This window comes from Neomonachus schauinslandi, chromosome 3, assembly GCF_002201575.2.
Source record: "Neomonachus schauinslandi chromosome 3, ASM220157v2, whole genome shotgun sequence".
NCBI lineage: Eukaryota > Metazoa > Chordata > Mammalia > Carnivora > Phocidae > Neomonachus > Neomonachus schauinslandi.
The window spans coordinates 30,355,738-30,427,428 of NC_058405.1; the positions used below are offsets into that span (position 1 = coordinate 30,355,738).

Below are 71,691 nucleotides of genomic sequence, written 5' to 3' on the forward strand. Positions count from 1 at the left end.
TTAAGTATGAGCAGTCTTCTGAGGAATTACCAAATTTCCCTTTCTTTTTTTTTTAAGTAATCTCTACACCCAACGTGGGGCTTGAACTCACAACCCCAAGATTAAGAGTCGTATGCTCTACTGACTAAGCCAGACAGGCACCCGTTCCCTTTCCTTTTAAAAAATTTTTGTATAATCAAAATTGATTTTTTCTTCTGTCCCATTAGCCCCACGATTCTAATTGTGTACTAATATTTATTTTAGGCATATTTTTTGTACTACAGTATTAAAGTTTGGAAATTTTTTTTTTTTTAAGATTTTATTTATTTATTTGACAGAGAGAGACGCAGTGAGAGAGGGAACACAAGCAGGGGGAGTGGGAGAGGGAGAAGCAGGCCTCCCGCGGAGCAGGGAGCCCAATGCAGGGCTCGATCCCAGGACCCTGCGATCATGACCTGAGCTGAAAGCAGACGCTCAATGCCTGAGCCACCCAGGCGCTCCAAAATTTGGAAATTTCTTAAACATACTTATCAAAGCAGTAGAAGGAAACATTTAATACTTCAAAATGAGAAAAATTACTCAAACTTTGCCCTGAAAAAGCAGTTTATCATCATTACTTAATATCTTATTCTTGATATTTATTTGGAATAATATACATTCTTACGTTATTTTGTTTTGACAATACAATGTTTGAACTTCCTACTGTAAGCATGAGTTTATTGCAGAATTAAAGCAGATTTATTTCATACCCTGATCCACCCATACAGGCATCTACTTGGCATTGCAAGGGAGTGTCAAATAGATAATAGTATTTTCTAAGACCTCTTGATCTTACTTTCGCTATGCTCATACTGTATCTCCCACAGCAAGGTTTTCTTTTTTCCTGCCGTAATCTAATTGTGTTCTCTGCATAGGCATATTTTGGTGGCGAAGCTCGCTGCGATGCTGAGGCTGGACAAGGGGATGACTATGATCCCAGAGAGCTCATTTGTGGTGCCTGTTCTGATGTGTCCAGGGCTCAGGTGGGCAGAACATTTTATTAGAAAGGACAGTTTAGAAATGTTAAACCTCTGTTTTTTCAAAAATAATAATCTAACTAATGTGGTGGGAATAGTATAGCAGGTTTTTTGCCCAGTGTTTTCGGATGTTTATATGCAGTGTATAATTTTCCAAATTAATTCATAGATATTATTCTCTTCGATGATATTTGCGTTTTATAATTTTGTCCTCCATGAAATGGTCACCATATTTCAACAAGTAATAAGTTTACTTATTTCATTTTCTTAAACCTGCAGCCACACTTTTAGCTTTATCTCACCTCCAATGAAATCTTCACAGTACAGCTGTGAGACTGAGAGATAGATGAAATATTAACTATTCAATTTGGCTGCCCAGGAACAATTCACCAGGAAATTAAATGTGTCTTATTTATTAAATCAGATTGGTTCTGATGGATCTGAGATGAGAATTTAGGGCTTTCTCCAGACCATTTGGGCAAAGCCACACATTTATTCCTCAGTATTTTTAATGTATCTGTCATCAGTTTTTCAGTCAGTTTTGAGAGCTATGGGTACTTGTAAAATATGAATCACTGAGCTATATATATGACTATCTTAAGTGTGTTTGAAATGACTTGCCATAATCTTGTGTCTATGTATTTTCTTTTGCTATAGATGTGTCCAAAACATGGCACAGACTTTTTGGAATATAAATGTCGCTACTGCTGTTCAGTGGCTGTCTTTTTCTGTTTTGGAACAACACATTTTTGTAATGCTTGTCATGATGATTTTCAGAGAATGACTAGTATTCCCAAGGAAGAACTACCACACTGTCCTGCAGGTATGCTTTTAATATTTTTAAACACGACTGTGATGTATATACTTTCTGGTTTAATTTAATGATCACATGAGAACTCTTTTCCAAGTGGCAGAAACCCGGTTCAAACTAGCCTGAAGAATAGCCTGATTCTGAGTGAAGTAGAAAGATCACCGTGGTTATGAGGAGTCAGGAGTTTAACATTCTGAATGAAGTAGAAAGATCACCGTGGTTATGAGGAGTCAGGAGTTATAATGAAGACAGTTACCTGGGGAAGGAAAAGGAAGTCAGTTAAAGATTAGTAAAAGAATCACTGTTTGGCACTAAAGGGCCATGTGAAGTTTGAAGTTACGAATTGATAATAGAACCATTTTAAAGGATTCTTGTGATTTTTTTTTTTTTTTTTTTTTGAGACGCCTGGAACCAGTGCCATAAAATGGACAAGTGATTTGATCTGGAATGACTGGGAATTGGCAGTGTAGTGAGCATCAGAAAGCCAGGGAGTTAGGCCACTGAGAATATGGGAGAAATGATTGTGTATGGAGGTCAGGCTGAGAAAAATAAGAATATGAAACCAAAAAGAAACTGAAAAGATTGGAAGAGATCAGGAGGGTGGTGGTCCCAATGAGGTGGGAAGGGAGAGAAGTGGAAGGTGAGGTAAACATGACCACAGAAGAGAATTTTACATGAGATATATCTGAAATTGGTGAAAATACATACAAAAGTACTTAGAGCACAATACACGATTTTGTTAAAGCTGGGAAACACACTCTCATTCACTGCTTATCAGAGTGCAGATGCTAGAACCCTATAGAAAAAGCCATTTGATGGTGCCTCTCAAAACTGCAAACACATCAATAGTCCCACTTCTGGGGATATACCTACATATGTGAAGTAAATAAAAAAGGCAAATGTGCAAGGATATTACTTGTAATAATAAAAATTTGTAAACAATCCAAGTATCCAGTAGGAGGGTGGTTAAACACTAAGTACTATGAACCGTCAAAAAAAAAAAAGAAAATGATGATGAGGGTGGTGTTTCTGTGTACTGATCTGGAAAGATGTAGAGGAGACTGTTACATAAAAAATCAAGTTACAGAACAGGGTAATACGGTATGTGATCTTGTAAGAAAGGGGGAAATGAAAATATATACTCATATTTGTTTATATGTGCATTAAAAAATACTGGAACAATACACAAAAATTAATAAAATTAATTAACTATTGGGAAGAACGAGGAAGATGGGTAGAGAAGGGGGGAAGGTGACTTATTATGTACAATTTTTTTAACATTTTGATTTTTAAACCATGAGAAATAAATTATCCAGAAAGAAAAAGAATATGTAAGGTTTTTTGTTTCGTTTTAGTATGGCTACCTCTATTTGTTCATGTCAAAAAGAAATTGTTATACTGTTCCCCTTCTAAAAACTTTTTTTTTTTTTTTAAGTAGATGTAATAGACTTTGAAAGAAGCAAGATCAGAATAATGTAAGGCTAGGTGTTTAGGATAATGGCCAGAATAAAGATGTGAAACCTAATAGCAGGAGGAGGATGCTGAGCTGGAGGTGAGCAGATGAAGGGAGTGAAATGGGGGCAGTGTTTGGATCAGGTTAGCTTCAAGGGGAGGGAGAGGGGTTTATTGAATGAAAGTTGTAAGTCAGTGGTCTGGAAGTAAATGGAAACCAGGAGAGTCAGTCTTGCTTCCCGGCCTTATGACATAGTAGGAGCTCAGGAGATCAGCAGCTTCTAGTTGAGAAAGCTTAGAGGCAAGCAATGTCATCAGGGAAAATCCACATTTTGCTTAATGGAAGAATGTTTCTTTTATGTTCAGAAACAAAGACAAAACAAAACACTAAAAGTAATCAGGAGATTAGCTAGCAATAAGACAAGTATGGTGGAGAACATAGTGGTGGGGTCGTTGCTGAGAGGTTCTGGCCAAGGCAAGGCCTCCCCTCGCACATTCACAGGATCACCCAGGTCAGCCATCACAGGGACGCCACCCTGGAAACAGCCGTGAACCAGAGAAATGACGCAGGAGAGGATTTAGAGAGTTTGCAGAAGGAAGGAACGGTCATCGATCCTGGGCATTTTCACATGTAATTTCTTTCTTTTTTTCCCTTTTCTTTTCTTTCTTAATTTCTCTCTCTCTCTTTCCTTCTTTTCTTTCTTTTTAAGACTTTATTTATTTGTCAGAGAGAGAGAGCACAGGCAGGGGGAGTGGCAGGCAGAGGGAAGCAGGCTCCCCACTGAGCAGGGAGCCCGATGCAGGACTCGCTCCCAGGACCCTGGGATCATGACCTGAGCCAAAGGCAGACATTTAACCAACTGGGCCACCCAGGTGTCCCTCAAATGTATTTTCTTACGTAGTTTTTACAACCTATAAGGTAGATGGTGTTATCCCCACCTTCACAGATGAAAAGTTAAGGCCTCGAGAGGTACAGTAGCTGGTCTAAGATCATAATGCTCAGACCGAGGCGTGCTCTCCCAGCCTCTCACATTCCTCTAATTTATCCCTTCCTTTAGAGAACTGGAATAGAATTAAAGCAGACCCCACAGTGAAATCAGCAGGGAAGACGGCCATGCATTTTACTTAGAAGGACAGAAGGATTGATTCTCTAACCACTGTCAACCCATTAATTCCAATTTTTAATATATGGATGAGGACAAGAGTCCAGATTAAGAAGTTAAAGTAGATAATTCCTCTGTTACTTTCTAAAATATTTGCTGACTACCTTCTTCGTGCCAGGATACTTAACCTTCATAGCTCCCTATGAGTTAAATGTTGCTGTGCCTATTTTAAAGATGAGGGACCTAAGAATCAAGAAAGATTAAGTTAACTTTGCCTCAGTTTTCTTATCTGCAAAGTAGGGACAATAGTTCCTGCCTCTGGCTGGTAGAAGATTGAGTTAATATACTAGAACAGTGCCTCAGTAGTAAGCACGCAAATGTCTACAGGTGTGTTTTTGTTACTGTTTTTCACCATCATGATTAGATTATGAACTCCTTGAAGATAGGGGCCATGTACTCTTCATTTTTACATCCCAAGCACCTGATGTAACACCATTCACCCATTAGGCACTAAGTAGATATTTGTTGAATAAATGACCCTTTGTTTTCTCCCAGAAAAAAACAAGGACTGCAGTTTGCAGGAGCCATCATTGATGGTGTCATGCACTTAAGTTAGATCTGCCATTGAGTGTCCCCCCTCCTGACAGCTCTCCCCCTCCCACCAGGGGGGCAGGTGGAATATCAGTGTGCAGTGTGATTTGGGGTGGGAGGTGCTGATATACTTTATAATTTATAACTGGAATAATTACCTTTCTAGGTTTTAACTCCTGCTCTTGTGTCTGCTAGCTGAAACCAGCAGTTGACTTCTCCTTCTGAGATGATCTGTCCTCAGTTTGATATTACCCTCATGCCTTGGTCTTCCGCTTCTGTGGAGCTTAATTTTTATTCCTTTACATGAGGCCACAGTTTGTTGTTTGTTCAGTAGTAGTAATAACAACTAACATTTACTGAGTATATGTACAGCCTAAGCTTCATAAACACTAGCCTTTTTTTCCCTCCTGTTTTCCTTCTTTTACATCACAGAAGTTTTTAAACCTAGAAGAGATAAATAAGATCTCATTCCCCATTGATCTGGATAAGCTCATTCCATCCAATCGCATACTTTTCTCTTAAATAGAGTCAAAATTTACATTTATTGTTTTGGTTACTAGCTGTAGGAAACTAATGCATACTTTTATCCCTTCCTCTGCTGTTAGGGACTCTGCCTTCAAGTATAAGCCCAGCCAGTATTCCCTGCACAGTAAAGCTCCTCATTTATAAAGGAGCTAAAAGTCCTTTTTAAATGATATGAAACACATGACGTGAAGCACATTAACATAACAGGTCTTTTTTAAAATAGAAAAGTACAGGTTTTTGTACATTTTTTTTTCTATTTATTTTTTATTTAAATTCAGTTAACTAACATATAATGTATTATTAGTTTCAGAGGTAGAGTTCAGTGATTCACCAGTCTTTTTTTTTTTTTTTAAGATTTTATTTATTTATTTGAGAGAGAGAGAGAGAATGAGAGAGAGAGAGCATGAGGGGGGAAGGGTCAGAGGGAGAAGCAGACTCCCCGCCAAGCAGGGAGCCTGATGTGGGACTCGATCCCGGGACTCCAGGATCATGACCTGAGCCGAAGGCAGTTGCTTAACCAACTGAGCCACCCAGGCGCCCGTGATTCACCAGTCTTATTACACCATTACATCACGTGCCCTCCTTAATGTCCATTTTTAAGCCTCATCTATTTGATTATTATTAAGCTTATATCTTCCCCAAAGTGCTTCTTCCACATTGTTAAATTTTATATTATTTTACCATTCATATATTTAGGCCAGTTTTCATTTTTCTACTAATCTCCCTTCAGATACTTTTAAAAATAACAATCTTTAATAATCAGTCTTCCCATTCATCAGTGTGTACTTTTTCTTCAGAGAAGGTACAAGGATAACATGGCTTATTTACACTTAAATTTGTTCTTACTTGGAGAAAAACATTCATACAAAAGTTTCCATATTCCCTCATCCAGAATAATTTTCTGTTCAACTGAACTGATGGGTTTTCATTATCATTTTTGTTCATCACTCTTTGCTGTAAAATGATGTATCTAATGCTCAACATCACTCATCATCAGGGAAATGCCAGTCAAAACCACAATGAGATACCACCTCACCCCAGTCTGGATGGCTAGAATCAAAAAGACAAGAAATAACAAATGTTGGCAAGGATGTGGACTAAAAGGAACCTTCGTACACTGTTGGTAGGAATGCAAACTAGTGCAACCACTGTGGAAAACAAGATGGAGGGTCCTCAGAAATTAAAAACAGAAATACCAGGGGCCCCTGGTGGCTCAGTCAGTTAAGCCTCTGACTCTTGATCTCAGCTCAGCCCTTGATCTCAGGGTCATGAGTTCAAGCCCCATGTTGGACTCCATGCTGGGCATGGAGCCTATTTAAAAAAATAAATGAAAATAGAACTACTATATGATCCAGTAATACCACTACTGGGTATTTACCCAAAGAAAATGAAAACACTAATTCAAAAAGATATATGCACCCCTGTGTTTATTGTAGCATTATTTAACAATAGCCAAGATATGGAAGCAACCCAAATGTCCATCAATAGATAAATGGATAAAGAAGATGTGGTATACACACACACACACAATGGACTGTTATGCAGCCATAAAAAGAATGAGATCTTGCCATTTGTGATAACATGGATGGACCTAGAAGGTATTATGCTAAGTGAAGTAAGTCAGAGAAAGACAAATACTGTATGATTTCACTTACATGTGGACTCTAAAAACCAAAAAAGCAGAAACAGACCCATAAATACAGAGAACAAACTGATAGTTCCAGGAAGGGGGATACAAAATGGGTAAAGAGGGAGTGGGAGGTACAGGCTTCTAGTTATGGAATGAATAAGTCATGGGACTGAAAGGTGGTACAGCATAGAAAATACAATCAGTGGTATTAGAATAGCTTTGTATGGTGACAGATGGTAGCTACACTTGTGGTGAGCATAACATAATGTATAGATTTTGTGGAATCATTATGTTATATGGAGCTCGTAGCATTGTGTGTCAACTATACTTCAATTAAAAAAAAAAATTTTTTTAGGTGATGTATCTCATTCACTAATAGAATAAGATCTAGGGCGCCTGGGTGGCTCAGTTGGTTAAGCGACTGCCTTCGGCTCAGGTCATGGGATCCTGGAGTCCCGGGATCGAGTCCCGCATCGGGCTCCCTGCTCAGCGGGAGTCTGCTTCTCCCTCTGACCCTCCCCCATCTCATGCTCTCTCTCTCTCTCTCTCTCTCTCATTCTCTCTCTCAAATAAATAAATAAATAAAATCTAAAAAAAAAAAAAAAAAGAATAAGATCTATAGCTCATAGCGGTTATTTCTAGGCAGGTTGTTGTAGGTAAGGGATTCTGTCCTTTCTCTGTTGTATATACCTGATATGTTGAATTTTTTATGGTGAACATTTTTACTTTTGTAGCTAGAAGAAAAATAATTTTTAAATTTTATGTTTGTGTAACCATAGCCATATAATTTCTTTGAATAACTTATTGGTGATTTATATTTACATTAGGTTTGTATGTATGTGTCATTTTTAATTATATTCTTTTGCCTCCTTCAAAATTTATACAGGTCCCAAAGGCAAACAATTAGAAGGAACTGAATGTCCACTCCATGTTGTTCATCCACCCACCGGGGAAGAATTTGCTCTGGGTTGTGGAGTGTGCAGAAATGCTCACACTTTTTAGAACACTCAGATTCCTTTGTCTACAGAGAAGAAGTTGCCTTCATCCCCCAAGTGGATGTGGTAAAGTTTAAACTCTGCTCAGGATAAGGACGGGACCATTTTTACATCCATGAAAATGAACCATTCACAGTGCAAGAAGGATGCCAAATACCATGTACATAATTCTTGCTATGGAAAGTTTCCCCATTCTTTCGGTTTATCTTCTTTTGAACCAAGACATCAAACTTGTGAGGTGTTTGCATGTGGCCATTACCGTCATTGGCCTGTGAAGCATTGAACATTTATAGATAATTGATATAAAAGAATCGCCATGCCCATGGACTAAGAATGATGCTGGCTTTCAAGCAAAAAAGAGAAATAATCATTGTTTATTGTATACTGCCTTTTTGTAATCCTGTATAATTGCATCACAGGTGGGGATGAAAAGAGGAATATTCTGGTTTATTTCCTAGACTGTTATTTAAAAAAAAAAATTGTGTTAGGACTGGCATATAAATGTAATAAGTATCACACTGTATATAAAGATATCAATGTTTGTCCTGTATAAGAATTACTAAATTACAAATGCAGTTTCATTTAAACTTCTGGGTTACGTTGAGCCTGAAATTTTAATGAAGTGCAATACGGAGTGTGCCTCATTATCTTGCAGCTGTAAACATATTGGAATGTATATGTCAATAAACCACTGTACATTTTTATACAGTGATAAAGTCTGACAACTGTGTGAGCTATTGCTTCAGAAACAAAATGGAAATTTTTAGATTTTACGATCTAAAAACCCATCCAACTTCACTAACACAGCACAATGATGACTTTCATAACTCTTAGGGAAGAGTGGTAATGAAGTACATTTTGGAATCTTAAACACTGGGACAAACATATAAATATGTATGTTAATAAACAGACACATGCCAAAGAGGAAAAGAAAACATTTAGGAAATTGACCAACCCCATCTTACTAACAAGCCCCTTATTAAACTCTTATAAAGTAATCAACAAAATTACTAGGCTTTTTTTTTTTTTTTACAGACTACAGTGTGTTTCTGTAGATCTTTTTTACAGTTAACTCATGAAATTGACAAACTATTGATTTATGAGTCATCATAAGTCAGGTTATATTTATTTCATGAGAATGGCAAAAATTTTGATAAGTTTTGTTCTACATTCCCACTGTTGGAAATGTATACATCTATTTGTCAATATAATGTTTTCTTTGAAGAAACTTGAAAAGATCAAATCTGGACACAGATAACTATTCAGAGAATCTTTTAATAAATTTCATAAACATGTCCAAGTCCTATGCTTCAGGATTTAGGAAAGACTGTTGTTACTGGTTTTTATTTTTGCTGTTGTTGGCAGAGGAGTAGCTAAGAGGCCATTTGAGCCCCATCTTGAAGAATAAGTAGTATTTCAAGGGGCAGAGAAAGGCATTAGGAAAAATACGTAAATAGAAAATTCTACAATGTAATAGAACAGCGTGAGTAGTCTAATTCCTGATGTGGGAGACTTTACTGCCAAAAACAAACCAAAAACAAAAACCTGAAGATCACAAAGACTGGTCTCTTCACGATGCAGTTTGTGGATCCGCAGTTCGTGCAAACTCATGGGCTTCCTGAGCAAGGAAGGATCGGAAGTAGTACAGAAGGTCCCGCTTCATCTAAATAAGATACATCTGATCCATTGGAGATTACACAAACTCTGTTTGTGTTGGGTGATGGTGCCCCAGAATCACAAGCAATTTGTAATTGCCTCAATGTGTTTGAAAGCAGGAGCAATCTGTTGTCCTTGAGGGCACTGCTGGTGGTCCCAAGCAAAGGTGAGAGGGTTGCAGGCAGAAGTAATCCAATTTCAACCTCCAGAAGACCTTGGATTAATATTTCATGAAGAAATCTTGATGCCTTAAGCAGAGAAGCGTTCTGAAGGTATTCACATGTTTATATCCTCAAAGGGCCAGTTGAGACTTGCTGCCTGTGTTCAAAAAAGATTCCAGAACCTTCAGGGCAACACAGTCTTTTTCTTCAGAACATGTCATTCTGCCGTGAGGATGTTGGGCAGCAGGCATCAGGAAGGGATGACCGCCTAGCCCCAGGGTCTACCTCACAGGACTTAGGAAGCTCTGTGTCTCCTTTTCCGCCCTCAGCTATGACAGTAACCTGGTGCCTGGCCTAGGCCTGTGGGAGAAGTCTGAGGGCACACAGGCTCAGGACCGGCTTTAAATTTTTCCAGAAAACCCAAAGTAGGGGCGCCTGGTTAAGCATCTGCCTTCAGCTCAGGTCATGATCCCGGAGGCCCAGGATTGCGATCGAGCCTCACATCCAGCTCTCTGCTCAGCGGGGAGTCTGCTTCTCCCTCTGCCCCTTCTGCCGCTTGTGAGTTCACTCGCTCGCTCTCAAATAAAACCTTAATAAAGAAAACCCAAAATAGGTGCGGAGACGAGACAGAAGCTGTTCCTAGGTATATCGAGGAGACTGGAGGGGAGAACGGGGTAAGGCCATTAGATTGGTAAGAGTAGGGGTAAGGTAATTAGAATGGATTTAAACTCACAGGCCATGGGAATGAGACCAACCTTCAGAATGCCACACGGGAGACATCACAGACACTTGAGAACTGGAAAGAATACAATTTTGTATCCATTAACTTTGCTGGCAAATTGATCGGTCCCAGCGTGTAAACTGGGATGGATATAAAAGGAGACAAGAAACTAATGAGATGCTTGACTAGAATGAGCCATCTCAAGTTAATATTCTAGAAATCAAAAGGATAAAACCATAATTTATGAGGAAGGTGTTTTTAATCATATCCCAATCATCTCAAAACAAGAGAACATCAGGAACAAGTTATGACAAAGCACAGAAGGGAAATGGCTTTGCATGCATCTGTCTCAAGCATACTGTGCACAAAGAAAAAGGCAAGAAACAGCAGAATCACGATAGCAGGTGTTAGGGAATCTGGAAAGAAACTTGCTTTCCTCTTATATTTTCAGGCCTAGGAAAAGCCATTTTTAAGCAGTTTTATTGCCAGACTGTTTAAGTCTAAAAACTCCTTCTATCAATAAGATTATTTGAAAAATACATGCAGTATTCTCTGTTCACTTTTCATTCACAACAGGTGTAGATTCGCCTTCTTTTTCAGATTTTCAGCCCCAACGTCTCTCCCCATTTTGTCACCAAATTCTACCTGTGTAGAGTAACATGTGTTTCTGAGAGTGACTGTCTGATGGGACATGGCAGCTCATTTTCCTGAAAACCACCAACAGTACCTAAAGCGTGCTGAAGTTGAAGCCAGTAGGCTTGAGTTCGAGTCCTGCCTCTGCCTCTGTTCTGGTTGTGTGAACTGAGTAACCCACTTATCCTTCTTCAGTCACAATGTCTTAGAAACAATAATACCTAATCTAAGTCAAATGAGAAAGGATTTACACAAGCACTTCATCCCACAACAAAGTAGTATCTGAAAGTGAAGAGTAAAGGAGAAAAGAACATTTATTCAACACCTTCTGTTGTTAAGCTATTCAACACCATCTCAATGGCAGACACCAAATTGTAGGTCTTTCATTTAATCCAGCAATTCTGAAGGATATAACATTATTAATCTCATTTTATGACTTTAAAGGTTTAGAGAAGTTAAATGACTTGCACTGGATTCCAGCTAATCTAATCTAGCAAAACCTGAGATGTGGGGCGCCTGGGTGTTTCAGTCAGTTAAGCGTCCACCTCTTGGTTTCGTTCATGATCATGGTTTTGGTCATGATCTCAGGGTTGTGAGACTGAGCCCCTTGTCAGGCTCCAGGCTCAGCTTGGGGAGTCTGCTTGAGATTCTTTCCCCCTCTGCTACTCCCCCTTCTCGTTCTTGAGCACTCTCTCTCCCTCTCTCTCTCTTTCTCTAAAATAAATAAATAAAATCTTAAAACAAAACCTGAGATGTGAATCCAGTTCTTTTTGTCTCTAAAACCCAAGGTCTACGATACCATGCTATTGCTATTACATCACCCACAGCTTCAATGAAAAGAAGTAACTGGACACTTGCCGTATGGGCAAAGTTACAAAGGGAACATGACAGTATTTGCCTCAAGAAGCAGGCTACATCCGGAGGTGCGCAGCTTGGATCTCCTTGCGGGGAGCCCCCACGTCAAGGAGGCCGTTAATCGACAGCCTCCAGCTGCAGCACCTGTTAAGATGTGCCACAGCACTTGGTCCAAAGCCGCACTCTCCCCAGGGAAGCCCCAGCCAGTGGCGGGAGTTTGGGGTGCTAGGACCTGGCCATTTCTGCCCAAGAAAGCACTGCTTTCTGGGTAATCTGCACCAGGACTCTGGGGCCAGCCGAGACTTCCCTAGAGCAGCTCTTCCCACCCGGCCTTCCTTCTCTCTACCCTCTTGTAGATGTCAAACCCACAGCGCAGTCTGATGGCCCTCCCCGCCTGCTGCCCCCTCACCCCTTCATCTCTCTTTGGCACTACCCCAAACAGACTTCCTGCACTTCTAACTTTATCTTGGCCTCTGTTTCCCAGAGGACCTGACTGACTGACACAGGAGGATAATACATTTTAAATGACTTACTTATAGTGTCTTCATTTCACAAATCATGTAAGGTAACTTAGAAGAAATTCAGAGACTATAAATGATAAATACTGAAGTGAAGAAAAATTATGAAAAGAAATCCCAGGTTAGAGATGAGTGTCCAGTAAATAACCATACAGTCTTACATAGTGGCTAGAGAACAGGCCATCAACTTTGAGATACATTTCTTAGCTAACAAAGCAAGGCAGGGAACATGTTCAAGTACAACTTACAATGTGCATTTCCTCAAAAAAAGCAAAGGGCAGGTATTGAGCCTAGTCTTGAAGCATGGATAAATTTTGTCAAGCAAAAGTATGAAAGAGCATCCCAGGGAGAGAGTATGGTAAGAGCTAAAGCAATGATGTGTTCCTCTGAAGTGGAAGTAAGCTGTTTTGCTTTGTTAATTCATTTGATAAATATCTGAGCACCATTCTATATCTATAGTTGACAGTACATGCTCATGAGGGTGGGAACTGGGTTCCCAATTGCTTTAGTAACCATGATTTACACACGGAAAGTACCTGATGAACATGAGTTGGTGAGTAAAATACGTGCGATGTGCTGTGACAAATGCCAAGGATAAGACATTCACAGAACACTTACAGAAATGTGTAAATAATGTTGTTAAGAACTAGAATCAAGGTTTTCTAACAATAAGAACATTTGTTGGGGTACCTGGGTCTCTCAGTCAGTTCAGCATCTGACTTCAGCTCAGGTCATGATCTCAGGGTCCTGGGATGGAGCCCCATGTGGAGCCCCTCGAGGAGCCCTGTGTCAGGCTCAGTGGGGAACCTGCTTCTCCCTCTCCCTCTGCCCCTCACCCCCCTCCCCGTTCCTGTTCTCTCTGTCTCAGTCTCTCTCGCAAGTAAATAAATAAAAATCTTTAAAAAAAAGAACATTTGTCAAGAGTTTACAGTAGCTAAACACTTTGCTAATCCACAGTGGAGGGTGTAGGAGGCGAATAACAGTCCTCCAAAGATGCCCATGTCCTAACCCCTGGGAGATGTGAATACGTTGCCTCATGTGGCAAAAGGGACTTTGCAGATGTGATTAAGGGTACAGACCTGGAGATGGGGAAATTGTCCGGGATTAATCCAGCAGGCCCAATATAATCTCAAGAATCCTAATATGGGAAAAAGGAGGCAGGAAGATCAAAGCCAGAGAAGGAGAGGTGGTGATAGCAACAGAGCTCAGAGATAGAGAGTGGAAGACCCTACACTGTTTGGCTTTGAAGATGGAGGAAGGGGCCAGCAACCAAAGAATGCAAGCGGCCTTAAACGCTGGAACAGGTAAGGAAACATTTTCTGCTAGAGCTTTGATTTTAGCCGACCCGGACTTCTGACCTCCAGAACTATATGCTTTAATAAACCTGTACTGTTTTAAGTTTTTTTTTTTTGGTTTTTTTTTTTGACAGAGAGAGAGAGAGAGCGTGCACACGCGAGAACAGGAACACAAGCAGGGGGAGTGGGAGAGGGAGAAGCAGACTCCCCACTGAGCAGGGAGCCCGATGCGGGGCTCGATGCCGGGACTCCAGGATCATGACCTGAGCGGAAGGCAGTCGCTTAACCAACTGAGCCACCCAGGCGCCCCTTAAATCTGTATTGTTTTAAACCACTAAGTCTGGGGCAATTTCTTACAGCAGCAATAGGAAACAAAAATACAAATAAATAAAAGGGGCTTCATGTGCATTATCACACTTTCATCTCCCACAAACCTGTGCACAATTGTTTTCCTTTTACAGATGAGGCAGCTGAGTCTCATGGAGGTTAGATAAGTAGCCCAAGGTTTTGTACTAAAAGACAAAGTATTGAAAATATCTAAATTATTTTTTAAATTGCTTACATATTGAAATATAATAGTTGGGATATACTGGGTTAAATAAAATATATTATTAAAATTAATTTTACCTGTTCCTTTTTACTTTTTTTTTTTTTAAGAGAGACAGTGAGAGGGCAGTGGGGGGTGGGGGAAAGGCAGGGGGAGAGGGAAAAAGAAAATCTTAAGCAGGCTCCACACAGAGCCCAACAGTGGGTTCTATCTCACAACCCTGAGATCATGACCTGAGCTGAAATCAATTGAGCTAGCCACCCAGGTGCCCCCCTTTTTACTTTTTTTTTAATGCGGCTTCTAAAAATTTTAAATTACACATGTGACTTGTATATATTTCTAATAAGCAGTACTGGCCTCGAATCTCATTCTCAACAGTTTGGTTTTGTCACCTACCTTTGGATTTTTTGAGCAAAGACATGTGTTTTAGGAAGATAATGCAGGAAATGGGTCAGAAAGTGGCTTGAAGGACAAGGTTCTTACCACTTCTTTCCTTTGAGAAGCTTGCAATCTAATCCTAGATAAGGTTAAAATAGAGAAGATGAAATGGTTTAATCGGGCTAATCTGGCAGAGATGGAGGTGCACACTGGAATAACCCAGAGAAGTGGTGTTGCTGAGGCAAGACTCCATGGCGGAGTGAGTGTCCTCCATCACTCACCAGGAATGGTAAGAGCAGAGATGTAGCTAACATTTTAGGGCATAACATTTACTGTATGCCTGCAACCTTCCTATATGCTTTACATACATTAACTCATTTAAATCTAATGACAATTCTGTTTGGTAGGTGATAGTATTGCTATTATTATTATTATTATTATTTCCACTTTACAGATGAAGAAACTGAAACACAAAAAAATTTAAGTAGCTTGTCCAAGCTTGCATATCCAGTAAAGGCAGAACCAGGATCTTTAGAGATCTACCTGCCCCTCAGGGAAGAACTGCATGCATCTTTCTCAGAGTAAGATCTCTGGTTAATCTGTCAAGTTGTATGGCAGGAAAAAGAGGCAATCATTATGCTCACTCATTTTCCTGGGACTCCATCCAAGCCAAGCCCATCCCCAGCCTCCACCATCCCTGTATAACTAGGCAGAATCACCCTTGGTTCATGGTAGCTATGGAGAAGATACCACGTCCCACTCCCACTCCCGGACATTCAAGACACAATGAGACCAAAGTCCACCATCACCTTTCAGTTGAAAGGAAACATCATTTGAGACCCAAGGAGGAGCTTCCAGGTCAATTTTGCAGGGTAAGGAGTTTGGGTTATGAGCAAAAGAAAGCGAATTCAAAATAACTTCAGCAAACAAAAAAACAAACAAAACAAATAATAGAGCTGGGGGCTCTGGCTGTGTATCTCCTCTAGGTCCTCTCTCTGCCTCTATTTTCCTCTTCTTTCTCACTGCAGAGCACCTGTTATTTTTTTCCAGACCACGTGGTAGAAAGTGACCACCTATTGCTCCTGGATCTATATGTTACAAGTCCAAGCACTCAAGGAAGCAACTACTTTCTTTCCTTCAGAATTAATTCAAAATTCTTTGGGGAGAGACTATCTTAGACTGGATGGAAAGGGGCCAGGTTCATGAGCTACAGGAAGCTATGACAGAAACCAACTAGATGGGAAGGGCTTCCCCCCACAAAGAGATGCTAGGTAGACAATTGAATAGGTGTCCACTACAGATGCCCTAACAGACTTCAGTCCTGGATGGGAATTGAACACGGTGACCTTCTAATTATGATTCTGGATCTTACTAACTCCTGGCATTGTGCTTTTCTTGCGCCACTTGGATAGATTGCTTGCCTCTGTTCTGCCAAACTCCATTACTTTTCTTCAAGATTTGATTCAAAACTGACCTTGGTCAATGAATGAGCTCTCTCTGTCTATTCCTATTTTCTCTTGCCCTCAGCACCTTTGTATACAGTGTTAATCTTATTATTAGGAACTTATTCATACATAGTTGTACAAGTGTTTTCTAATCTCATTGGTGGGTGTTATACCTTTAGACAGCTGTGGAAGGACAGAGACCTTGTTCTTTTCCTTCTTTGCAACCACCAAGCTTCTTGTAGACTGTGGAGGAGAAAAAGGAGGAGAAGAAGGAAGAGGAGGAAGAGAGGAGAAGGAAGAAGAGGAAGACAAGGAGGAGGAGAAAGAAGAGAAAGAGAAAGTGGAGGAGAAGGAGAAGGAGGAGGACCACAGTAGCTACACTACAGTTTCTCCTGTATTCTACTAACAGATTTCCCACTTTCTGTGAGGTTTCCCATTCCTTGTGGGACTTGTGAAATCGGTGAGTCATAAAAGCACAGAGTTCTTTGTATAATTTGGGTCCTCTGGCCCATAAGCAAACTCACTTACGACTGTCCTCTTGTCATCATCCTACTCACCTCTTAAGACTCTCCCCTCCCCTGTAACATCTAACGGCCCATCTATTCCCCAGGACAGATTTGTTTTATCATGACATGGTTCAAGTCCAGGCATTGCACTGTGTAACACGAACATAAGCCCTGTCCTGTCCTGTTCTTTCATTCTTCAAAGAAACATTTACTGAGCCAGGAACTGTTGTAGGAGCCTAGGATCTGTGAACAAAACAGACTGAGATTCACATTTTCCTAGCTTTTATATTCTAGTCAGGGAGGCAGACATTAAACAATAGACATACAGGGCGCCTGGGTGGCTCAGTGGGTTAAGCATCTGCCTTTGGCTCAGGTCATGATCCCAGGGTCCTGGAATCGAGTTCCACATTGGGCTCCCTGTTCAGTGAGGAGCCGGTTTCTCCCTCTACCCCTCCCCCCCCTGCTCATGCTCTCTCTCTCTCTCAAATAAATAAATAAATAAAATCTTAAAAAAACATGACCTGAGCCAAAGGCAGATACTTGACTGGCTGAGTGACCCGGGCACCCTGAGAGAGAGAGAACTAAAGCAGGCTTCATGCTCAGCCCAGAGACTGACAGAGGGCTCAATCTCAAGACCCTGAGATCATGACTTGAGCCAAGATCAAGAGTCAGACGCTTAACTGACTGAGCCACCCAGGTGCCCCGAGGAATAGTTATTTTAAAATTAGATGAATATGAAAAACAAATGAGAAATTTGGGGAATGGGATTTTCAATTTCAGTTTATAGTTGGTATAAACTCTATATTGGAGGCAAAGAGAAAATCAGTGAGTTAGAAGATGATACGTAATGTAGCAAAGAGAAAAATATAAAAGGGCAATTAAAAGACATAGAAAATGAATTGAGAGGAGTGAGCATGCAGTCCATAAGACCAAAATGGAAGGATTGAAGGGAAAGAACTATCTGAAGAGACAGTGACTTATATGGGGACGTCAGATGAGTTTGCAAGAGAAGTTGTAATCCAGATCCCTCCATAAGGTGGGAATTTTGAAGATCTTTATCCTTTTCAAGGAATAGCTGGCCCAGGCCACAGGGAGATAAACAATCAGGTAACCTGTTTTAGCCTGAGCTCTAGGTTAGGAAAAAGAAGAAAAGTCCTTCTGAGAATTCATAACCATGGGCCTGCCCTCACACAGGCTAGAGCCTGAAATTATACTGTCATGACCCAAGAACCCAGGAGTCAAGAAATTATGATAAAAAGTTGTTCCAGGCTAGTAATACCCTGCAGCACTTAGCAGAAGCAAACACAAAAAGCCTCTCTAGAGTGACATGCCCTCAACCAGGCTGCACAGGATTCCCACACCTAAAGCTTCACAGAAGATGAACTCACAATCCAAAAATCATAAAATACATGAATAACAACCCACCATGAACATTTACAAAAATCAGGATTAGACCCCCAATTATTTCATGTGATTAAAATGATTAAAGAAAAATTAAAAATGAGAAAAGAACATCAAGAAAGATCAAACAGATGTGAAAAAGAACCAAGCGTAACATTTAGAAATAAAAAATATAGGGAGAGATTGGCTTAAAAGAAGCCATACCGATCTGAAGAAAGAATTAGTGAGTTGGAAGACATATCTGAGGAAATCACAAAGATTTCAGTACAGGGCAATAAAGACATAAAAATATGAAATTAAGAGATAGGGAGGCAATCCTCTCATGCAGAATAATTTCCAATAATTTCTGCAGACATTCCCCTCCCTCACGGAGATGGAGTATAACTCCCCAACACTTTAGTGTCATCTGTGCTTTGTGATTTCCTTCTAAACAGTACAGTATGGAAATAGAGGGAAAAAAGTAATTTTGTAGTGGAGCAACTTGACCTCACCCTGACGAATGTCAACATCAAGAGAGATTAAGTCCTTTTGACAACACGTAGCCTTGATATGATGTGATGAGAAGGGTACTTTACACATTTGTGATCTTTCTCCCAAACAACCATACCCTCAGTCTAATCATGAGAAAAACAAGAGACAAACCCCAATTGAGGAACATTATACAAAATACTGAATCCTGGAGCAGTACTCCTAACTGTGAAAGTCACTGAAACAAGGAATAATTACAATGGTGTCTTAGGAGCTCCTCAACATAACCTAATCTGTCTTTTTTTTTTTTTTAAAGATTTTATTTATTTATTTGACAGAGAGAGACACAGCGAGAGAGGGAACACAAGCAGGGGGAGTGGGAGAGGGAGAAGCAGGCTCCCCGCAGAGCAGGGAGCCCGATGCGGGACTCGATCCCAGGACCCCGGGACCACGACCCGAGCCGAAGGCAGTCGCCCAACCAACTGAGCCACCCAGGCGCCCTAACCTAATCTGTCTTAACCAGTGGAGGGCCAAGGTGGGCGTGGAGATGGGAGGAGCTTGTCCCTGGCAGAGGGGGTACACTGTCTGTAGAGAATTTAAAAACAGTAATAATGCTGATAAATGTTGGTTTGCTTTTTATTATCACATGTATTGGCAATTCTAAACAGAGTTGGCAATACAAGATTCTGTGCTGGACCAAACTACTCCACAGCCACCCTCTTCCTTCCCCTTCAGTGGCACAGATCTTGACTAATACAACTGACAAATGTAAATAAGTGCTGACTGGTTTAAAAATAAACACAAGTTTCAAAACACAAGTTACAAAAAGGTGAAACAAAATCATTAAAAACAGTAGCAGGGAAGGAGAGGGAACATCCAATAGGTGAAATGTGTCAAGATCCTTGTCTTCTTTAGGGGGAGAACAGACTGTGATGAGGATTTTTTTAAAAGAGACTGCGACTGGAGTGTGGGAGTTTTAACGTGATACCATATATCCTGGTTACGTTTGCTGATTTGGCTTAATGTGCTTTGCCTATCATTTATACTGTTAACCGCGCTTTAAATAAATGGGCCTGATTTGATTTACCTGTTTTTCTTCCACTAATAATTATCATTGCCTGTCTTAAACTTCCCATTGTCCTTCATCATTCAGTCACTGAACAACCTAAAAAAATGTTGCCGTTCAGGTCCATCCACATTATTATGTGGCGAGAGACTTTGTTCCATTTGACCTGATGACCAGATAGCCAGGCCCTCAACAAAGAACCAATAGCATTTTCCCACACTGAATTTTAATGTAATTTTACACATGGCTTCCAAGGTTGACTTCTGGGGAGCGGTTGAAGAGTGGAGCACTCGCTGGGCATCACTGCTTCCAGGCTCTTACACCTGGGGCAGATCACAGAAGACCTCTTGGGGAGAAGAATAACTTTCTTTTTATTTTGGAGGAAGGCCGGAGGTTTGGTGCATGATTCAAGTTATGATTTTGTACCTAAGGACATTTCTAACTTTAAGAAAACCCAGGATCTAAAAATCCAAACTTTTAAAACAAGCTAAGTAGGCAGCACTTAAGACACAAAGACTCCTGGACCGACACAAGGCTTCACCTGGGGGTTATCTTTTAAAAAGCCATCTACTCCTTTATACTTTCTCATTGTGTTTCAGAAAGCTGTTTTCAAATTTCAGGAGTCTATCTACTTTATAAAGGTAGTTTTAAAAAGTAGTAACTCTGGTGACAAAAAGATGTTTTTAGAAAAATTGGAAAATACAAATTTTAAATATAAAAATCACTTGTAATCCCATCGTTAACACTGCCACCATTCTTCCCTGACTCCTCATGGTTTTTAAAATCACCTATACGTACCTAGGCTATGTGTCAGTTTTTAGAGCCTGTATTTTAACCCCTCGGGTTCCGCGGCGCAGGCGTGCCCATCCGAAGCCCCGCCTGGCAGCGCGGAGGTGTGTCCGCCGTCAGCAGCTGAGTTTATCTTTCTGCCACGAACCCGATGTGGGTTTGCCGCTGGCTGCGGAGACAGTCCCTCCTTTCCTCCCTTCCTGCTCCATCTCCCTAAACTTTCCAGTTTCAACAGCAGATAGCTTTTTATCCATGTAGCTCGCTCCAGCCCTCCCACAGTGGCTTCGAAACGAAAACTCCCATAAAAGGAGCAGTAGCGTCTGGGGGAGGAAGGCGGCCGACTCTCCCGGAATCGGGAGGTGGAGGTCCCCCGCGGCACCGACGGTGCGCGCTCCCGGCGGGCGCGGCCCACTCCCGCCTTCCCCCGCCCTCCGCGGGCGCGCCCCGGCGGACACGCGCCCGCCCCCTCGGGCGGAGACGCGCCGGGGAAAGCGCGCGGCCGCGAGTCCCGGGCGCCATTTTGGAGCTGCTGTCTGGGCCGAGGCGGTGGGGACCTACGCGGTGGCCGCGACTCGCTGAAGGAGTCTTTTGCGGCGACAAGGGTTCTCGGAAGGAGGACGCGGACCGCGCGGGACTGAAAAGGAGTTTTCTCCTGGGGCAGCCAGAGCCGCAAAGGTGGAGCCGCGTTGGCGTCCGCCGCAGGACCAGAGCCTCGGATGCGGGCGGAGCGTGGGGGGCCGCGGCGGCGGGAGCGCGAAGCGGGGCTCCCGGGGGGGCCTCATGTGAGAGCGGCGGGACCAGCCGCCGCCGCCGTCCCCGGAGCCCGGGGTGGTGTGTGGGGGAAGCCGCCCGCGGCAGCAGGTAACGGCGGAGGGGCAGGGGCAGGGCCAGAGCCCCCGGTGACGGCGGGGCCGGGGTGGGTCCGCCGACCTTCGTGGGCGGCAGGGCGGGTCGGGAGCGCGGGGTCCCGGGCGCGTTCTGGCCGCCCCTCGGGAGCGTCGGGCGGAGCGCGGCGCCCAGACCTTGGAGCCTGCTTGGGGGCGTTTCCCCGCGATGCCTGCTTCAAAACATGTCAACAAGGCTTGGTGCGTGTGCGGGCTCGGGGCCGCTGTCGCCGGGTTTTATTACCCTTGACAGGGATTGGTGATAGGCATCGTAGAGCTTGCGCTCTGCCAGGCTCTTCCCGGCGTGGCCTGTACCCGTGCGTGTAGCTTGAAAAACGAGGGGCGTTAAGATGTCAAAACAGACTGCCCAGGGTAGAGCGCGTGCGAAATGTCAGGGAGAGCCAATCCGTGGAGGTGGCGCAGGAGGAGGGGACGCTCCGGCCTTGCAGCCAAGTAGAAAACTTGGTCAACTTGTGATGAGCAGCTTCGCGCCTGCGTTAAGGCGTGGGCAGCGTTTCAGGTGGAGTTGCAGATAGGGATCAGGAAGCAGCCTATTAAATGATTGATCTGCATCTCCAAGCTAAGAGGTTAGATTACCATTATTTTGTTGCTGATGATACCCAATTCAGTGGCCCAGATCTTTAGAGTATTTTTTTTCTCCTTCTTTTGAAATATTTATAAAAATGCCCTCCACTCTGAGTTTTCTACAAATAACCGCTACATATATTTTAATCACCACACTCTTCCTACCATCTAGTTCTGAGAATTAATCTCTTCCCACTGTTTTTTTTTTTATTTTTTTAATTTTTTTTAAAGATTTTATTTATTTATTTGAGAGAGAGAGAATGAGAGACAGAGAGCACGAGAGGGAGGGGGGTCAGAGGGAGAAGCAGACTCCCCGCCGAGCAGGGAGCCCCATGCGGGACTCGATCCAGGGACTCCAGGATCATGACCTGAGCCGAAGGCAGTCGCTTAACCAACTGAGCCACCCAGGCGCCCCTCCCACTGTTTTTTTTTTCCCCTTGTATTCCAGTCGAAGAATGCAGATTAATTTTGATGTTAGTCAAAGCAGAACACAAACGGAAAGGGAATGTGATGCCAAAAGAGGCTTTTTAGAGCTCAGTACAAATGGGCTTTTACAATTACTACATGCACAGTTTACTAAAAGTGCTTAATACAAATGGTGGACACACAGCTGAGTGTTCTCCTCAGCTCTTCTTCTAATGAACCAGTTTACTGCTTCTTCAGAGTGTGTGGAAATGTTAAGAGTTCAGTAACTCCCTGTGCTGCTCAATTAGTCTGTAGTTTTTCCTCATTAGTGTTTTCCCCCCCTTTGGTGCATCATGATAGTATCAGTCCCTACCAAATGTTCTTGGGGCCTAAGTTGCATGAATTATTTGGGGCCTGGAGAAGTTGCAGTTTGAAATGGATCTGCTGGAGCCCTGAAGAAGCCTGATTTTGGTGCTCCGCAAAGTCTCATTGACATTTATTGTCCAGCTTCCTCCTCTGCACTCCTCCTGTTCAAATATAAGAGGTGTTTTCACTTTGACTAAAACAGGAGATAAATACTCCATTGATGTAAATTTTTTGCAGACTGGTGGATGCTCTGAATTGTTTAACTTTCTATACAGCAGAGCTTTATGTGTAAATAGATTTAATAAAATACTTGAGATCATCTTGGAAAAAACTGACATTTAAAAATTTTATTAGGTGCCTACAGTTTTCTTTTATTTTCAGGCATGAATGAAAATAATAGAACCATTTTTGGGACGCCTGGGTGGCTCAGTCGGTTAAGCGTCTGCCTTCGGCTCAGGTCATGATCCCAGGGTCCTGGGATCGAGTCCCGCATCGGGCTCCCTGCTCCGCGGGGAGCCTGCTTCTCCCTCTGCCTCTGTCTCTCTCTCTGTCTCTCATGAATAAATAAATAAAAAAAAAATAGAACCATTTTTATCAGCATTTGGCTTTGCATTTTTCTATTGCTGACATAGAATGTTGACTGACATATTACAGTCATATTGCATATGACAATTTGTAGACTTTTGTTCAGCTTTTCATAAACAAGTAAGTGCTTGAAATATACTTTGGTGATCATACAGTCTTATATCTAGACCAAGAGATACTATTCCTCAGTGTTTCATAAGTCTTTTTGATATGTCACCTTTTTTCTCCCCTCAACTTGGAAAGGTATTGAAACATACTTTATTTAAAACAGGGCTGTAATAGACAAAGGAAAGTACCTATTGTTAGCATCAGCAAAGTATTAGCAAAGATAATTGTGTAAATAAGGCTGTCATTTTATTGTTTATATATCCCTATATTCTAAAGTAAAATGAATCATTCCATCTGTAAATTGAATAATTATGGTTTTAGAAGATTTTCTCCAGAAATAGGCAATCAGCATTGTATATTAAGGAGTAGAAATTATAAAGACAGTTTCATTCTTTTTTGAATCTCTGCATCTCAAAATTATGAGTGATTTTAGGCAGTCAGAAGAGAAATTATAAGCCAAATTTTGAGTTTGGTGGGCAGCAGACTCTTTGTTCTTTGACCCAAATTTTCTATGCTAAAATTAAGCCTTCAGGTTTAGAGGTAGAGCCGAAAAATGGGTCATAATGACAGTGTTACCTCAACCTCTAGTGGGACACTATTACTAGAAGAGGGTTTTTTTTAAAATATATTAAAGATTATATTGTAGATTATACTACCTTTTCTCCAAACACATTCAAAAATGTATTCTTAGATTCACACGCAAGTTTTAATCTTCCATAAAACTATCCTCTTGCCATCACCTCTGTCATTCTGTTTTCTCCTTTCCTCTCCCCTTGCTAGTTGTTTACTTTAACTCACATAGTTGGAAGTAGGATCAGTGAGGAATGTAGTTCATTTATTGCACATGTGCTAAGACCTCCTGGGCAGATTTTAATGGCATGAAGGCCAAGGGACCTTTGCCATTCTGTTTCCTTCCAGCCCCCAATCCTCTTTTACCAGTTTTGCTAGCTGCTGGATAGAGAGAGTGTACAAAGACATATTTGGTTAAGAGTCATGCATAGCATATCCTTCATCCCACACACAAATCAGAAATTCATACACACTCATATGCCAGAAGAAGGGAGTTGGAGCCACAAGCCATTCTTTCCAAAAGCTGTGACTCCAAATCCAAACCACTACCCTGCCAGAACTATTCTCTAGAGATAAAAGTGTTGCAGGCCTAAACTAAACAGGGGTACTAGTGATTGATCTGCAATTACCCCCTTTAGTTTGGAGCCTGCAGTACTTATTTTTCCAAATAACAAATCAAAACAAGCCCTTTTTATCTGATTAAAATGTAATTCATTGACATTAAAAGAAATGCGTATAATATAGAGAAAAACATAAAATATTGGCAAAACAATATTCAACTATAATGCCACTATTATAATCCCATTACTACATTATTAATATAATGTAATACAGTATAATCCCACTTATTATAGTTACATTACTGTGGTGAATCTACTTCCAGTGTGTGTCTCATACATAAACATGTGTTCTTGCACTTTCTCACACATAACTTCATTTCTGTGTCATACATTGTAATGTCTTTAATGCTGGACTGCTTTCCTGTACCTGAGTTCAACATTATCTCCTTTCAAACCCTAATACTATTTAATTCCTCACAAGAACCCTGTGTGTTATTATCCCCACTTTACAAACTGAAGCGCACAGGAAGGTCAAGTAATTTGTTTAAGGCCACATAAAGAAGAGAGGTAGAGCCACAGTTCAAACCCAGGGAGCTTGATTCCCCAGAGCCCATTCTCTTAACCATGCTACTATTTTGCAACAAAGACCATTACAAAAAAACAAATGGAATGAAGGTAGTACATATATACAGAGTAAATACATACCTAGTTCAGAAATACAGTTTAGGGTAAACATTGCAATAGTAACTGATGTGTTGGAAGAAGAAACCACATTTTGGACCTGTGCATAGTAGGAATGGATTTGCTTATTTTAAGCAGAGATTGCGTCTGGCAGTAATGCATATCACAGACTATTCAGTGTGGAAAGATCTGTTGGCTACTTAATTCAAATCCTTTCTAGAGGTTCTTGGGACTGTGGTCTCCTTGAATTTAACTCCGATATAGCAGGTATCCTTAGATGACTTTTTAAAAATTTTATTTTATTATGTTATGTTCATCACCATACATTACATCATTAGTTTTTGATGTAGTGTTCCATGATTCATTGTTGGCGTATAACACCCAGTGCTCCATTCAATACGTGCTCTCTTTAATACCCATCACCAGGCTAACCCATCCTCCCACCCCTCTCCCCTCTAGAACCCTCAGTTTGTTTCTCAGAGTTCATAGTCTCTCATGGTTCGTCTCCCCCTCTGATCCCCCCCTTCATTTTTCCCTTCCTACTATCTTCTTTTTTTTTAACATGTATTATTTGTTTCAGAGGTACAGGTCTGTTAAGAAACCTTTGGAAAGTGTCACCATAGATTCTTTTTTATATTCCTTTTAGTTGACTACAATTTTTGAAATATAATTCTTGGTTTAGTTTCAAAATCATGATTCTTCCCCTCGCCCAAGTAGTACAGTATAAAAACAGATGTTTAAAAACACCTGTGTAGAATTTGTAAAGTAACAGTTGGTCTCCACTGGCATTTTTCATTATATTTTGTTTTGATATTCTCCTTGAATTACTGGTCCAGTTCTTTCTGCATTTTTGTGTTTCTATTTATAAACATACATATGCATCTTAGTGACAGAATGAGTATTGGATTTATTTTTATTCAAAAGTTAAGTATGAAAAAAATGATGCATTTTTCTGAATAGGATGAAACGAGGAGGAAGAGATAGTGACCATAATTCATCAGAAGAAGGTACTGCAGAGAAATCTAAGAAACTGAGGACTACAAATGAGCATTCTCAGACTTGTGATTGGGGTAATCTCCTTCAGGATATTATTCTCCAAGTATTTAAGTATTTGCCTCTTCTTGACCGGGCTCATGCTTCACAAGTTTGCCGCAACTGGAACCAGGTATTTCACATGCCTGACTTGTGGAGATGTTTTGAATTTGAACTGAATCAGCCAGCTACATCTTACTTGAAAGCTACACATCCAGAGCTGATCAAACAGATTATTAAAAGACATTCAAACCATCTGCAATATGTCAGCTTCAAGGTAATACTTTAAATTCTTCTTTTAAAAAATAAAGCATATTTTGTTTTGGCTTTTTTGTCCTGAACCAGTGTCTTCCCCTGTCTTTAAAATACTGCCTTTTTAGAGAAAGGTCTTAAAGATTGAGAATTACTGCATACATTAGAAGCTGTCAGAAATATATTTGAGCTAAATCACTCCATTGAATCATAATTACTGATAATTTTTTAAAAGAACAGAAGCAACTATTAAATAAGCATAAATTATTTACCAAAGCTGATAGTCACATTGAATTATTGTTAATTTGAGGAAAAAGAAATATAAAAAATGTGGAGATTATGATTGACTAAACTTAATTGCTATTACTGTTTAATAGGGACTGAATTCTGTGTATTGATGGCTTTATGATATGGGGTCTTCAAAGAAAAAGGAGATATAGAAATATTATGTAAAAGGTTTAGATGAATATATTTTAGAGAGAAATAGGAGAAGGTGTGTGGAAGAATGCCGAAGAGAACTGTTTGTTTCTTTTCATTGCCAGAAGGGACATATTGGAGTTCATGCAGTGATGAGAGAGATGAAGTGGGGTGGCTTTTTGAGCTGTCTGGAATAGTTTAAGGAATCACAGTGGTTTTATAGGAGTACAGAGGCTTATAATGTTTTGTTCTGAGGATGAGTAATGGAATGTAGACATGTTTACTAAACCTTTAACATACCTGACAGTTGTTGCAAAGTAACACATGGAATATCTGATTACCCATAGGTAGCAGTTGTTAAATAGGTCAGATTAAACCTAGATAAAGCAATGGTTCTTAACCCAGAGTTCTTTGCAAAAACTAGTCTTGACTGCTCTCAAGGGTGTCATTCCTTTTTAGATGAAGATTACTTGCTTATTCTTCCATATGTGTCTGAAGAGGAGGAGAGAGGTGGTGATGGAATGGTTGGGTGCATTTGGCCATTTTACCAGAAAAATGCACAAGGGCACTTAGTCCACTGGGGGTAGGATTGGTAGGTTTAGCAAGTAAAAATAGAGGATGTTTATTAATTGAATTTTGACTTTAGATAATCAACAAATAATTTTTGGTATAAATATGTTCTATTCATTATTTGGGACATAATACTTACTTAAATGGATGTCCTGTAAATTATCTGGCAACCCTAACTGAGGGTAAGGGTGAGGGAATGGTGAGAGAATCAAACAAATCCAGGAACTCCTCGAGTGTTGTCCCTCCCCCAAACTCCCCATGAAGAAACTTCAAGAGCCTTCCTTTGGTTTCAGTCATCTTTGAGTTGTCTAAGAGTATTCTAATGGTAAATTTGAGAAAAGATGAGCATAATACATTAATCTCATATATCTAAAGACCACTTTCATCCAGGGGTTGGCTGGGTCAGTGTTCAACTCCTTTACAGCCATGTGACACAATTCAGCTGTATCCAACTTGTATAACCCTCACAAAACCATCTGTCCTATAAGGTTAAACATTTTTTTATTTTACTGTGTTATGTTAATCACCATACATTACATCATTAGTTTTTGATGTAGTGTTCCATGATTCATTGTTTGCGTATAACAGCCAGTGCTCCATGCAGTACGTGCCCTCCTTAATACCCATCACTGGTCTAACCCACCCCCCCACCCCACTTCCCCTCTAAAACCCTCAGTTTGTTTCTCAGAGTCCACAGTCTCTCATGGTTCGTCTCCCCCTCTGATTCCCCCCCTTCGTTTTTCTCTTCTATCTTCTTTTTTTTTTTTTAACTTACAATGTATTATTTGTTTCAGAGGTACAGGTCTGTGATTCATCAGTCTTACACAATTCACAGCGCTCACCATAGCACATACCCTCCCCAATGTCCATCACCCAGCCACCCCATCCCTCCCACCCCCCACCACTCCAGCAACCCTCAGTTTATTTCCTGAGATTAAGAATTCCTCATATCAGTGAGGTCATATGATACATGTCTTTCTCTGATTGACTTATTTCGCTCAGCATAATACCCTCCAGTTCCATCCACGTCATTGCAAATGGCAAGATTTCATTCCTTTTGATGGCTGCATAATATTCCATTGAATATATACACCACATCTTTTTTATCCATTCATCTGTCAATGGACATCTTGGCTCTTTCCACAGTTTGGCTATTGTGGACATTGCTGCTATAAACATTGGGGTACACGTACCCCTTCGGATCCCTACATTTGTATCTTTGGGGTAAATACCCAGTAGTGCAATTGCTGGGTCATGTGGTAGCTCTATTTTCAACTTTTTGAGGAACCTCCATACTGTTTTCCAGAGTGGCTGCACCAGCTTGCATTCCCACCAACAGTGTAGGAGGGTTCCCCTTTCTCCACATCCCCGCCAACATGTTGTTTCCTGACTTGTTAATTTCACCTCACACCAGTCAGAATGGCTAAGTTTAAACATTTTTATTAGGGATTGTTTATTTTCCTGAGATATAATTTCTGATTTACCAAAAGAACCATACTGTTAAGATTCTCCTGAGCTCTCCTGATTATATTTGTGTTCAGTTTATCACTAACTAGCCTAGACAGGCTCGTAGTCAATTATGAGTATAGAACAGTGGTTCTCAAACTTTATGTGCATCATGATCACCTGGAGTACTTGTTGAGACAAAGATTGCTGGGTCCCACCCCCAGAGTTTCTGATTGAGATGATCTGGGTTGAGCATGAGAATTTGCACTTCTAACTGGTTCCCAGGTGATGTTGATGCTGCTGGTCTAGGGAGCACACATTGGAACCACTTGTGTAGAAATACTTAGCCAGTGAAAAGTATTATTAACAGTTCTGAAATAGTCCATCAGTTTTACAACCAGCTCTTGAGAACATTTTTGGGTTAAGGTAGTGTACATCAATCTGGAAATGAAAGTAATATTGCTTTTAACTATTCTCTCTTAAGATGTTTTTTAGCCCAGGGAACAACTTCCTGTTTGATAGAAGGAGCTCCTTCTCATATCCTACAGGAGTTTTTGTCCATATTACTCTTCCTCCAGGAAATGTTTATGTGTGGGAGCAGCTGCTTCTCATTTGGTTCAGATTTTCATGCTTCACTGGTCAGATGTCCTCATTTTATTTCACATTCATCTTCCATTAATATTAATGATGAATCCCAGGTTGTGATTAATTTGAACCTTTTGAATAAATACTCACTTTATGGTGCCTTGAAACATGTGTACCATAGACACTGTATTTGCATGTAGAATCAGATCCACTACCAAATATATAATTATTTTTCAGAGGTTATAAATTCATGTGTTCCATTAGGTTATATATCATACGGTCAGTTTGGAATAAATCAACTTAAAAACCAAGTCCTTTCAACATTAAGTATATATTGTATCATAACAAAATTTAAGTCTTGACAATTGCCCTTAAAATTTTTTAGGGAGACATTGTATGTGAGGGTGTATGATTGAAAGAATAAATATTAATTCTTTGTAATGTAATAAACTAATAACTGTTTTGCTTTTGTAAAATTAAGATTACACAGAGAAATGTAAATATATGCGTGGCTAAATGATGTGTTCTTTTTTAAGGTGGACAGCAGCAAAGAATCAGCTGAAGCAGCTTGCGATATATTATCGCAACTGGTAAATTGCTCTTTAAAAACACTTGGACTTATTTCAACGGCTCGGCCAAGCTTTATGGATTTACCAAAGGTATTTGCTGGTTTTGTTATTGGCAATTACTGAGAAATCAAATGAAACCCTGCCCATTTCTTGTAGTGACAGTGAGAGTGTAAGAAAAATAGTATACTCAGTGGAAAACTGGTTACTATTTAGATGGTTAGGCAATAGGATTTTTAAAAAAGCTTTTCCTTTTTCTGATTACCTTGTGCTTCTTGATGGGAAAAGTTTGAAGGAATTTGCAGAGGGTTCAGCAGGACATACTAAAAGAGACTAAGTAAAACTGAGAAACAAGCATATTAGAAAAAAGACAGGTAGCAGCCCCTTTTTGGACTTTCAGAGCAGATTGGTGAAATTATAATCAAAGAAAAGTAGACAGTGCCAGTAGTGAGAACAGGTATAGCTTATAAAATCTTCTGGTAAATGTGTGAAGATTTATTCTTGAGCAAAAGTTAGTGCAGCTTGGATTAATGCATAGATTTTATTTAAAGAAAACTTTTTTTTTTTTGGTGAAGAGTGAACTATTTATATTCATTATATATATGTTCTAACATAATCCTGCATGTAATTATATGGTGTCTGTAATAACTAGTCTCAAAGTAGAAAAATAAGTGTACGTTTTTAAAGATTTATTTAGTTTATTTTTTAATTTTTATTTATATTTTTTAAAGATTTTATTTGACACAGAGAGCACAAGCAGAGGGAGCAGCAGAGGCAGAGGGAGAAGCAGGCTTCCCGCTGAGCAGGGAGCCCAATGTGGGGCTTGATCCCAGGACCCTGGGATCCTGACCTGAGCTGAAGGTAGACGCTTAACGACTGAGCCACCCAGGCGGCCCTATTTATTTAGTTTAGAGAGAGAGCACGCTCGAATGTGAAGGAGGGGCAAAGGGAGGGGGAGAGGGAGAGAATCTCAAGAAGAATCCCCACCCAGCGTGGAGCCCAATGTGGAGCTTGATCCCATGACCCCGAGATCATGACTTGAGCTGAAATCAAGAATCAGACGCCCAACCAACTGAGCCACTTAGACACCCCAAGTGTGCATTTTTAGAAAGGCAATTGATAAAGGCCCCCTGAGTTGTTAGCTAATGTTGGGTAGGTTAGCATCCAGTAATAATTTGAAAGGTTTTTTTCAGAGTACACTGCAAACTAAAATATAGACACCCATTTAACACACCTAACAGTTTAATTTACTAGGGTGATTCAGGAAGAAATAGTATTAAATTGAGTGTGTGTTATAACCCAGGTGGTAATGGAATGGAATATCAGTAACAAATGTATCACCAGTTGATTACAAAGTCTTAATTGATTTTATTTTTTGAGAGAGAGTGAGCATGAGTGGCCGGGGCCGGGGGCAGAGTGAGAGGGAGAGAGAGAATCCCAAGCAAGCTCCACACCTAATGTGGAGCCCAACATGGAGCTTGATCTCAACGACCCTAAGATCATGACCTGAGCCCTATGTGCCCCTTAATTGATTTTTTAAAAGTTTCTTTACATACATTTGAGATAAAATGTTTTCCTCATGTAAGGTAAGGGAGATGGGTAAGATACTCTGTTCAACATTTTAAGATTGTAAGTAGGTGGGTCAGAGCACTGTGGTTCTCAAACTTAATGTACATGAAAATCACCTTTAGAAACTTTGAGATTTTGGATTACTTTCCCTATTCCGATTTTCCCCCTCCTATGAGCAGTCCAGGAGATTCTGATTAAGTCAGTTAGAGCACTGACTTACATGGGGAATGATATATTCTGAATTGATTTTCTATGTACATAGCATAGCTAAAAAACAAATATATAGTATAAAACATACCATATTAAAAGGTATGCGGAACAAATTTTATTTCTTTTTTTCTTACTACTAAGGATTATCATTATACATATCTAGTACTAGTACTTTAGTAGTTTTTTCTTTGGGTACTATGATGCATCTAGTAGGATGGCTTCCTTCCTTAATTAAATGGATCTAAGATGCTTATATTGTTCCCCCACCCCACCCCCCACCCCCATTTTGGCTCTTGTAGAAGATTGAAATAGGATATTGCTATATCTTGGAAATCCTGGGAGAGCTGAAGAGAACAGGAAAGAAGTGTATTTGACCAGAGATAAATCTGAGGGAAATGAGGAAAAGGCAGTGATACAGTCATGAGTATACTAATGACATGTGACTGTACAAGATATAATTGAGTTTGATGCCAAAGTTTTAGGAGAAAGCTATTAACATTTAAATAGGTCAGAATTTAATTAGTTAACCGGTTACTTAATTGTAGGGGAAAAGAAAGTTAGGGTATGTGATCATGAAAATGGTGTTTCATTGTACTTTCTTGGCTGTTAGCCTGCCCTCATTCCTTTTAACTGCTGTAGTGAATTTATAAAGCTAAACGGACAGTGAGATTGGTTATGTAGAGGAAGATGTTGGAGCATATGTTTACCTCTCTTTCCTACTCCTGGATTCTTTGTCCATTGGTTTTAGCTGATTCCAAGTTACATACTCTGACCATGCTTTAATTCCTGCTATACTACAGTGGTTCCTTCAGGTCAGATTCTGTGTCCAACAGATAATTACATGTATATAATAAATGCAATAATAACTGGTACATTTGTGGGAAAATACATTAGAATAAAATGGCTTGAAAATATTATAGATAATTTAACATATTTAAAGGAGTTTTAAACTTGGAATTTTATTTAGGTGTGATTTTCCTTATTTTAGAATAAAATTTTCTTTGAGCTTTTATATTCCAAGTGAGTCTTTCATAGCTTCTGAGTTGATTTTTATTATAATTTTTAATGATTATGCCAATAATAATTACTATTTTAATGGTCATTATCAGACCAAAAAAGAATGCGGTTCAGTGTTATAAAACACTGGAGTAGGGTTTCCAGATGTGATATGAAGTATCGGAGAGGTATTCTCATCCTGGAATCCGTAATTTGTCTTTTTACTTACCAGTGATTATTGTGATTTAGGACTCACCCTGTGGCTTGAAATCTCTTTCTTCTACAGCTAAAAAGATTTTCCTCAAAGGTCGCAAATAGTCACCTCTCTTTTTTACCATATCCCCAACAACAGAGTGCAGGGATGCTACGCCTAAAACAGTAATATATCATTAGGGTTCAGATGAACCATATGTGAATTATATGAACACCCCCCCTTCTCATTTGTGAAAATTGCAACTGTTTTAATTTTTTTGCTTTTCAGTCTCACTTTATTTCTGCACTGACGGTAGTGTTTGTAAACTCCAAATCCTTGTCCTCGCTTAAAATAGATGATACCCCAGTAGATGATCCATCCCTCAAAGTACTAGTGGCCAACAACAGTGATACACTCAAGCTGCTGAAAATGAGCAGCTGTCCTCACGTCTCTCCAGCAGGTATGTTGTGTTTTTTGCCAGATGACATGTTAGTAAAATGTATTGATGTGTTTATCAAATTAAAAACTGTGACCATTAACCTTGTGGATGGGTTAATATGATTATTTCATCTCTATTGCATAAACATATTTTTAATGTCATAATACAATAGCATAAATTCTGTAGCATTCCTAGCCTAGACACTTACTTTCAACTTATTTTCTACTTTTATTTGGCAACTTGTGTCCAACCTGTGCAAGAAAATGGATAAATTAAAAAAAAAAAAAAGATAGTATTAGATCTGCCTGAGGTGTCCCTTCAGGTTAGATAGAATTTTCTCTAATTGTAGTTGAGCCAGCAGGGTAGGTTTTTTTTTTTTTTTAAAGATTTTATTTATTTATTTGACAGAGAGAGAGAGAGAACAAGTACGCAGAGAGAGAGGGAGAAGCAGGCTCTCTGCTGAGCAGGGAGCCCGATGCGGGGCTCGATCCCAGGACCCTGGGATCATGACCCGAGCTGAAGGCAGCCGCTTAACCGACTGAGCCACCCAGGCGCCCCAGCAGGGTAGGTTTTGAATCAGCAATTTAATAATTGCTTTTCTTCTCACTGTGTAAAGGGAGGAGAGTTGTGCTAAAGTTGCCATCTTACATTTTGCAAGATAACATTATTCCTACAATGAATTTTGGAGCTGAGAGCCCATTGAATGGGGAATAGCATTATGAAAGCTCTTTCTAACTTTTACAGAATTTTCTAAGCATTACTACATTATTCAGTTTGAGATCATTTAAATTCCAAATGGTTCGTATTGTAAAGTAAGTATAAACTCGCACTTGGTATTACTACTCTCTGATGCTTCACTTCTGACACATCCTCCCACTATTGACATCCCTCCCAGTCTTTTGGCTGTGTTATTTGGGAAACCTGTTTTTAAGACACAGTGTTAAATCCTTGATGTCTTTACAGAATACTTCCCACCTTCTTGCCATAATTAAAGTCTGGCCTTCCCCCAAGAAAATGATTTCCTCTTGGATGGAGATTACTTACTTGTTGCCCATGTGTCCTACATGGAGGGTCTTGGTGATGGGAATGGCTGGGTCTATTGCAGTATTTCCCTAGCTGCTTCTGCCACTTCTAGATTATTACTGAAAGTGATTATCTGAATAAAATATAATTTAAGAAGAATGGACCTTTGGCATTTACTTCTGATGTGACCTTGGTTACATTTTCTATCTACAGTATAGGTTTGCTGTGAGAGTGTGGTCTATATTTCATAGCTTCATAGGGTACAAGGCGCTTTGTATCCTGATCTCCACCTATCTCTTTAATCTTATTTGCTATTCATTCACGTGCCGCTTTTACTTGAGTCCTACATAACTACAGTTCTTAGTCCCTGTGTGTGTGCTTAGTACATTGTACTTTGTGGAATACCGTCCCCCTCCCCCCCAACTTCTTCATCTAGCTAACGCCAGGCCAGCCTTCAGAATTGAGCTCACATGATCCAGTTTTGTTCTTATTTCCTCTTTCTCTCTGGTTTAGATCCCCCATGTGTTGTTTCCGTAGCACTCTGAACATAACTTACAGCACTTCCCATACTATAGGAGAGCCTTTGGGTCTCTGGTTTCTCTGTAAGACTATGAGTTCATTATTCTCTTTATCCTGGTCTGTCTCCTGTTCATTTACTTTATTAAACATGCACATCAATTCTGATAGTATGTGTAAACTTGCATGGTCTTACCTAATGGCTTTTGGGCAAGCTGTTCAGGAAGGGAAGGGAAATGAAAGAGGGTTACTTGTAATACTTTTTAATTTAAGAGTATAACCATAGAGGATTTTAATTTAAAATTTAACATATTTGCATATTTTCTTTCTATCATATTTTGCATAGTGAGACGATTCTTTCTCGAAGTTGAAATTAAGGGCTATTTTCTATTTTTCTTCACTGAATATTTTATCAAGTTTTTTTCCCATTTCATATAGTCCTTATAATTGTCTACTTGCTTGATTTCTAGGCACCATTCGATACTAGTGACTTGACTCTGATACTGTACTCTTGATTTTCCTCCTTCCTCTCTGATTGTTCCTACCATTTCTTTTACTGATTTCTCTTTTCATTCCTTAAACTTTGGTGTTTCACTGTGTTCTGTGCTGGGTCCTTTTTTTGTTTTACTCTGCAAACTCTGGGCTGTGTCATGGTCATCTCTGGTTTGAGTTTCATTCTATATGTTAACACTTCCTACTTAGAGGTGCTCGGAACTCCAGAGCTATGCGTTAAGCTGCCGATGGCCCAGTTGCTCGAGAGTGTCTCACTGATACTTCACTCATAATGAACTTTCTTTTCCCTCTATCCAAATCTCTCGCCTTTTCCTTTGTGCTATCTCGTAAATGGTACCATCCATCCTAGTTGTCAGGGACCTGACAGACATCCTTGATTCTTCCTATATCCCTTCAATCACCAAGGTCTGGTGACTCCATCCCTAAAGTATGCCTTGAATCTCTGCGCTGTGGACTGAAGGTTTGTGTCGATCCCCTCTCCAATCCCCCTTCATTTTGCTGAAGCCCTAAGTTGCAATGTGGTGGTATTTGGAATTGGGTTGGGAGAGTTAGGTCATGAGGGTAGAGCTCTCATAAATGGGATTAGTGCCCTTATAAGAAGAGACAGGAGAGAGAAGATCTCTTTTTCACCATGTGAAGACACAGCAAGAAGGTGGCTATCCACAAGCCAGCAAGAATTGTGGTCCTCACCAGAACCCGACCATGCTATTAACATCCTGATGTTGGACTTCCAGGCTTCAGAACGGTGAGGGATAAATGTTTATTGTGTAAGCCACCCTGTCTGTGGTATTCTGTTAAACAGCCTGAACTAAGACACTGTACCTTTCTTCATCTCCACTCTTACTACTCTAGTACAGGCCCCCATAATTTTTGTGCAGGGCCCTCTTTTTTTTTTTTGAGATTTATTAAAAGAGAGCAAGAGAGTGACAGAATGTGAGCATGAGTGGGGTGGGTAGGAGGAGCAGAGGGAGAGGGATAAGCAGACTCTGTGCTCATCGAGGAACCCGTTGTGGGACTCAATCTCACCACTCTGAGATCATGACCTGAGCCGCAGTCAAGAGTCGGACACTTAACTGAGCCACCCAGGTGCCCCTGTGCAGTACCCTCTTAAACTGATTTCCTAACTTGCAGCCTGCTCTTCTTTAATGTGAGTTCCATGCTACAGACAGAGTAATCTTTCTAAAATACAAATCTGATTTTTTTCTCGTTTTCTTCACACTATGCTTTAGGTAAGATCCCAACTCCTTACTGAGGCTTACAAGGTCCCATATAATCTAGCCCTTGCCTGTCTATTGGGCTTCATCCATAAAGATGTAACCTTACTTGCATTACTATATGTTAAGCTCCCTTTAGTTCTTAGAAGGTTTGTGTTTTCTTCCATGTCTGGGTGTTTACATAGGAAATACTGTTCACTTTCCTTCTCCCTCACCTCTTGCCCTCACTTGATCCTTCTAATTCTTTATATCCCACTGTCTTAGTTCTGGGAAATCTTCCTTGATTCCCTTGTTATGACTCCCAGAGCATTCTTGTTTCATTATCTGCTGCCTTCTATTAGGATAAGGCTGTCTTGTTCATGTTGTATTTTACTGCCCTAGCACCAGTGCTTGACATGAAGACACTTAAGTATCAGCTGAAATAATCAATATTTAGTTACTTAGTATTCTGTGTTATTGGTAAGCCACCATTTGTCTTATAATTCTTTTAAGGTTGGCTACTTACTTCTACATTTTTGCTGTGATTTAAAAAAACTATTTTGGCACATAGCGATTTGCTTCTACTAATTTTTTCCATAAGACAGATGATTAAGTAGAAGAACTAGGTCAGAGGTTCTGGATCTTTTTTATGCTTTTTACTGTTTTTTCTTCTAAATGAGTTGTGTGAATTGATAATACCACCGATAATGAATTTCTGTGCAAGTTATAGCATGTATCAGTCTTTCATTTCTTTTTATTTCCAAATAATACCTTTGTATGGATATATGCCACGTTTATCTGTTGTTCATTTGATGGATATTTGGGTTGTTTCCACCTTTTGACTGTTACGAACAATGCTGCCATGAAAACTCAAGTAAGATTTTGTGTGGACATAAGGCTTAATTTCTTTTGGTTATGTACCTATGAGTGGAATTGCTGAATCATATAGTAACTGAGTTTTTTTTTTTTTTAAGATTTTATTTATTTATTTGAGAGAGAGAGCGCACATGAGAGGGGGGAGGGTCAGAGGGAGAAGCAGACTCCCTGCCGAGCAGGGAGCCCAATGCGGGACTCGATCCAGGGACTCCAGGATCATGATCTGAGCCGAAGGCAGTTGCTTAACCGACTGAGCCACCCAGGCGCCCTTGTTTGAGTTTTCTATTGCTGCGTAACTAACAACTACAAATTTAGCAGGTTAAACCAACACTGATTTAGTAGTATCATAGTTCTATAGGTCAGAGCTATAGGCTTTGCTCAGCTAGCTTGTCTGCTTAGCTAGAGAAGTTCTGAGTTTGACTTCTTTTCTGCAACTGGACTCAGCTTTTGAAGTGCTCATGTGATTAGATTAGCACCACCTGGACAATCCTAAAGCCAACTGTGCTGTATAACGTAACATAATCATGGGAGTGGTATCTTACTACATTTACAAGTTCCAGAGGGTTAGGTTGTGGAATCTTGGGGACCACTTTTAGAATTATGCCTGCCACAACTGCTTTAATAGTTACCAATGGTATCTGTTTCTTTTATTTGCGTCTTTGGTTACCGTTCCCCATGTATTTGTTTTCTGTCAGGCTTTATGAGATTATAAAGAACAGAGATCAGGTTATCTTGGGTAATGATTTATTTCAAAGTATATCCACACCTTATGGAGAACAAAAACTTTGCGGTGGCTGAAGAGTGAAGCACAGATGTCTTTTTTTTTTTTTTTTTTAAGATTTTATTTATTTTAGGGATGCCTGGGTGACTCGGTTAAGCATCTGCCTTTGGCTCAGGTCATGATCCTAGCTAGGGTCCTAGGATCGAGTCCCGCATCAGGCTCCTTGCCCAGTGGGGAGCCTGCTTCTCCCTCTGCCTCCCGCTCTCTCTGCTTGTGCTCTCTCTCTCTCTCAAATAAATGAAATCTTACTTATTCGAGAGAGAGAGAGTGGAGGGGGAGGAGCAGAGGGAGAGAGACAAGCAGACTCTGCACTGAGCGCGGAGCCCAATGCAGGGCTCAGTCCCATGACCCTGAGATCATGACCTGAGCTGAAACCAAGAATCAAACACTTAACTGAGCCACCCATGTGCTCCAGCACAGATGTCTTTTATTCCCTCTTTTGTGACTCCTATGCTGATGATTCAGTTTCTCTCTTCACTGATTCTATTGCCTATATTCTCCTTCCACTGCTATTAAGCTTTGTCTTATTGATGCCTCTCTGTCTTGTCACTTCTCAACCAGTAGTTAAGCACATGAACTTAAGAGTCAGTTTGTGTTTGAATTCCAGCTTTGCTGTCTTTAGGTGCATCAACTTCAAAATAGAAATAACTGGGGCACCTGGGTGGCTCAGTTGTTAAGCATCTGCCTTTGGCTCGGGTCATGATCCCAGGGTCCTGGGATCGAGCCCCGTATTGGGCTCCCTGCTCTGCGGGAAGCCTGCTTCTCCCTCTCCCACTCCCCTTGCTTGTGTTCCTGCTCTTGCTATCTCTCTCTCTGTCAAATAAATAAAATCTTAAAAAGAAATAACTTACTTTTCTAGATTTTTTTGAGTATTCATGGGATAACGTATCTAGTACCTGACATATCATACTTATACAATAAATAGTAGATAATATGATGTGTGTTTTGTTCCTATCCTTGTTTCTAAACACAAGAAATAAATGGTTTGAATGGATCATTTATCAAGTAGTATAGGCTGTCTGGTTGGGGTAGAATTTTTATACTAGGCCATTTCACTGATCAGGTACTGACCTTTGGTAAGATCTGCTGCTGATAGAGGTTTGGTGCAGTTCTGAAGCATAGCCCTAAGTATAGGGAAACATTTATAGAACTGTTTTCTGGATATGTGAGAATATGTTATATTTAATATTTCCATTAATGTGAATTTGTTTATTATCTTTGACTCATTTATCTAGTGGTATCTTGGTATTTTTTTTCTTGGAAATTTGATAAGTTTAATACACTATTAGCAGTTAAAACTTTGTTGCTCACGTGTTAGAAATCTTTTTTAAAAAATTGTCAAATGTTTTATTTAGTTACATCGATTCTTTTATATGGCTTTACCTTTTTTTTTCTTTTTAATTAGGATTAAGTTTTCAATTTCAAAATATGTCCTTTGGCCTCTGTAGCAATGATCATATAATTTTTCTTGGCTTAACCTACAAGTTTGGTATTAATAATCAGTTTTTTAAAGAATATGACACTGTCCATTTGTTACTGGGGTAAACTTTACTTAGTTATGGAATGTTAACATACAGCTAACATTTGAACAACATGGGTTTGAACTTTGTGGGTCCACACACGTGGATTTTTTACAGATTATTTTTACAGATTTTTACAGATTATTATAGATTTATACTATAAATATATTTTCTCTTATGATTTCCTTAGTATTTTCTTTTTTCTAACTTTATTGTAAGAATGTAGCACAAAATATATTTAACATACAAAATATGTATTAATTGACTATGTTATCAGTAAGGCATCTGGTCAACAGTAGGCTATTAGTGGTTAAATGTTTGAAGAGTCAAAAGTTATGCATAGATTTTTAACTGTACAGGGGTCAGTGCCCCTAACCCCAGTGTTGTTCAGGGGTCAACTGTATTTATTAATAATTTATGATCCAAGTTGTTAAATGAGCTTCATGTCTTTTTAAGGTATCAGATTTATAGAATTAGTAATAGGTTTTTAACTGTGACTTTCTGCTAGTCCAACCATATAACTGAATTTTAAATTGTATAGCTTTGTGATAGGGAAATATGGTAAACCTTTATTGTGAGACCTGTACTTGATTAAATTTTTTGAACAGATGATGAATTTATACAAAAATTTGTAAATAGGTCTTTTTTCTTTCAAGGTATCCTTTGTGTGGCTGATCAATGTCATGGCTTACGTGAACTGGCCCTGAATTACCACTTGTTAAGTGATGAATTGCTGCTTGCTTTATCTTCTGAAAAACACGTCCGATTAGAACACTTGCGCATTGATGTGGTTAGTGAGAATCCTGGACAGACACACTTCCATACTATTCAGAAGAGCAGCTGGGATGCTTTCATCAGACATTCACCAAAAGTGAACTTAGTGATGTATTTTTTTTTATATGAAGAGGAATTTGATCCTTTCTTTCGGTATGAAATACCTGCCACCCATCTTTACTTTGGGAGATCAGTAAGCAAAGATGTGCTTGGCCGTGTGGGAATGACATGCCCTAGACTAGTTGAACTAGTAGTATGTGCTAATGGATTACGGCCACTTGATGAAGAGTTAATTCGCATTGCAGAACGTTGTAAAAATTTGTCAGCTATTGGACTAGGGGAATGTGAAGTCTCATGTAGTGCCTTTGTTGAGTTTGTGAAGATGTGTGGTGGCCGCCTGTCTCAGTTATCCATTATGGAAGAAGTATTAATTCCTGACCAAAAATATAGTTTGGAGCAGATCCATTGGGAGGTGTCCAAGCATCTTGGTAGGGTGTGGTTTCCAGACATGATGCCTACTTGGTAAAGACCGAATGATGTGTAGGGCATGATGAATAGCACCTTAACATTAAGCATATTGTATTATAATAAGAGTTTATTTCCTGTAGTTCTGATGTAATTCTATTTTGTGGCATGGAAATTTGATACCTGCATTGAATATGTAAGGATGTTATTGGAAGACCTATGGACCAGTTTCGGTCAGAAAACTTCCATCTCTTTCTTTAGCCTAATAGCAATCAAAGCCCAGAAAAAATCTTTTAAAATGTGGTTCAGATCTGAAAGTAATAACCAGTTATGAAGATTAACAGTCTGAAAGAAACAAAACCTATACTAGTCTCTGAGAAGTGAGTACTAATAGGTTTTCCAAAGTTACGTTCTCTATGCATTTTTTTAAAAATGTAAACTTGACATTTTAGGGTCTTCAGTTATACATACACCTGTTATAAGGTGTTTAATATAGCTCAGGACAGAGCATTTTGTGAGAAAAAATGTAGGATATGTCGTACCAAATGAAAGAGATTGGTTGAATGTTCTGAAATATGTTACAGAGCTGTTTAAAGAGGTATGTGTAAGTAATTGGATCTCTTAGAAAACTGGAAGTGTCACAGTGGTTATTATAGAGGGATGATAAACAGAGCCAAGATCAAATTAAAAGAAAAAAACAGGAAGGGAGGCAGTGTTTAACTTTGTATAAACTTTCAGGTTTGCTCTATAATCTGCTAAACCATATAAATTCTTTTCTGTGATGTTACTATGTATGTGACACTATGAGGCATCCAGTGTAAAGTAAGGAATGCTTTACCAGTTCTCCTTGGTTTTATCTTTGTTAAAGCTAGTTTTGAAGTATTATACAATAATTGAAATGAAAAGCTAAAGCCAAATTAAAGGTAGAACTTTAAAATGTTTATAAATTATTTCCATGAAAGAATATTATTTCCAGTGAATTTTAGTGATGGCTCATTTTTCCATTTTGGAATTAAATAGTTATATAAGTAGAGCTTATCTAAATCATAAAAGGAGCACCAATTGTACAGTTCAGCATAAACAAGTAAACTTAAAAGAGGATATATTTAAGTTCATAATCATTTTTGAGTAAATATTCTCAGTGGACTGGAAAATTTTAATAGAAAAATGTCTTAAGTTTTGTGATTTTCATTTGGTTAAAATGCTATTTTATATTATTTAAGTTAGGTAGCATTTTTATTACTTTCATATGAATAAAGGTTATCCACACATTGCTGTAAAAATACTAAGTTTTGGGTTACATTTAGTTTTTTTAGGTATTATATAAGCTTTGATTCTGAGCACTAGTGCTAGTAGATAATACCTTTCCTAAGGGAAATTAGAAGTGATTTACCCCAATGGACTAATATATTAATGCTTGAAACTTTTAGAAAGCATCTTGGTAATTATGGAAACTAACAGTCTTACAGATCTAATCTATTTTTTTAAATAGATTACCTTCCTAAGAATAAAGTAAAAGGTGATTTTTCAAAAGTCATGGTATTCTGGCCACATTATAAATGAGAAGAAAAAAGGCTGATCCAGACTTGGAAGTTAAAAGCAATTATTGTAGTATTTTCCCTTCTCACTAATAGTAAATAGCTTTGTACAAGAAATACCTGTGTTAGTGGATGAAGCTTTTTTTCCTTGAACAACTTTGGAAAATGGATTTGACAGTACATAATCAGTTCTACTAACCAAAGCTTTATTTGGAAATTTACTTTTTTGTACAAATTGAATTATATAATGCTTGAAATACTTTGTCACTTTATAACCAAAATGCATAGCCCTTACTTTGTTTATACTGTAAAGTATATGTTAAATGCTTTTATCAATTTGAGAATAAAGATAGTTACTAATGCTGTTGTATTATTTTAATTTTTAAAAACTACCCTAACAAATGTACTTGATTTTCCAACAAGTGCATACAAATGTAGGGTTTTAGTTTCAAATTTGTATTTGATAAATACGGTGTTTAATATTAAATAAGTTTACGGTAAGATGTAGTAAGATTAGGCAAATGGAATCTATCCTTGAAATAAACTCTGATGACTAAAGTGATAGGAAATAAAAACTGACTGTGAAATGTACATTTATTTTTCAAATTTTATAAAGAAAATGGTTAAATTAAAAAGAATAGACTCTGCTTTTAGAATAAGAATTATAAAACAGATTATTTTGAAATAGAATTCTTAAAAGTCCTTAAACCCAGGTAGGCTTTTCATAGAGACATGTCTTCTATAAATCCATACAGTCACAATAGCTTGTTGTGTTGAAGATTTATTTTAGAGAGAGAGCTGAGGGGAGGGGCACAGGGAGAAAGAGCCTTAAGCAGACTCTGTGCTGTGCACAAAGCCCCACTCAGCTTGACCTGGGGCTCGGTCTCATGACCTTGAGATCACAACCTGAGTATGACGCTTAACAGACTTTATTACCACCCAGGTGTCCCAACCAGAATAGTTTCTAAACTATTGAAATGATTTTCATTTCCTGTCTTCACAGCTTCTAGAAAATAACTTCAATTTCCCTTCGTAATCTGGGCTATTTAACAATACTATCAGGAAAAAAAAAACAGGCATGACTAAAGATTAAATCAATTTACTGCATTCAGAGAAATTTTTATATTTAGAGAAAAGCTTAGAATAGATAAATGGGAGGGGTGGGGTTGGTGTGAAGAAGGCTTAGGCCTGAACTAGGTCCTTTAAGAAGCTGTAATCTGTACCCCATACATAACTGGGAACAATCTTTGTAGACTCCAGCTTCAGTTTATCTGAGATTTTACTGTTACCAAGCAGCCAGAAGAATTTTACCTGCTTCTGACACCCAACTATCCTTTAAACACAAGGACATATAGGACTTACAAACAGACACAAAGCCCTTTATTCCAAAAGACAACCAAGTTTATCCTTAGAATAATCAGTCCAGTAAAAGAATATATTGTTTTAAGTAGGGGAGAGAAAATGTAGATAGGCAAATTTGAGAGCACAGGAAGCTACTTGGACAATGAAGGGTAAACAGGAAGATGCTGGAAACAAACTTCGGCCAGCCCGTTTGCCTTGGCTGTGAACATGGAAAAGCATGTGTATGGTTTTGGAACACTGTTCTTTGTATAACATGCCAACAATTTCTTAAAAAAAAAAAAAAATCTTAAAGGAACTGAAATCCCCAAAAACTTCATTTAGTACCACCAGACCAGATTATAAAACTAGATGAAATTTCTTAAGACTTTTATTTTTTCCCTGATTTCAAAGAAGCCAATATCAAGGGTTCCAAATATGTATTTTAATCTTTTGACTGTTTTCCTGTAAGTAATTATTAAAATACATTTGATGACACTTTGTGGGTATACTTACTGAATACTGAGCCAGAATTAGTAAGGGAGGATATATTTATTCTAAAGCCCCTAAATCAAACTTCAACAAAATGGTTTCTCATAGAAATAGAGTAAATTTTATACATTCATAACAGAAAAATAGAAATCACATTTAAGTTATATAGTAGATCAAAGGGCAGCAAAATTTAATTGGCAAATTCCTGCCTGGCCATAAACTACCATTTTGAAAGCATGTTCATTCCATCTCTACTCCAAAAGGCCTACTTCATCTTACAAGTACAGTTGACAAGTTTGATAAATTCTTAAGTACTAATGTGATTTTTATGCTCTGTGCTATAGTCACCTGAGTCTACCAATTATTTTCACAGAATTCCTTCATTTGTTAAAATATTCTTAGGAACTGAAAAATACAATAAAAATTCAAGTTCCACATCCAGGTGTCCTCATTTGTCTTTGCTACAGAACCAAGTTCTGTGCTTTGGAGTTAACACAAATGTGGCACACAAGAGTTTTTGCTTGTTTCCCCATTGCACTTCTAGAAAATCCGGAATTCTGTTTTCCAGATCAATTTTCCTAAGTATCTAGTAAAAGTTGGCACTGCCCCATTTCAGCCACTAGGTGGTGATAACGCAAAGATCCACGTTTGTGACCTTCTGAGGATAACTAGCAGGTTAAAGAGGCAAAATTAATTAGGAGTGTTTAGGCACTATTAACATGAGTACATAGGCTAAATGGTAGGCAGTGAAACAAAGTTCTCCCCATGTATTTTAGCAAGACTTTGCCTTTGTGCTGCAGTAAGCAGAGTAATGCAGGGCTTCTCAAGTTATCTTTGGTGAAGGGCTGGGTTTTTATTTTCAGACTGCTGTAGTGCCTATAGTTTTAAAAAAGACAATAAAAATTAATTCCTAGACAAATGAAATAAAGACATACAAAATACAAGCAATTTTTTTTTTATTAGATTCAAGAGAAACAAAATTACTCCAATAAGTTGCTTTAAAAGAAGTTTCTGAATGTTTCCTATCCGTATCTGTACTTGACCAGTAACCTACGGTGTTGGTAACCTGTGGTGTGTGTGGGCACTGGTCTGAGGACTACATTTTGAGTAATGGTGAAACCTCGCTTGATATTGTTTGCCATGCAGTCAACAGAACGGGTTCAAAATGTGGCTCAGTTACCATTAGCTGGGTAGCCAGGGAAAGGTCATTTAACCTAAGCCCCAGTTTACTCATTTGGGTCAGGTAAATAATACCTATGTTTGGGCTTTGTAGGAGAACTCAATGATAACCTAACTAACCTCTCAGGAGGCACTCAAATGTTAGTAGAAACTGAGTAACATAGTTTACATATTTAACGGATTGTCTCTGCTTCATCATCTTACTGACTGGTGTTTTTTCCATGAATAGACAGTGTTCAGTTGATCATCAAACATTTAAAGGACCTTGAAACCTTGTTTGATGGCCCTAAATGGAAGCACAGCTACTTGGAGATCCTTGACAAAAACCTGTCCCATCTGAGAAGTGTACCCTCTTCTGTGTTGGCATCTCTACTGGGTGGAAGGCACACAAGAAGAGTAGAGGAGTTTGAGGGTGCCTGTTCACCCAGATGCACCTGCAGTCATACTTCTGTGTCCCCTGTGTTTGAAGAATTGCAGAAGCATTCAACTGTCAGCTCAAAGTCTAGGGAATTACTATAAACCCCAGGAAAGGTTGGCATTTAAACTACATTAGGCCAGGTCGAGGATGGCACTTTGTTCTTTGACTCATCATTATAGCGACCATTTACTGTAACTTTCCTATGACAAACATACATGGCTTCAGTCTTTACAACAATCCTGACAGATGTATCATCTTAGACGTAAGGACACTAAGGTTCAGAGATGCTAAGCTGCCTAAATCACAAAATGCCAGTTACTGGCTAATTCTAAAATGCTAGCTAGAAACTTGTGCTCTTTAACACTGTTTTTACCTCATCCAGAAGCACGAGTAGCTGCAGCTACGGTGTCCAGATTGGTCTTTAAGTGAACAGAACAAAATCAAACTACTAGGCCTGGTCCCAAAAGTTACAAAAGCTGTAAAGTCCGTCTAAACCACCAAAAAGTACTTAAATGAAAATGCATAACTACTATACCAGAAAAAAATACCTCCCATCATGAAAATGTCACTGAGGGTATTAAAAAAATCTTGGTACACCATATCCACAATTAAAAAAAAATGGGGTCTAAAGATCCTATATATCTGATATGAACTGTAATTCATATTAAGAAAGGCTTGGAGTTTGAAACCAAGATCACCTAATGTGCTCACTTTGACCAATGCAGTAAGTTTCAGCTTCTCTCCAAAAATAGTCCTGAGATGGTACGTGGCAATTCTGCCCAGGTGTATTTCTGCTCCAAGGTAGAAAGGCCTAAGAAATCCACAAATGTAAAGTCACCCCGTGAAAAACATATGCTGGTGATAAAAGGAAAAAAGAGCAGTAGAACTAAAATATTACAAACCAGAGAGTGTTTTGTTTCTGTTAGGTAAAGGGATTTCTTCATAAGTTATTTTAATAAAAGGGAATTTCATAGGTAAAAACCAATATTCAAAATTATAAAACAAATAGAACTCTCTGTGTATAATCACTGCATCAAAAATTTGCAAGATACTGAAGAGAAATCCCTTAGTTGACCAATGTGGTTTGAAGGGGTAATAAAATTTTTTTATGGCTAAAGCAAGAGTCTTATTTCCTGTTGGCCCAAAAACAGATGTTTCATTTCCCAAATAGGTAGGTTCTCCACTGTAAAGAAATATTCTTGTATAGTTGGTTTCTATCTTCTTGAACTCTGCTCCAAGTTCAGCCAACTTCTTATATGTCCTTAACACGAATTTAGAACAGTCGTAGGATTCAAACCATGTCTCCGCCCCTCTTTCTGGGCTGGCTTGGACAGTCCATGTCTCGTAATAAATCCCTGTTTCATTGTCCCGCTTTACCCACTTGGCCATTTCGTTAAATGTGTTTCCTAGTTAAATAAAAAAAAAAAAAAAAATTACCTATGTGAACATCAAAGCTGATCATATTAGTTTTATGTAAAATGTTCTAACCTGATGATTAAGGCCATGAATAAATAATAGTTTTTATTATTATTTATCTATTATTTATAGTAATAGTTCCAAACCTGTATCTCACGATAGGAATCCAAGCTCAGCTAATTTTTATTCTATTTTTCAAGCTACAAGGTATTTCTGAATTGTAAACATTAGCTACAACAGGTGTATAAAGTCTTACATACCAATTCTACAATCATTTAAGGTATAGTCAAAAGCAAAATTATACACATGCAGAAGCCCTTTTTTTTTTTTTTAAGATTTATATTTTGACAGAGAGAGACACAGCAAGAGACGGAACACAAGCAGGGGGAGTGGGAGAGGGAGAAGTAGGCTCCCCGCAGAGCAGGGAGCCCATGTGGGGCTCAATCCCAGGACCCTGGGATCATGACCTGAGCTGAAGGCAGACGCTTAACGACTGAGCCACCCAGGCACCCTAGAAGCCCTCTTTCTTTACCCCACTCAACAAATCTTGGATTCAGAGGCAAAAGAGAGAAAACCAGGAAAAAAACTGGGGAAGAGGTAAAAGTGAATGGGGCCAAGGCGTGTTAATAATGGAGGAGAGGAAATGCAGAGCTTTTCTGTCACACAGCACGGTGCCCACACAGTATGAATGGCAGCCAGGGGAGCTGCTACTCTAGAAGGCTGGCCTACTCATGTTACAAGAGAAAAGTACTTACGATATCCTATCCTCCTTGAGTACTTGATATTTCCCTTTCTCTCTATACTTGCAGCTGGTGGGATTCTGCTTACAACCTTCCCACTAACCATACAAATTCTTCCAATGAAGCAACTAAACTGGAAATGTTTTTGGCCACGTTTGTGCACTATACAGATTCTGGAATGGCTCACACTCTCCTACCACCTTGTACCAGACCAGAGGAATCTCTCCAAAAGTTAACAAAACACCATACTTTGTGTGGTTACAACCTCATTTACAATGCCTAATAGAGCTTGGCCCCAACATTTCACTTTGTCACCTTGTGTGAACCTTTCTTAAGTGCTCCAACTTGAGTCCATGAAATCAATACTTTGTGTCCTATAAAATGAATAGAGCGGCTGCTTTGATCAACTTTATGGAATTAAAGTTGTGGAATAATATAAAGCCTGTTTTCTTAGAACTGGGGATACTGTTCTTAGTGTTCTTCAACTTTAAAAAGTCACTGCTATAATCGAGAATACTTCAAAACACTTCTGTAACATGAGAAAATATCAATGAACAGGATTAATCACAAAGCAGATGGGTAACTGGAAAGATTTAGGCACTAGCATATTAAAAAATATTTTACATGAAATAATGATCACTTGTTCATATCGTACACTGATGTCAGAAAGAAGAATTTTCAGATAATGAGATAGGTGGACAGAGGAAGGAGAAATGTGAACTGGCCTGGAATGAAGAGTATGAACACTGAGCACGGTTAAAAGAGAAATGGACTTTGATATTGTTGGAATGGTTTGGGGCACATCAATTAGAAAGTAGGAAGGAAGATCAGGTAACAGCATGGTGTACAGTTAGAAGATTCCTGGTTCTACAACCAGATTTGTGACTTGAAGAGACTGGTAAGTCATTCTACCTGGTTGACCCTCAATTCCTTACTTATAAAAGGAAGAAGAGTGTTTTCTCCTCACTGAACTGTGAGATAACATGCTCCAAAATGCTGTGCAAAGAGTTATCCAAGTGGAAAGCATGATAACATCCTCAAGGCCTGTGGTTCACTGAAGAATTCTTACCACAAACAGGGCTTTCATTCCAGATTATTTCTGCTTTCTTGGGAACAACAATTATAATGCGGAGCTCTATGAATCATATGGGCAAGCTCCCTACCTCTAGGATGCAATGGCAGTCTTATCCCCATTCTACAATGGGGTAATGAGTCAATAAAGTAAAATGTCACCCAAGGTCACATACCAGTTTCTGGTAAAAGTTCTGAACTTTCTTCATCACTACCCAACAACGCTACACATGCAGCAAAATTCCAAGTGTTTCAGCAACTTTCCAATACATCCAAAAGAACAGAAAATCTTAGAGAGAAAATATTTCAATTGCCTGAGGAGCCTCAAATCCGTAAGACTGTGAATATTTTGGAAAATAATGTAGCGAAGTAGTTAAGAAAATGGTCAATAGGGCTTCAGTGCCAAGGTTGGAGTCCCACTTATTTATTAGCTGTGTGACTTTAAGCACTTTGTGCTTCAGTTTCCCCATCTGTAAAATGGTAGTGGTGGGGAATAACAGTAACTATTTGGGGGGGGGGGGTTTGTGATGATAAATGATGTATAGATAAATGATATAGATAAAGCACTTCGAACCGCTGCTGGGCCCAGAGTAAGAACCCATAAGCGGTAGCTATTACTTCTTGACATAAAAACAAGGTATCATCACTGAAAATCTTTTTCCAGATATGGTTAACAGCACCTTTAATCAGTTATTTTATCAGGCGTTTTATGGATGTTCTTCCACTATTTTATTTAGAAAGTCCAATTTAGTTGCAGAAAACATTTTATCATTTCCTTCATTTTTCACCATGGAATAGAGGAGATACACTACTCATCATCTAAAGGTGACGCTTGGCATGAGCAATAGTCTGGGTCAAAAGTTACTGCTTCCAGAAGTACATTTTGTAAACTGACCTCTAAAGAGCAGAACATGAATGAAATGCCTCCATGAAAGTAATTTTTTTTCATATGGATATTGATGCAATTGTTAAATACTGCCATATATTTGAAACTTACCTGATATGGTTGCTACTAGAACTAACGTCCCGTTTTCCCTCCAGTGCCTATCATCAATTCCTTCAAAAAAGCAGGCAGCTCCTTGATTACACCAGAAAGGGGCATTCATTTCAGGTCGGAGATGGGGAAATGTACAGTTTCCAAGTTGGAAAAGTTCATACCATTCCATTGTGTAGTTCTTGCCAGTTAAAGTACTCTTGAATCCAATGGCATCATGCATAATTTTCTGTGTAAAGATCATACAAGTATAAAAGCACTTGTGAAGGAACCACTGGCTCAGGAACCAAATGGGAGAAAATGTAATACACCACGACTGTGTATCAACTACAGCAACTGCTCAGCCATTCCTCCTCCATGTTGCTATTCCTGTGTCCACCCTGTGGCTCCTCAAAGTCCAGGCCCTCCTCCACTCTGGTTTTGACTGCTGCCTATCTCAGATAGTAAGGATGTTTGCTATAAGGACATGCTCTTAATTTCCTTAAGTTTAGAATGGGTTCAAGAAGCTCCGTGCCAGTCTCAGGAAGTCTATATACTTCACAGGGAGATGAGAGGCTCAAATGGTGAGCTAACCTAGGAAGTGTGCAGCAGGGACTGGAGGTGAAGTGTTTCCTGCCTACCTTGCCCCTTCCCCAGGCCTTCTCCTTTCTTACTTTCCAGGAGCTGGGTACGGATACAGAATATCAAAATGGATTAAAGCAACTGCATCTGTTACTGTCAGGATCATAAAATATGGTAATATTTTTTTGACTACTCATTTTAAAGATTTTATTTATTTATTTACTTATTTATTTGAGAGAGAGAGAGAGAGCACACACGAGCTTGCAAGCACACAGGTGCCCTCAAGAGGGGGGTGCAGGGCAGAGGGAGAGGGAGAGAATCTCAAGCAGACTCTGCCCCCAAGCACAGAGCCCAGGCAGGGCTGGATCTCATGACCCCAAGATCATGATGAGCTGAGCCAAAACCAAGAGTCAGATGTTTACCCAGCTGAGTCACCCAGCTGCCCCACTGACTACTCATTTTAAACATGCCAAGGACACGAATTAAACATTATCTCAAATCAGCCCTTTGCACAGCGATTATTCCCTCAAATCCACTTAATAAATCATTTAATTAACCAAAGTTATAAGATCAAGATGCAGCCTTACCAAGTGTCCCAGGAGGTTCCCATATTTAAATTCCCATACTGGGGCTTGTAACCGAAAGACTTCAATGACATCATCACCTTTCATAACTGGGATAGGTGAGCCAGTTGGACAGAATGTGTATTTAGCTTGACAATAAGGATCTGGTTCTGGACGGAAGGAAGAGCGTCTAATAAAGAAAAAGAAACCACTAACTTAGATTCTAATAGGAATTTGGTTCTTCTTGAACATTTTAGAATCCAGATTTCAGTACCACTGTCAATAACATTTTCAGAGGAAACATTCAAAAGTTTAGACCATAGCGTTTAAACATTTTATCTGTTATCCTGTGAACAAACTTCAATGATGTCTTATTTATTTTTAAAGATTTTATTTATTTGACAGAGAGAGCACAAGCAGGGGAAGCAGCAGCAGAGGGAGAGGGAGAAGCAGGCTCCCTGATGAGCAGGAAGCCGGATGCCGGGCTCCATCCCAGGACCCTGGCATCATGACCTGAGCTGAAGACAGATGCTTAACCGACTAAGCCACCCAGGCGCCCTCCAATGATGTCTTTAATAGCAAATTATACATTAAAAGCACTTTGATAAATGCATGCTTCTCTATTTCCTGCTCCCATTGTGAAAATCTTGAAAATGGGGGCTGTATCTTAAAATGTTCACAGATCAGATCTTATTTAGTAGACAAATACTCACTGAATAAAGGAGTATTTTCAAGTGATATTTAATTTCCTAAACAATCCATATGTTAAGATGATTCCAAAATAATTATGATTAAATAGAATGTATTTTTATTTTTATTTCAGAATATATTTTCTATTTTCTTAAGAATTAACCAACAGGAGTGCCCCTCTATTTGCTAGACAGGATGTGGCCTAGTTCATGAATCATTTAATAAAGCCAATTAGATCTTTAAACAATTTTAAATAATGAAATTAACCAATGATCCTTCAGCCAATATTTATTAAAGCTCTACTGTGTGTAGGACACCATACTAGGGAGGAAAACAAAATTAAAATGATGTTCCCTTCCTCAAGAACATTTGGGTGGGGGCTGGGAATACATTAAACAAGTAAACCAAGTGCAGTGTGGTAAGTGCTAAAGAAAGATACAAAGTCCCCCGAGCACAAAGGAGAGAAATCACTTCTACCAGATGTGGAATGGGTGGGGAGGAGGAGGACAAAGAAAGAGATGAAGACCTGGCTTAGGTTTTTAAAATACTTCCAAAGGTTAGGACACGAGTACAGAAAACATTAAGTATTTTAAGACAGTAGGTAAATAAGACTGTAAATAAGGAATTCAGGCTTCAGGGCAGGAGAGGGCAGCAGGGACTGTCATTTTGCACTGACGCAGCTGGAACCGCAACCCCTGGACTCTACAACTGCCAAGGAATGAGCCCCAGAGTGAGCTTCAAGGATTGTAAGTAGCAGACCTGGTCTGACTGGATTTGCTGCAAAACAAACCTTATTTTATGAGTTAGAAGAGGACAGTGAGAGAGAGGAAGTTAAGGCATTGGTCAGTTAGGAGTTACAGTACTCACGTAACAAGAAGAGAAGACACCCCCCGCTACCCAGAAGGCCTTGGCAATAGGACTAGGGGGCGGATTGTAGTAGTAGACACCCCTGGTCACCTTCCATATTTGGCACTGGAAGATACGGACAAAAAAAAGACGCTGCCTCCATCTATCCTGAAGAATCCTGGATCTCTAAGGTTTTAGACGGATCTGTTCTTTTACAACCCTAACACATCAACAAAAATTTCTATTTTAAGAAGTTAGCCAAAAATATTAACACCCGTCCCCCCCCACACACACAACATTTATAAGATTTAGGTATACTTACCTGTTTTATAGGTGCTCATCTGGTTGAAACAAATACATAACTATATATAGTTTTCACTTGCCCACAGCTAAATCTCTTGTAGGTCAAGGGTAATTTCAAAAGCATAATTCGTGTGAATTTAATAAAGTTAAATTTTATTATATTCAGTAGAGAAGATTAAACTCAACTTAATACTTGAAACTTTTATAGAAACACGAAGTTATAGTCCATATCTTTCCCTAATTTTAAATCAAGTAGTTTTGGATTTACAATCTCATTTTATTGAACATTTATTTTTTACTTCTTTTTTATGTTTTTTTGAGTGAACACTGTATTAACATTTTTTCAAGAAAACCCAAACTTCTCTCTTCATATATATCAAGCAAAACAAGGAAGTGGTGCAAAGCATTCAGTGAGAATACGCTAATACCCAGGCTTGACAATAGCTGGCATTTACTAGACGTAATCCCCCTACAAACACGGGGTAAAAGCTACTATTCCTGCTAACTCAGGACACGTGGTTAGAGATACGGGTATCGAACAGCTGGTGATGGTGGTGCCTGATTTGACTGGAACCCAGAACTCTCTCCTGACCACTAGGTTAACCTGCCTCCCCGTTCACTATTTTGTCATCCGAAATAGCTGTGCGTTTTCAAAAGTCCTGCCTGGTGTTAACAGCGTTGTTTTCTTTCCGTGTGTTTAGCCACCTGGACCATCTTCGGTCGTGTAAATACTCTTCTAGGTCAGAGGCTCCAATCAGCTTCACAGGTTTGCAGTCTCTGTCCTGGTCTTATGACCACATCCTACACCCAGACTGGAAACAGGTAACAAACGAGGTCACCAACCTTCCCGGCGTGCCTGAGTCAAAGGGGGCGGGCGAGTCTAAGGACGCATGACTTTTAGGGATAAAAACGGAAAGTCCTAGAAAACCCCAACCAGTGGGTCACGCTGTCACTTGTGCCAATGGGTACGCGCTCAAGATAACGACGTGCAGGACGTTAATAAACAAACGCGATATTCAAAGTCTCCCCAAACTATTCAAACAGTCGGTTACTTGCATCCAAAATTCACTCAGTAAAATGACATTACTTCCCGTTTCTTCCATGATTAGGGAGTGTCCTGAGCCTAGGGCACCTAGAAACTGGCGCAAGTGTCCCCAGAGGAAGAGAGGCCCCAGGGCGGCGCGCGGCTGGCAGCGGCTACTCCGGCGCGCTCCCCCCGGCCCCCCACCGCGTGGGGAGCGCCTCTCCGCCCCAGCACCCCGCCCCGCCAGCCCCAGCCGTGCGCGCGCCCGCCCCGCCGCGCGCGCCGCGCGCACTCACTTGTAGGGCACGGGCCACTGGCGCCGGGAGGGGCCGGCCGCGGCCGTCGGCAACCACAGCAGCGCCAGGGCCCAGCGCCAAAGCGCGCACCCCGGAGCCGCGCCCACGGCCCGCTGCCCACCGACCCCACGGTGGGCGCTCCCCGCCTGCGCCATGTGACGGCTCCCGGTGCTTCCGGCGCCTCCCGAGCCCGGCGACGCGGACGGCCCGCGCGCTGAGCATGCGCGGAGCCACGCCCAACCCCGGACTCGGCCGCCTGGGTCCGGCCGGTCCCGCCCTCTCCCTGGCCGGAGATTCCGCCCCGTGGCGTCGGACGCCTTCCTGAGCCCGAGGGAGCGAAGCCCTTTCGTGCGGACCGTTTTCCCTGCCGCAGCGGCCCGCAGGGTGGCGGCTTTCAAAACTTTGCCGGCCGGGAAGGCGCTTGGGTCCGGCTTCTTGGAGCGCTCCATCCGGGCCTCGGGGCCTCCTTTTTCTGAAACAGACCCAGAATGCCCAGTGCTTCTGGTCCCGCGTCTCAGTTTAAAGTTCACCGCTTCTTTGGAGCTATTTTTCTGACCTGCGCTCAACAACTCCCACCCAAACCAAGCCACCACCACCACCACCAAAAGAGTCCATCTTTGGGCCCCTCCTTTGGATTCTCTAGCACGGAACCCTCACTCCGCCACACAGGGTCCAGACTAGGTGACAGCAAACATTTGAGTGAAAGAATCTTTATTTGGCGGTGGTGGTGCCGTGAGGAAGACAATCATGGAGGAATGATTGGTCCTCACCCGACCTGAGCCAATGGCCAACGCAATGCACGGCCCACGATACTACGCTATTTGATCCACTCCACCCCTTCCCCCCCCCCCCCCCCCCCCCCCCATGTTCTTCCTTGTTGGGATCGCCCGCTTCAGTGGGGCAGAAGATTCTACATTACCCTTCTTTGACCCTTCATCCAGCTCAAGAAAACAATGGGATCAACCGCCCTGCTTCTGGTGAGATATCCATGGCCTGCCATACTTTTATACAAAGATATTGACTTATGTCTATAAATAGCACATTAAAAGCGTTATAACTTATAGTTACTTGTTTTACAAGAGAGCAGCTTACCTTCACTTCACCCACAACACTTGTGAACCATCATAGTATTTGTAAGGATACTGGAGTAAGTGAGTTCATAGGCGACCACATGACCCACGCTGGGGATGGAGGGAGCAGCACTGGCTTCCTCACGCCTGCTAGGCTCTCTGAGCGCTGATGGGAATTAGTCCCTCCCCCACCCAACCTCCTTCCCCTTCTCCCACTTGCTGCACCAGCTTAGGAAATTCTGTGGAGATTCAGGCAGGGTACCATTTTAACACCCACTTACCTAAGTGTTTAGGTGGGTGCAATCCTAGCTCTCCTGCATGCCATGGCTCAGTTCAGAATCACCAAGGCTAAACTGACCTCTCCAAAGACCCACACAAGTTGGGGGTGGGGAGGGGAGGGCACAACACATCCTAGCTATGACAGCTGAAATGTAATGTTCAGTTTGACAGGACACCCACAGGATTCCCAGAGGGTATTTACTTGAGCATGACTTACCACTGAAACAGCTCTCCAGAGTAACAGTATACAAATAATGGGATCATAGGCTAGAGGGCCAGTGGAGCTTCCCATCCTACTCAGGACTTCCGAGAGCTATAGAGACAAGTTTCAAGTTGACCATGGTCAGTGGTGGGGCTCTCCTCTCTTGGGACTGCAGTCTCTTCATTCCGCCTGCAGGGAGCTTTAATGGTGAGAAAGCAGTCCCTCATATTAGCCTTAACTCAGCCTCTCAGTAGCTCCCATCTGCTCGGGTCTGGTTCTGCCTTCTGTTCCTTTTGGCTATGACCCCAGCATCCCAGGCTAAAGATGCTTATAGACTGTTGTTGCCTGATACCTCATTGTACTGACTTCTCTCTAGTTCATGGTTTTTAAATCTTGGAAGATCCATCAAAAAATAGTTTGAATTTTAATCCAGTTGGTTTCCCTTGGGTCCTTGCTCAGTTAGCTTAAGAACACTCAGAAGAATACTGTAGTCTGATAAAATCATGTTCATCAACCATTGAACTGTTGCCCACCAGTGGAACTGTATAGCATCTCCTCAAAGGAAAAAATAGTTATAGGATTCTGGGGGAGGGTAGAGTTTAGGTGAAGTTTAAATTTTTATCTTCACCTCCACCTTGGGCAGGTAGATCTGGTTAATTTCACGAAGCAACTGCAAGCCAGTCTGTTTCCAGAATTACTGGTTTAAAAACCAATCCACATTTTTTTTTTCATCTTTCTTGCCCTTCAGAATGTTCGAAGCTTTTTTTTCTTTTTACTAATAATGGGATATATATGTGCTTAGAATCTCTCCCGTAGATCTATCCCATGGATAGGAGATATTACTCAGTTTTGTAAAACCAAAAATACAGGGAAGAATGTTTAGAATATTAATATATATTTTAATCAAATACAAAGTTTAATAACAGGAGGCTAAAACGTGATGGTATGCTTTCTAGTCCTAATGATGCCTTCTCAAAGTCAAGGGACATTTGACTCAGACCAGCCTTATCTAGTTCCTGGAGAGGTGGACCTGCAAGTTTTGGGGTGGGGTAGAGGTCAGTGAAGAAGGTGTGACACTTAGGGCCCCAATATATAGGTGCCTACCCTGCACTTCCTTCCTTGCCTCCTAATCCTCATGTCTCCCCGGATCACTGCCCCTGCAGGATCTAGCTTTTGGGGAAAGAGGAACTGTTTCTGATGGCAGACTGGGGGTGATAATCCAGAGCTTCGTTGGGTTGAATGCCTGGAAGTAGATCAAGTAAGAGCTTCCAAATGGTCTGCTTTGGGTTTTTGGCATTAAAACCCCTGAGATTTTAGGGGTACCTGGGTGGCTCAGTCGGTTAAGTGTTTGCCTTCAGCTCAGGCCCTGATCCTGGGATCGAGCTCATGCGCTCCCTCTCAAATAAATAAATAAAATCTTAAAAAAAATAAATAAATAAAACCCATGAGATTTTAACTTAGAGCCCTGAGTTTGTGAGTTTTATTTCCCATTTGCTTTAGTTCAATGGTTGCCAACCCTGACAAATGATGGAATCACCTCAGGAGATTTTAAGACATACCAATGCCCAAGCTAGTGCTTCTGTCCCAGAGATTCCCATGTAACAGGGCCTCAACCTCTCCAGGTGATTCTAATATGCAGCAGGCTTGAGAATCCCAGCTTTAGAAAGACTTTAAAGATAGATTTATTCAACTCTCCCATGGTTTTGAGCCCTCTATGTTTCTATCTATAAAATCAAATCCTCTCGGGACACCGGGTGGCTCAGTCGGTCCTGGGATCGAGCCCCGCATCTCATCAGCCTCCTTGCTCAGCGGGGAGCCTGCTTCACCCTCTGCCTGCCGCTCCCCCTGCTTGTGATCTCTCTAACAAATAAATAAATAAAATCTTTAAAATAAAATAAAATCCTCTCTTCCATCTCTTTAAAAAGCATGTACTGTTGACCCTTGAACAACACAGGTTTGAACTGTGTGGGTCACCTTAAACAGAATTTTTTTTAATATAAATACAGTACAGCTGTAAATGTACTTTCATTTATGATTTCCTTAACATTTTCTTCTAGCTTACTTCATTGTAAGACTGCAGTATATAATATATGTAACATACAAAATCTGTGTTAACAGTTTATGTTATCAGTAAGGCTTTAGGTCAACAGTAGGCTATGGGTAGTCAAAGTTATACACAAATTTTCTTTTTTTTTTTTTTTTTTAAAGATTTTATTTATTTATTTGAGACAGAGAGAATGAGATACAGAGAGCATGAGAGGGAGGAGGGTCAGAGGGAGAAGCAGACTCCCTGCCGAGCAGGGAGCCCGATGCGGGACTCGATCCAGGGACTCCAGGATCATGACCTGAGCCGAAGGCAGTCGCTTAACCAACTGAGCCACCCAGGCGCCCTATACACAAATTTTCAATGCATGGATTTGTATTGTTCAAGGGCTATGTAATTTATATACATATGTATACACACATATATGGCTGTGTGTGTGGATAGATAGATAGATATGTGTATGTATGCATTTGGAAATCAGTCTCTTTCTGTTCTTTCTTTCTAGAAGCTAATTTATAGCTCTCCTCCCGACCCCCGACCCCCGCAGAAGTCCCCTGCAGTTCTTCCTTGTGGCTGCTATTTGTAGTTGGTGTTGGCCCTGAAGGCATACAGAATTACTTAGTGGTTTTCTGACTTTCCTTCCTGGTTTAGGCTCTGAGGTTGATTTGCTTGATTATTTTCATAGAGGCAATGACATCATTTGTTTTTATTTCTATTTTTGAAGGTGAAGCTATTTGCTCCTAATGCTGAGCAGATGTACATTGTTAATCACTTGAAAGAGAGCCCAGCAGAAGAGAAGAGAAATGTGCTGGAGGAAAATGCCAGGAGAGCCCATGGGGACATACAAGATTTGGCAGACCTGAACTCCAGCAAGCTTGAAGCTGTCATTATACCGGTGAGTTAACTGAAAGCTGTGAGACCAGCCGTTCATTTTAATTAACGTTCACTGACTTTAAAGCCCTTTGCAGAAAGAGCGGTGCAGACTTAGCTACCATCTTGAAGCTTCTGTGCCAGGTTCTAGATCATGGTTCTCAAACTTTGCTGCACATGAAAGTCACTTGGGAAGCCTTTAAAAAGTCTCGGTGTCTGGGTCACACCTGAGACCAGTCGCGTCAGACTTCCTGGGGCTGGAAACAGATGGTAGTGCTTTTTGATGCGCCACAGGTTCTCCCACTGTGCGGCCAAGTTTGAGAACCAGTGCTTTATGAGGAGTCACCAGTCATTCCCAGACTTGGCTGCACCTGGAATCACCTGGAGGACTTTAAAACCACCAGTGCCTGTGTCCCCATGCTCTGGATTTTGGAATTTTTAAGATTCCCATATGATTCTCATATGCAGACAAGTTTGGGAACCACTGCTCTATAAAAGCATGTCTCTAAGTTTAATAGGTATGTGAATCACCTGGAGATCTTGTTACAGCGCAGGTGCTGATTCAGCTCCCAGGTGACAGGTGGCCTGCAGCCCACGTTTTGAGGCCTTGAGACGCTGGAAATCACAGTGGAGGGTTGCCTGTTTCTGGACCTTTTCAGTGCAGGAATCACTTTATAGATAGGTGACTCTACCTTTTAAAATAAATGGTTGATTTACAAGTATGATTGCCTTAGATGTTTTTTACTTCTTTTTGTTTAATCCCCTCATAAGGAACTGTGTGTTATATATTGATCTTTTTCAGACTAAACAGTTTTAGTTTGTTTAGTTTGTTCAAACACTTAAAATCAGTTTTATTTTAAGATTATTATTTTTTAAGATTTTCTTTCTTTCTTGAGAGAAGGCGTGCACGTGAGCGCACACACACACACACACACACGAGCAGGGGTGAGGGGGCAGAGGGAGAGAGAATCTCAAGCAGATTCCTCCCTGAGCATGAGCCTGACACAGGGCTCGATCTCATGACCCTGAGATCATGACCTGAGCCAAAATCAAGAGTCAGATGGATGTTTAACTGACTGTGCCACCTAGGCACCCTTATTTTAAGATTATTTATTTTGGGGGGCACGTGGGTGGCTCAATTGGTTAAGCATCTGCCTTTGGCTCAGGTCATTTTCCTAGGGTCCTAGGATCGAGCCCCGCATCGGGCTCCTTGCTCAGCAGGGAGCATGCTTCTCCCTCTCCCTTTGCTGCTCCCTCTGCTTGCTCTCTCTCTCTCTCAAATAAATAAATCTTAAAAAATAATCTTGTTTTAAGATTTTATTTATTTGAGAGAGAGAGCGCACATGAGAGAGCACGAGGGAGAGGGAGAAGCAGTCCCCCCAACCCGCTGAGCAGGGAGCCTGACTCAGGGCTCAGTCCCAGGGTTCCAGGATCATGACCCAAGCTGAAGACAGGCGCTTAACTGACTGAGCCACCCAGGCGCCGCTATTTTAAGATTACTTTAAATGTTCACAATATTCTTGAAATCTTTGGAGGTGGTTTGGAGATGTCCTACAGTGAGAATCAGAAATCATTGTTTTAGATAAGGAGTGTGGTGCTGTGGATACTCACATGTCTATCTGAACAGGTTGCTTACTGCTATTTTACATACAAAGTATTCCAGATATCTATTGCTGGGTAACAAGCACCACCAAAATTTAGCGTCTTCAACTATAATTTATTGTCTTTCCTGGTTCTTTTGGTCGACTAGGCTTAGCTTGAGCTTCGCTTGAGATCTCTCTGGCAAGCTGCATGGTGGCTGGAGCTGCAGGCATCTGAAGGCATGACTGGGCTGGAAGTCATCACCCTGGTGTCTTCATGCCATGTCTGGTGCCTAAGCTGGGATTGGTTGGAACAGATGAGCAGCCATCTGGCCATTCCCTGTGGCGATCTTGGGCTTCCTGGTAACCTCTAGACCCCAGGGTGTTTGAGCTTCTCACATGAGAGCTGGCAACCCTCAGAACAACATTCCAAGAGAGCCACGCTTTCCTCTTATGCTCTAGCCACAGATGTCCCTCAGTGTCACCTCTGCCACATTCCATTGATCAAAAGGGAGATTAGATTCAAAGAGAGGAGTCTACAAAAGGGAACGAATACTAGGAGGCATGGATATCAGGCATTGGAGACTTGCTACACATTATATATACAACATAAATTTAAATATCTCTTTACAAAACCTGGGGGGAACATAAGGGAGATTAATTATTAATTTTATTTGAGCTGCTGGTGTCTTGTAGACTTAGTCTTTTTTTCTTTCACTGCAAATAGGTATGCCCTGAGACAACTTTGTAAAGATTATTGCCCTTGAGGTCTGATGTTAAAATTAATTTTCACATCTCAAATGGTGTCACTTGTAAATCAATCAAAAAATTACAGTGGTTTTTAGTATATGTGCTGCCGAAGCGAGCACAAATTACAGTGGTTTTTAAAACAATCTTTTAGGCTCAAGGAGCCCGATGCGGGGCTCGATCCTAGGACCCTAGGAAAATGACCTGAGCCAAAGGCAGATGCTTAACCAATTGAGCCACTCATGTTGGTTAAGCGACTGCCTTCGGCTCAGGTCATGATCCTGGAGTCCCGGGATCGAGTCCCACATCGGGCTCCCTGCTCAGCAGGGAGTCTGCTTCTCCCTCTGACCCTCCCCCCTCTCATGTACTCTCTCTCAAATAAATAAATAAAATCTTTAAAATAAATAAATAAATAAATAAAACAATCTTTTATTCTAATACATAAAGATACAGTTTTGTTTTTAGGAGGACTGAAGTTATCTCAAATGCTCTTTAAAAATTATATTTCTACTTCGTACCACACTTGAAATATTTAGCAAAAATTATTATCATGATGGGTATCCCACCTTGTATCTTCAGAATTTTACTGTTGATGAAAAATGTTTATTATTATTACTTGGTGTCGAAAAATCCACTTTCTACAGGGGCTACATTGAAGCCATGTAAATTCCCTAAGGATCAGGTTTGTGTTTCAGCATTTGGCACCAGCTTTTTACAGAAGGATCTCTGAGCAACTTTGACAAATACAGGTTGCTATTCTGACTTTTAAAAATGAAGTTAAGAAATTAATTAAATCATTGCCAACCCCAGAAGACTTAAAGAAATGTTATTTTTCCATTCTAATCGTGGGTTATTGTGCTCATCTTCTTTGCTGAAGAATTAATTGTTCATAGGTTCTTCTTGTCAGCTGCCTCAGGTAATCCTGGATTTCCTCTCTTTGGAGGTGGTTTTGGGGTGGCCCAGAGCCACTCCGTGAGCAGTTCGGTAAAGGACTCTTTCTGTTGCATTTCACACATCCTGGCAGCTGACACCTTCGTGCTGTGAAGTCACAGTGGGTCAGGAAACTCATGTGGATGCAGGGGGAGAAAAGGATGAAAAGCTTACTGCCTGGTAAGCAGGTTCTACAGCATTTTCCCATTTTCCTTCCTCCAAATCAGTATCAATGTGACTGCTTTCCTGGTAGCTTAACGAATTATCTTCCATTTGGGGCCTGCCGTATTTGGTAATTGGCACTGGGGTGGGGGCCGGACTCGGTGAGGGACGGTGCTTTAAGGTGATGAGACCAGCTCGCTTTGAATCATAGGGAAACTGTATTCATTCGAAATACACTGGCTTACTCCATAAGAAAAAATTTTCAGTATATCAATTCTCTTGTATGATATCATTCAGCTGAATTGATCAAATTATCCTTGCTTTTATTATTTCCTATTGATCCGAGTACATACAGCCTTCATTTTCTCTTACTAAGTGAATATTTAATGAAGCCTCATGTTGGAACAGATTTCTTCCATGCACAGTGCCTGTGGGCTTCAGTTCCAAACACTGCCGCATTTGAGAGGCCAGGGCAAGCTGATCATTTTAACTCTCTTCACAGTCATGCTGTCGATTGCCTAAGAAACATTTTCTTCCACCCAGGTATCTTCTCTTCTGATAGGTTCGATGATGCAGCTGGGGCCACTGCCGTATAGGAGCCCAGCTGCGCACAGGGCTGCAGGGAGGGGGGTCCTGCTAGGATGCTGCCAGCAGAATGGCCCAGAGGCGGCCCCTCCATGGGAGCAGTGTGGAGAAAGAGGCAAGATGGCAGGGGAGGCTTTCAAAGGGATTTGAAAAGTGATGCTTTAGTTATAATATTTAGAAGAACGTGTTCAAGTAAAAACAGCTCCAACCAAATGAGGGACACATTTTATCACTTACTGAGAGGTACTTTCAGTGTGATCCTGACTCAAAGATTAAATAACCATCACTGAATTATTCAGAAATACATGGTTTCTACACAAGCGCACTTTCACTTCTATCTTTCATTTTTTAAAGTCAGAAATGACTCTCAAGCCGGGTTTCAAACAGATGGGCATTGGGCTGTTCCAAAGGCTTTTTCCTGAACCTCCAGGTTGGCTCCTGTAAGGACACCAACTGTAACTGGGATGGGTTGAATTGTCCTTAATAGGAAGGACAGTAGAAAGCAGGGGGAATTTAAGTGAGATGATGACATCTGGATGTTGATTTCTGCATTTACAACTCAACTAGATGACTAAACTAATCTTCATGATTTCTGTGAAGGTTTTCTGTTCGCTGTGACTCAGATAAAGCCATGACACTTTTTAATGTTACTGTGTGTCATACATTCTTTTGATGTCCTCTTTGCTGTCCGCGCCTGGGCACCCAGGGTTTAGCACGAACCAGAATAGCCCGTGGAATGCTCATCTGTTTTGGAGTGTTTCATTTGCTAGGAACTATCCCTATACTTTTTTTTTTTTTAATATAGAGTAGGGGAAGAGAGGGAGAATAAAACAGTCTCACCGGGTGATAAAAACCTGCAACATCGCAGGTAGATTTCATATGGCTGGGAGGAGACGACAAACGCGGGCCCATGCACACAGGTACACATTCTCTGTTGGAAGGAAGAGCAGCGGATCTCACTGTGACCTTGCCCCCCTCCCTTCAGTTCCCTGTGGCTTTGCTCTGTGCAGGGAAGTCCTGCATTTCTCCAGTGCCATGAAGCTTCTGTTGTCATAGGTTCTGTCTCGGTCCAGGAAGAACCAGAAGCTACGAATTCCACCTCTGGAAGGTTCACATTCCCACCAGGGGAGGAGTGAGGAAGCACAGCTGGCCTCGAATAGGTACAGAGCACTTTCCTTGTCCTGTGTACTGATTTGCTTGTCTCTCTACTCACAGTTTATGGATTATAAGCTCATGATTATAAGAAGTGTTTGTCTATTTTGTTGACTGCTTTATCACCCGCACGAGGAACATCCTCTGGCATATGAAGCCCTTGATGTAAATTTGTTGATAATGAACACCCACCATTTACAAAGCGTCTCCAAAGAGGTTCCCCTACATAAGGTATTACAGGCCTAAAGGTGGGGTCCTAGGGGATTCATCTGACGGGGAGATCTTTTTTAGATAAAGGCTTCCGAGCACAGTTGTTGTAAAATACAACATATAAAAATTCCCTTTAAAGTCACATATTCTCAGGGCATGTGGGTGGCTCAGTCTGTTAAGCATCTGCCTTCGGCTCAGATCATGATCCCAGGGTCCCAGGATCGAGTCCCGCATTGGGCTCCCTGCTCAGAGGAGAGCCTGCTTCTCCCTCTGTCCCTCACCCCACTCATGCTCTGTCTTACTCTCTTTCTCTCAAATAAATAAATAAAATCTTAAAAAAAAGGAAAAGTCACACAGTCTCATTTTCAGTGCCTGGGCTAAAATCATTACCGCTCTTTGGTCTGTGACAGCTGTGAGCTGTGAGCTGCTGGGACTAGTTAACACTGTGATAGAACACACAGCTCGTAGAACTCCCACTGCTACACAGCAGAGACAATTCCTGGAGTGGAGGTGAAGTCCAATTTTCCTGTGTCGTGTTTCTGTACCCTACAAAACCACACAAATAGGAAAGAAAGGCATTTCGGGATGGGAAACGTGCAGGAAAGAGAATGTAGCAGGCCTCAAGCTACTGTCTTTATTAAGGCCCATTCATGAGGTTCATCCTTGGCGGGCATCTGGAGCTTGGCCCTTAACCCACTCCCTGACTGATAAAAATAGTTCGCTCTGCCAGGACTGCAGACAGTTGTTCAGCAGACAATTATGCCAAACACCTGCTTTCCTTCTTTGAGTTTGGGATTATGATCGTTGCTGGGCGGAGGGGACCTACGTGACCAAACACTATTAAAAACCTTGGGTGCTAAGTCTCTCCCCCGGGGAGAAAGAGTGTACACACTTTAGTGAATTTTTCACTCCTGGGGGGAGGAACACACTCGTGCGTCTCCTGACTGGTGGGAGGGAGCATCCGAAGCCTCCAGATGCTGCCAGTGGCTTTTTCTCTAGTTGAACTTGTCATGTATCCTTTCACTGTAATAAACCTTACCCATGGGTACGACTCTGTGCTGAGTCCCCTAAATTCTTCTAGTGATCCCTGAATGTGCGTGTGGTCTTGGGGATCCCCAAAACACACATGCTAGCCAGCATCGTGGTTCCTTTGGTGTGTCTAGTGACAGGTAGTTTGACTTAAGGCCTTGAACGTGTGCAGAGGATGCAGAAACACAGGGAGGGTGCTGGAATGTGCCTCTCTCTGAGCTGGAGCTTTGGTCCCAGTCTCGGGTGGGTTTTCTCCCTGGTGGTCCGGCCTGATCCACGTGGAGGACTCATTCGCCGACACATAGAGCCTATAACACTGTGGCATCCTTTGCTGCCACCCCCAAGTGAATGGAAGGGGAAAAGCAAACATTTGCCACACTGCCTAGACAGCAGATCAGAGCGGCCCAAGCCCCCACCTTGGGCTTTCTCAGGGTGAGTGGCCCACAGGCCGTCCTTGTTCTCCAGCTTCATGGACCTCAGAGACAAGTGGGCTTGATTTAACTCTTCCATTCCATCAAAGCTCTCTGTCAGCACTCTGGCTCAAAAATGCCCAAGCTTTTGACCCTCCTAGAAAGGAATCATCTAGAAAGGAATGTAGGGAGCCAATCTTTCCCTCTCTTACCTCTGCTTTTTTTTTGTATGTGGTATGGCGGGGGGTTGGGGTGGGGGATGGTGTGCAGGGCTGCCAGTGAGGAGGACCCTTATGTTCTCTCTACAGACCCATATTCTCTCATATTTTTTCCTGCCAGTTAACTTGGTGTGCATAATAACCAATATCAAGGTCACCTTGAGTGCTGTTGTCCCCTGAGGAGAGATCATCTTCCCCAACCTCTGCTGTTTGTCTGAAGCATCCATCAAGGGTGTGAAAAGATAAACTGAGGTGTATTAGTTTTTTTTTTTTAAAGGTTTTATTTATTTGACACAGAGAGTGAGCACAAGCAGGGAGAAGGGCAGAGGGAGAAGGAGAAGCAGACTCACTGCTGAGCAGGGAGCCCGACACGGGACTCGATTCCAGCACCCTGGGATCATGACCTGAACTGAAGGCAGACGCTCAACCGACTGAGCCACCCAAGTTTCCCTGTATTAAATTTTTTTAAAGAGTTTACTTGAGGGGTGCCTGGGTGGCACAGTCGGCTGAGCATCTGACTCCTAGTTTTGGCTCAGGTTGTAATCTCAGGGTCATGAGATCGAGCCCTGCTTCAGGCTCTGCACTCAGCACAGAGTCTACTTGAGATTCTCTCGCTCCCTCTCCCTCTTCCTCTCCCTTTACCCCTTCTGCTCATACTTGCTTGCTCGTCCTCTGGCTCTCTCTCTCAAATAAATAAATAACATGGGTGCCTGGGTGGCTCAGTTGGTTAAGCGACTGCCTTCGGCTCAGGTCATGATCCCGGAGTCCTGGGATCGAGTCCCACATCGGGCTCCCGGCTCGGCGGAGAGCCTGCTTCTCCCTCTGACCCTATCCCCTCTCATGCTGTTTCTCTCTCTCTCTCTCTCAAATAAATAAATAAATAAAATCTAAAAAAAAAAAAAATAATATTACATTACATTACATTAAAAAAAAGAGTTTATTTGAGCAAAAATTGATTTGAATCATATAGCATCCAACCTAGCCAGGTAGAAAGGAGCTCCAAGTTGCTGTATAAGATGAAAGACCTTTATAGGTAGGAAGGAATAGGAAAAAGGAAGTTACATTAGACAAAATAGATTATTTCAAGATTACTTTCCTCTAGGGGATGGCAGGGGTCTCTCAGGCATATTGCCTAACTAGTGCTGTTCTGGAAATTCCTGAATGACAGGTTTGAGATTCCATTTCTGGGAGTGCTGAAACTGTAAGTAAATCTCATTTTAGTGATGTGGGACTTAGCATAAGGACTCCATTTTGGGTCTGTGTCTTGCTTATAACAGGGGGTACCTGAGGATATTATTACTAGCCCTTAGATCTTGCCCCTAGAAATTTCTGAACTGTATAAAGACAGGATAATTAAATTGTATCTGAAGGCCACAATAGAAACCACCACTTTGATCTCCTGTTTTATTTACTGTTCAAATTAATGATATGTCTTATCGAACAGCATAATCCAAGTGGTAGAGAGCCAGCCATAGAAAATTCTACACATTTCTAAGTACTGTTTTAGCTACATCCTACAAATTTGGATATATACTATTTTTGTTATTGGTTGGTTCTAAATGTTTTATAATTTTTATGACAATTTCTTCTGTGACCCAAAAGTTACTTCAAGGAATTTTTATTTCTGAACATTTCAAGTTTTCTAATCATCTTTTTTTATATTGAATTTAAACTTAATTGCATTATGATTAGAGAAAATGATCTAGATCTTCCAGTCCTTTGAAAAGTTGTTAAAACTTGCTTTATGGCTTATGGTCCTTTTTTGTAAATGGTCTATGAGATTTTTAAAAGATTGTGAAATCTCTAGTTGTTTGGTGCAGATTCTCTGTATGTCCTTTAGATAAAACACGTAAGTAGTGTTTAAATCTTAATATAGTTTATCTTTGGTTTTCTTGAGATATCAGTTACTAAGAGATTAGTGTTAAAATTCTCTCAGTATGGTATTGGATTCATGTATTTCTCCTTATAGTTCAGTATTACTTAGAATTATTTTAATTACCTACTGATTTGAATTTTTTATCATTATGTAGTCACCTTCTTTGTTTCCAGTAATGCTTTTTGCTTGAGTTCTGTTTTGTCTAACATTAACATTTATTTATTCCAGCTTGCTTTGGTTAGTATTCCATCCATATTTCTCCCATCTTTTTATTTTCGACTTTTCTGCATCCTTATGAGTCTTGAATAACTTATATAACTGGATTTTTAAAAAGCCTTCTGATGACACCAAAAGCAGGAACAATAACATTTTTATTTTTATTTTCTACATTTTTTTAATAAAATTTTTTTAAATGGTAAGATGGAGTTGATCGAAATTTAAAATTTTGATCTTTAAAAGAGACCACTAAAAACATGAAAAGACAAACCACAGACTTGGGGGAAAATGTTTGTAAAACATATATCTGATAAAGAACTTATACCCAGGATATATAAAGAATTCCTACAACTGAATAAGAAGACAACCTAATTACAATATTTCTCAAAAATAGGCAAGAATTCATCATTTGGAAAATGCAAACTGAAACGAGATACCATTACATACTCATTAGACAGGCTAAAATAAAAGAGACTGACAATTCCAAGGGTTGGTAAGGATATGGAGAAACTGGGACCCTCATATATTACTGGTAGAAATGTAATGTGATAGAGCTACTTTGGAGAAGTTTTTTGGTTTTTATTTATTTTTAAGATTTTATTTATATGACAGAGACAGAGAACACAAGTAGGCAGAGTGGCAGGCAGAGGGAGAGGGAGAAGCAGGCTCCCCACTGAGCAGAGAGCCTGATGCGGGACTTGATCCCAGAACTCCGGGATCATGACCTGAGCCAAAGGCAGACACTTGATGGACTGAGCCACCAGGCGCCCCTGGAGTTTTTTTTATAAAGTTAAACATGTACTAACTAAATGACCCAGCATTCCAACTCCTAGGTACCTAAGAGAAATAGAAAGATATGTTCACACCAAGACATGCATGTGGATGATCATAGAAGCATAATTTATAGTAGACCCAAACTGGAAACAGTCCACTGTCCATCGACTACTGAATGGGTAAATAAATGTATATTCATACAATGGAACAGTACTCAGCAATGAAAGGGAATAAAGTACTGATACATATGTGGGAAAAAAAAAAACAAAAAACCATTATGCTAAGTGAAAGATGCCAGACACGTAAGACTACATATTGTGTGATTCCATTTTTTTTTAAATATTTTATTTATTTATTTGAGAGAGGGCACAGAGGGAAAGTGAGAGGGAGAAGCAGACTGCCCACTGAGCAGAGAGCCCAAGTCGGGGCTCGATCCCAGGACCCTGAGATCAGGACCTGAGCTGAAGGCAGACGCTTAACTGACTGAGCCACCCAGGCACCCCTGTATGATTCCATTTATATGAAATATCTGGAAAAGACACAACTATAGAGATAGAAAATGGATCATTGGCTGCTGAGGGCTGGAGGTGGGAATGGGGATTAATTGCAGGCCCACATGAGGAGTTTTTGTTTTTTTTTTTGGCATGACAGAGGTACTCCAGGTATTCTGATGGCTCAGTTGATGGAGCATGCAATTCTTGATCTCGGGCTATGAGTTTGAGCCCCACATTGGGTGGAGAGATTACTAAAAATAAAATCTTAAAAAAAAAGAAGTACTCCAAAACTGGATTGTGGCAATGTTTGCACAACTTTGTAACTTTACTAAAACTCATTGAACTGTACACTCAAACTGGATGAATTAATGATATGTAAATTAGAAGCTAATAAACTTATTAAACACTGTTTTTAATGTATACACAATCTTTGTATTTTTTAATTGGAGTATTTAGTCCATTTATTCTTTTTGTAATTATAGGTATATTTGGATTTTTTCCTGTTGTTTTATATTGTGTTTTTTGTATGTTCTACATTTTTCATTTTTTTCCTTCTCCTTTCTTGCCTGCCTTTGGATTATTTTTTTTCCTATTCCATATTTCTCCCTCTGTTTTTTTATTTTTTATTATTATTTTTTTAAATTTCTCCCTCTATTAACCTGGAAGTGATACATTCTACTGCTGTCTTATAATGGTTACCTGGAAATGTCAACATGCATACTTACAAATCGAAGTCTAGAGTTAATAGCTTTGCCCTTTTCTCAAATGGCACAAGGAATTTAGACTACATTAACCATAATAACTCCCTGCTTATATCTATTGCTAAAGTTGTAATTTTTAACCCCATAAGACATTTCTATTATTTTACAAAATCAATATTTAATTACTCACATATATACTTTTTTTTTTTTTGGCTGCCGTCCTGTATTATATCTCAGACTCTTCATCCATGATATTTTTCCCAAGAAATTTTTGTAACAAACGGCAATATATTGTAGTGGTTAACAGCGTGGCTTCCAGAGCCAAACTCCTTTTACTTTTTACACTGCTTTTTATTTCTGCTTTATCATAAGGAAACCAAGGCAGAGAGTTACCCAGCATCATGCCTAGGGTCACATTTAGTAAGTTGTAGGGGCAGGATTTGGACCCACCAACTCCTTATATTTAAACCAATAGCACCCCCTCCACTGTGGAGGGTTTGTAAAAACCCGTGGTCTAAGAAATCTGTTGGTGGCACAACAGGCCAGAGGCCTTCTCCACTGTCAGCAAATTTACATGTAGGTTCAAATTCCTCCTACATCTTGAGGTTCATGAAGTTCATAAAGAACTCCTCTGTAAAGATTAACTTTACAAGCAAATTACAGGTGACTTGAGTTTCAGCCTTATGAATGCTTATAAAATCAATTTCTCTGTGTTTCTTGCATATTTATTATTTTGCTTTAGGTAACTGGAACTGTCTGGCAAAATTTATAGGACAAGACTCCTTCCATAAAAATCCAATTCTCTTTCTGGACTCTTTCCACCTTGCTTCCCTTATTCCTGGGCAGATCGACCGTAAACCCTTGCTTTATAAAGCAAATCACCAAATTCTCCCCAATATAAAGTCACTTAGATGTTGATAAACCTCAGAAGAGATTGTACGATGGAATTGTTAAATGCTGGATAGATTTTGAAACCATCTCTGGTGGAGAGGGTCCTTTCAGCAGAGTGGTTAGCACAGAACAATCTTCTAGGTCTTCTAGGTTCTCTACGATCTCCAGAAGCCTTTCAACTGTGTCGCGGGACAGCGTGCTGGAGGCATTGGCTCTGAACTTCTCCCGCAGGTCCTCCTGGCTCAGTGGCTTCCTCCAGTGGCCGTAGAAGGTATCTGAGCACTCTGTGAAGGTGGCTCCATCACTGAGAGTGACACTTACCTCACAGTATAGTGTGTTGAAGCTTGGCAGGTTGTCCCGAGGGTACTCCAGCTGCACTTTCCTGAGCAGCTCTCTCACCTGTGGCCTGTCGATCTGGCATTTGTGGAAGGATGGGACGGTGATGCCACCATCGAGCAGTGTGGTACAGGCCACATACTGGAACGAGTGACGAGCTTCATGCTCCGAGTCTGGGAAGGGCCTGTTGACATACTGGACATCTGGAATTCTGAGCACAATTCT

General features: G+C 40.5%; 4 protein-coding genes across 5 annotated transcripts in view; 2 read left to right on the plus strand and 2 right to left on the minus strand.

Moving 5' to 3' along the window:
- The window catches only part of MYCBP2 (MYC binding protein 2), a 272,226-nt gene extending 263,407 nt beyond the window's left edge, over window positions 1-8,819 (plus strand). Inside the window, exons 81-83 of the mRNA XM_044913540.1 lie at window positions 894-1,001; window positions 1,653-1,818; window positions 7,994-8,819. Of these exons, the coding sequence (XP_044769475.1) occupies window positions 894-1,001; window positions 1,653-1,818; window positions 7,994-8,109 (390 nt within the window). The 3' untranslated portion in view covers window positions 8,110-8,819. The remainder of the gene's footprint in view (window positions 1-893; window positions 1,002-1,652; window positions 1,819-7,993) is intronic.
- Window positions 8,820-21,036: 12,217 nt separating this feature from the next.
- On the plus strand, window positions 21,037-43,129 carry FBXL3 (F-box and leucine rich repeat protein 3). 2 transcript variants are annotated; one of them, XM_021697841.2, is made up of 5 exons: window positions 21,037-21,402; window positions 26,246-26,594; window positions 30,124-30,246; window positions 33,410-33,581; window positions 40,639-43,129. In XM_021697841.2, exons 2-5 carry the CDS (start codon window positions 26,247-26,249, stop codon window positions 41,280-41,282), a joined length of 1,287 nt encoding a protein of 428 aa, XP_021553516.1. In that variant the 5' UTR covers window positions 21,037-21,402; window position 26,246; the 3' UTR covers window positions 41,283-43,129. The 2 variants fall into 2 exon arrangements, with proteins under 2 accessions (XP_021553516.1, XP_021553515.1); XM_021697840.1 differs by lacking the exon at window positions 21,037-21,402 and adding an exon at window positions 21,893-22,012.
- Window positions 43,130-45,529: 2,400 nt separating this feature from the next.
- On the minus strand, window positions 45,530-54,898 carry CLN5 (CLN5 intracellular trafficking protein). The gene is made up of 4 exons (XM_021697861.2): window positions 54,691-54,898; window positions 51,556-51,721; window positions 50,411-50,636; window positions 45,530-47,592 (listed from the first exon to the last, which is right to left on the minus strand). Exons 1-4 carry the CDS (start codon window positions 54,843-54,845, stop codon window positions 47,081-47,083), a joined length of 1,059 nt encoding a protein of 352 aa, XP_021553536.1. The 5' UTR covers window positions 54,846-54,898; the 3' UTR covers window positions 45,530-47,080.
- Window positions 54,899-71,163: 16,265 nt separating this feature from the next.
- Window positions 71,164-71,691, minus strand: part of ACOD1 (aconitate decarboxylase 1) — an 11,109-nt gene continuing 10,581 nt past the window's right edge. The window contains exon 5 of the mRNA XM_044913467.1: window positions 71,164-71,691. This exon is cut by the window's right edge and continues 451 nt beyond it. Within this exon, the coding sequence (XP_044769402.1) occupies window positions 71,164-71,691 (528 nt within the window).

Bases quoted from the DNA above. Each gene is read 5' to 3' on its own strand.
- FBXL3 (XM_021697840.1), top strand. From the start codon at position 21,984: ATGATTGATCTGCATCTCCAAGCTAAGAG. The intron at 22,013-26,245 runs GTTAGATTACCA...TTTTCTGAATAG, and splicing joins CTGCATCTCCAAGCTAAGAG to GATGAAACGAGGAGGAAGAG. The intron at 33,582-40,638 runs GTATGTTGTGTT...TTTTCTTTCAAG, and splicing joins TCCTCACGTCTCTCCAGCAG to GTATCCTTTGTGTGGCTGAT.
- CLN5 (XM_021697861.2), bottom strand. From the start codon at position 54,845: ATGGCGCAGGCGGGGAGCGCCCACCGTGGGGTCGGTGGGCAGCGGGCC. The intron at 50,637-51,555 runs GTAAGGCTGCAT...ATCTTTACACAG, and splicing joins GGAACCTCCTGGGACACTTG to AAAATTATGCATGATGCCAT. The intron at 47,593-50,410 runs GTAAGTTTCAAA...TTATTTAACTAG, and splicing joins TCTAGTAGCAACCATATCAG to GAAACACATTTAACGAAATG.